Genomic DNA, 60,948 nt, shown 5'->3' with positions numbered 1-60,948 from the left:
GACGTCCCCACATGTGTGACAAATCCTGGAGGTGACGCAACTCCAGCAGATTGACGAGATGGAGTCACCATGTCCATACCTCCACAGCAACCACCTGAGCCACTCTCTGGAACTGCCATGAGAGTGAGGAGTAGCACCTGTATCCTATGCCAACTACAGGCTTACTGCCTCCGTATCTCTGCAGCATCCCCCTGACCCTGAAGCACTCCCTCCCTCTGGCCCAAGTCTGGAGCGTCGACCTTGTCTGCTCGAAGCTGAAGCATTTAATCGTGCTGAAGTAGATCTAATAGAGTGGCCTGACGATGTCCAAGACAGCTCCTAGTCTGCCATGTCTCTGAATCTCGCCATCTGATCTAGAGACATGCGCGTGAAGATACCCTACAACTCCTCATCGCTCATCCCTCGACTCATCCTGATGATCTAAGTATCCACAAAGGTCACCTGCATTGACAAAAAATGATGTTAGCATAATCAATTTAAATCTTACAAAGCACGGTAATATAAATCCTAAAATGTATATCTTATACACCCTTATAAGCGATTAGTCAACGAATTGAGTAAGTGGATACTTGAAGTATGAAGTACCCTATGGTCCCATGTCAATCTCCTAATACAACTCCGCATATGCTGGAAGGTCGATAGACATGTCACCACAAAAGGATTAGTCCACCTTGTTCTCAAAGAATTCTTGGACTCTTATATTTCCATCATTGTTACCTGATGCTGGCTCTTCTACATGCTCCAAACTTTCGGTGGTCTCCACCCCTTGCACTATCAACCCCTCTATTTGCATATTGTCCTCATCTATGCTCGAAACATCGCTTTGATAATATACTCTTGCACTTCGGGGAGCTGAAGGTATAACATACTACCATCGAGGTTATCGGAGGTTTGGATAGAAGATTACCTATTCACAAACACGTACAAGAGAGATTAAACTATTGTGACATGCACCATGTCGTAATACAATTAACAAAAAAATGAGTTCATGCACATATTCACAATGGGCCGACAACACAAAGGTGTCGCACAAATCCGTTCATTTTTTTTCGGAATCTATTTCGAGAAATCCAAATGGACCTCGTTGAACTGTTGCTCCAGCTCCTTCAGGTACCACTTTGAACCACTGCACATCGAATAGTATCATGGAGAAGCTACGGTAATCCACCATAACAATACTTTGCAAGTTGTCAAAATACTCCATCTCATCTATAACCATGTTTGGATCCGTTGCTCGTCGTCGGCTCTCTTGCTCAAACCTTAGCATGATACCATAGTCTGTTGTGGAGCGCATTTTGTTATTATGCTCCACACAAAAATATTGTCTGTGCGACCACGCTGCATTTTATATTTTGAATTGTACATTGAAACACTCAAATTAGTTGTTGCATATTAAATATCTATACGACAAATCCTAAACACATCATCACCTTTGGACTATCTCTTCCTTTGATTTATTCTCTGTGTCAATTATCCCATTTGCAGCATCAGAAGCCTCTGCAATAATTGCTAGATAATAATCTTTCCTAAGATTGAAAAGTTTTTGAATATCTGACAGTAAAATGTACTCCTTCTCCTTGAAAGGTATAGATGGTAGAGAAGGAACAGTATGGTGAGAACTCTCATCAGTTTGCAGGGTTTGCATATCCTTGGCTCTCCTCAATGATGGTCTCAGGAAGGCGGAAGGGCTTAGATTGCTTATAAACAAGCTATAGCCGCCTGATCGTTTGGCAAAGTGGTTAATCACTTTGCAGGAGTTCGATTATGAGATCAAGAGTAAGCCACCGAGGTTGCAGGGTATTGTGGAATGCCTTGTAGATTTCGGGGAGCCGAAAGAGACTTTGGCTAAAGTAAGTGATATTGAAGAAATGTTTAAAATTGATACAGCTTCTATTCCATCTTGGTATGCCACTATAACGCATTATCTATCAACAGGAGAGACTGGAGCTGGTTTGTTAAAGTTTGAAAAGATGAAAATCAAACAGCAAGCTTTGAAGTTTTCCTTGATCACAGGGACACTATATCGGTTGGGTGTTGATGATATCTATCGCCGATGTGTGATGCCTGACGAGGTTCCTTTCTTCTTGGAAGAGTGCCATGACTCTGCATGTGGAGGGCACTTTGTGGGACGGTTGATGGCGCAGAAAGCTTTACGAGCTGGATATTGGTGGCCGTCCATCTTCCAAGATTCTTTTGAGTATGTAAAGAGATGTGATACCTATCAAAGACATGACAGCACAGAGAATAGAAAATGCCCACTTACGCCTATCATGGCTGTCCTTCCATTTGAGAAGTGGGGCATTGATTTTGTGGGTCCTATCACCCCGTCGTCTACTATTCAGAAGATGTACATTATAGTAGCAATTGATTATTTCACAAAATGGTCAGAAGCGCAGGTGACGAGGTAGGACAATGCAAAAGAGACTACAAGTTTCCTTTTAGAGCAGATTATCTGCCGTTTCGGTCCATCGAAGGAACTAGTGCCAGATCGTGGAACCCATTTTTTGAATAAAGTGATCAAAAGCTTGACTGAAGCTTGGCAAATCAAGCATAATAAAACGACTCCTTATAATCCACAAGAAAATGGACAAGTTGAAAGTACTAATAAGTAGCTTGTGGAGATCTTGTCTAAAATAGTCTCTAAGAAGAAACGAGACTGGGACAGGAAGCTGTATGTGGTAGTATGGGTGTATAATACCACGTTTCGGCCATACTCCATTTAAATTGGTTTATGGGAAAGAGTGTGTGTTACCCCTCGAGATTGAGTTTCCAACCATATGGTTTGCAATCAACCACTCTTTGGGAGATGAGGATTCCCTTCTTGAACTTTTCACAACCCTAGCCCACTTGGATGAGCTGAAGCTGCAGAGCTTATTATACCAGGAGGTAGCTAAACGTCGGATGAAACAATTGCATGACCTTAGAGCGAAGAAGTATACCTTTAAAAAAGGGCAATTAGTCCTCTATTACGATGCATGTAGGGAGCTATTTCCAAGGAAGTTGGAACCTAAATGGGATGGCCCCTACAAGATTATCTGGTTAGGGAAAAATAGGTCTACGGCTCTATTAGCTGATTACAAGGAGTAGAGTTTAAAAATAAGGTTAATCTTAATAATATTGAACCTTATTATTTCTAAGTATGCTAATACAAAGAAAATGCATTGAAGGTCCATGCTAGGGATGATTTGAGACCTGCAAAAGAGCTTAAAAGCTGGTTGATGGGTCGGTTAATTCCTTATTTGGAGCACCCATATCTGGAGCAGAGATACCATCAGGGAAAACTCATCTAGTGGAGAAAAGGATACAAAGTGATTGAGCAAGAAGACAGAACCTTTGTGTGGGAGATCAAAGTCTTTTGCCATCACTGCTTACGATTGTTGATAAGTATCCCTGTTGAGTTCAATGAAGAGGGTGGGATGGAGCCGTCACTTCACCCTCTAGACATGCTAAACTTTGATTACCATAATTACGAATAGAGGAGTTCGTGATGGCAGGTTGTGTAAACCCATTGTGGACGTATACATTATATTTTGATGGAGCGTCTGGGGGCCCTAATAATAAAGGGAGTGTTGGAGTAGTAATCCGAGACCCCGTACGTAGAGTGACGATGAAATTAGCTGCTTATCTCGGGGTAGGATTCACTAACAATATGGCGGAGTATAAAGCCTTGATTATGGGACTGCATATTGCCAAACAAGATGATATTTGTCGGTTGTTAGTAAAAGGGGATTCCCTGTTGATCCTGAATCAGCTAGATGGGATATACACAGTGTAGAATCCCATCTTTTGTATGTATCATCGAACTACGATGACCCTACTTGAGGAGTTTGAGAGAGTGTCTGAGTAGTCATTGCCTCCTGTAAAGACATTGCCAGGCATCAAGAGACCTGTTTTAGAAGGGAATCCTAGTGACCTTGTTCTGCTAGCCTACTAGGCAGCCGTTCTAGGAGTTCTTATTAGTTGTGAGGCAGTTAGAGAAGGCTGCCGAAGGAAAAATGATAATGAAAGATAAAAACCCTGAATATCTTAACAACAATAAATATATATACAGAGGTGTGTAAAAAGGGGTTCTAATCCCTATAAAAATAAAAATAGAAAAGAAAAGAAGAAAAAATTTATAAGCAGTTGATCATCGCCTTGTGGAGGCCTGATAGGTTCCTGGGGACGAGTCAGACCTGTGCCCGATGCCTTGTCTTCTTAGGGGTGGCGTCTTGCTGGAAAAGAAGAAAGAAAGGAAGGTTGGAGCGAAAATAAAAGTGAGCGTCAGAAAAGGATTAAGTGTTACCTTGCGAGGGCTTGGTAGGTTCTTGGGTACCGAGACAGGACCTGAGACCGATGCCCTGTTCTCCTTGGGTCACTACACTCAACTCCCTCCTTATTACATACCCGAGTATAGAAAAATAAAAACCCTAAAAGAAAAAATATGCTAAAAGAAAATACTTCTTGATCAGGCTATATGAGTCCTCGCCTGGTAGGAGCTCCTGGTTGTGTTGTCCTTAGTTAGGTAGGTAGTTCAAACCACCACTAAGGGCAACCTCTTTGATAGCTCTTTTTAGTTTGGCCGTGTTGGAGCAGTTGGTTAGTGACTAGCTTGGGACCTTCTATCAGATTATGCTAGGCCTACTCCTTGTGGATGTCATGCCTTGGTTTTGTCAGGGGGTAGGGTGAGCATTGTGCTATGTTTTAGTGTGTATTTATTTTGTTTCAGCTTGATGCTTCCTTGGGTTTCTTTGTGCAGATTTGTTGTGGGATTCGATGGGCTGAGTCACCCTATCCCATGGTCGCCAATGAGAGTGGAGTTTTGAGCTCGAGATGTGTCTGAAATTTGCCAAAAAATCCAGATTTTAGGGGAAAAATATTCAATGTTGAAGGCGGCGGTTCCAACTAGGATGATTTTAAGCACCAAGTGAAATACGACTCTTAAAAGGCGCCCGAGTGACACTTGTTGATTTTTGATAAATTTTTAGATTGCTATGCGTGTTGTCAGGAGTTTCCAGCCAATGCGAGATGTCAAGCCGGATGCACAAAAATTTACAGCACTCGATTTGGACACCGGAAGGGAAAATGGCCAAGGAAACGGTCAAGGTGCAAAGGGGTGGACAAAATTTGGGCAAAATGGACAAGTGACCTTTGGGAGCCCAAATTTTAAATGTCACATGAAAGTTTGGAGGAGGAGCATGCATCAAATCGTGGGAAGAAGGAGGCGCCATCTGCGCCCGATTTTTGTGCTCCAAATGATGGGGATCAATCTCCTGCTTGGAGCAACCCACCCAAGTGACTATGGGGCTTGCCTACCCTCTGCCTGCTGATCATATCGCCGCCTCTCACTCGCACAATGATGGCTTGGATGAAGATTTCTGATTTTAGTCTTTCTCTCTCCTCCTTCTCTCTTTGCTTTATGAAACCTTGTTCATATGGGATGAAAGTTCATTATGATATTGTTTGCCATGAGTTTCAACTGTCTACAACCTGAAAATCAGAAAAGATAAGGCTACATGGCTGGAATTAATGTCAAAATACATAAAAACACGTGTTTTAAGGGTAAAATTTAGAGTTTTGCTATATAAATGAGAAATATGATATGTCACACCAACTAAGTCTGAGTTTTTGCTGTCAATGAACCTAAGGGCCATAGCCCACAATCAACTTTCATTTTCAGTCATTATTTATTAAAGAAAAAGGGGAGAAAATTACCCAAAAGTGAAAAAAATGATTTTTAAAATTAGGGAAAAATGGAAAATGGACTGAGAAAAATTAGGAAAAATTATATCTATGTTTGTGCAATGTATAACGATGGAAAAGCACGAGGTTGGCCTCGGTTTGTCCCCATTTCTATGTTTTGTGGGTATTTATCGGGTTTTTAAAAGGGAAAAATGCATAGAACTCCTATCTAACCGATCAATGATGCAAAATGGTAAGAGTTGGATGAAGAGGGACTGAAACACTGAGAGATAAAGAAAAGATTTGACTCATGCATTGCACTTGGCATATAGGAAACGGTTTGAATAAAGAGGATGGTAGCATGGGCATATGGCTTAGTGCCTCCTTTCAACGCAGTACGTATTAGTAAAATTCATGGAAAGGATACTTTATGTACGATGCATGATGCTGATCTTTCTTTTGTCTGAGCACATAGCCATACACGATTTGCATTAAGCATAATAATAAAAAGGTATTAGAAAAACCTCCTGGATGCATGGCACCTGTCTTCCTTAGGTTGTGACCAACGATGTGCGTGAGAGGATGTCCTAAGCTGTAGGTTAGTCATTGGGTCCTAAGGGGAAAGTGTAGTGAGAAATGGTATATCCTGGAACATAAAATATTGGTACCTTGAGAGGATTTTGTGCTCGTTTGTGTTATATATTTAGCAGCGCATCAAAGGGCCAATCCCTGCGATGTAGGAGAGCTGCAATGGGGCTGCGGTGTTTCTACCGTGAGATTACCTCCTATGTACGTGTGGTGAGGCGTTATGCCTATGTACTTTGGGTTCTCCCTTTGAAGAGTTTTAGAAAAACATTGGACTATAAACTATAAACGCATAGATTAAGCTTTAGGGCAGTTTGTCCTTTAGCATTAGATTGATGCTCCTGGTCCGCTAGGCCGTGAGGGTGTTTGTGTGTCATTAACTGGCAAAAGACCAAGCCACTTTTACCCAGGTTAACAAGCCAACTCCTAAGAGTTGTTGCACTAAACAAGTGATTATTTGCACTAATTGTTTTAATTCGACTTAACCTTCCCTAAAATCTACAACGTTGTTTGTAGTAGTCCAACTGCAAAGATTCTAAACTTCAGTAAATTATACTGGGCACTAAATTGCTAAACCTAAGATAACTATGGTTTCTCCCCATCTCTCAGAGGCAGCTCCTCATAATGTTCTCCTGCCATGCTAGTGGCGGTTTATCCAGGAAATGTTTTTAATGTTTGACTTTGGAAAGGTTGTTTTAGGGATATAGATCTCCTAGATCTATTTGTATATCTCCGTTTAAAATTCCTTTTTATGTTTTTCTCCACCTGATTAAAATTAATTCTTTTTATTTGTTTAATTTTAAACAATCATTCAAATCAAATTTTCTGACATACCATAAACCCCTAAATTTTAATCTCCCTTGGTAGACGTTTCCCACTCCGTATATAAATTTTGTCGTTGCTTTTAATTTTTAAATAAATTTTTCGTTCTGCGAAAATCACGTCCTTTCTTTTCCTCTTCTACAACCAGTATCAGCATGATAAAACAAATTCTTTCCACACTCTTATGGTTCACATACAACGTTCATTTTAAATCCCGTATATACCCTTAGTTTTCTTTAAATTATCCTAGTGGCCCTCCACTCCATATATTTAAGAAGTTGATTGTAAAATGAATAACATATAAAAATTTAATATAGATGCTGAGGCTTTTTTCCCCCATGCCATTCGATCATTAAATTATTTGATTTTATTTTGGTTTTAATTTAAACTAAATTTTATAACTGCAACCTAACATTATTAATCATTATAAAGTGTTGCCAAACTTTTTATTTGTAACTTCCCATGTTTCATAAATGTCCACACCGTGTATAATCTCTCCTTTCAAAACCAAAACACCATATCTTTATACGAGCATTTCCTAAGTAAAATATTATTAAATCATTATTTCTTTTCTTTAACCCTTACAACAAAAATGCACTAACAAATTAAATATTTTGTTTCCAATATTTCACTAAGAATCCATAGTTTATATTAATAAATAACACATTTTACGTAAAGGAAAACTATGCTTTTTCCCTAAATATAACTCTTTTCTAAATTTTAAATATAACAAAACATCTTTAAAAATCTTGATAGAAAATAAGTAAATTTCTTGACTCATAAGCTTTATATGAAAAATATTAGAACTTATAAATTTTCAGTCATTAATTTTATAAAATTTTATTTATGATAATTTTGAGTCATTTTTTAGTGTTTTCGACTGTTTTTTATTTTTAATAAATAAAAACCAGTTCAGATAAATGCAAACAACCATGTAGCATGAGAAAACAGGTTTAACGATATATTTTAAAAATATTAAACTAAAGAAATTATCATGCCATATCATTTATTTTAGATAAACCAGTTAGACACTTACTTGGAAAACCCGCGAGTCGTCGTCACGTCCTTGGAGACCGTGTCCCCCTACAATCTAGCCAATGTTTGTCTTCTATCCATTCGATTCAAATGGAAGCTCATCATTTTTTTTTTTTGGCTTCCCCACAATTACCCCAGATGCTATTCCTGCCTATGACTCCCACACTTATTCTTCAAACTCCATGTTACATAGAAAACAAGAAGGATCTCCCATCCGCCTTTGATCCACAAAAAGAACAACCCCTACAACATGGTAAAAATGACTTTGCCACCTTAAAGCTTTGTGCAAGAAAGGCCCCATACAATGATTTTACATTGCAGCATACCCTCACTTAAGATTTGGTCGATGAAGATCTCCTCCCATGGCCACTTTGTCTTAGACATGAGCTTGATTGTAGCTTAGACTTAACTATTATCATATTTTTTTGTGGGAAAGAGAAGAGGCTAAGTATTGTGTGAATTGACCTTGTTTGTGGTAACATTGGTACCCATAATCTCCACGGCACAAGATTGAATGTCTTCATCAGTCAATCTCTTGATGTGTCCATTTTTCACTTGTTTATCCCAAATTTGCAATGGCTTGCTCCCAACACTGTACAGTATTGAAAGGAAGCCTGACTTAAACGCATTTTTGAACATTTTAAAGAGGAAAATGACCGCCACGCTCTTTACTTTTCACAAGAATCTGATTGAATTCTGGCCTGGGAGTATGAAAGCAGTACTAAACTGTAAGCCAATCCAACTCCTCGTTCAAAACCAGCAGTCTCACACAAATCTCTGGCCACAAAATTTATACAGCCTTCACAGCAGCTATAGGTCACAGCTACAGGTCCTTGAAGATGATGAAGACGATGATGAAGAAGAGGACGAAGAGGATCTCGAACTCGGCGAGGCGGACGAAAGAGAACACGAGGTCGACTGCACGGGTGAGCAGGGATGGAGGCTTGGCGGGGGTCTGTCTCCTCATCTCTCAGACTCTCTCCCTGTCTCTCTATCTCTCCTTCTTTCACGCCGCAAATGCTGTCAGCAGATCCGAAAAAAAAACAAAGTCGCTATGGTCGTTGATGGGTGGATAAGCATGAAGACGAAGGATATCAAGGCGGCCGCTTGTTGCTGCAACTAAGAGACGTCACACGAATGTAACTGCCCCTCCTCCCCTTGATATCAAGAGCCCACATAGGGTAATATAGGCACCTTTACACTCTTTGAGAATGTCAATGTGTGAGGTATTGCTACTAGTTGATGACCTCAATGACAAAAGGACAACCTTTGCTCGTCTAGTCCGACCAACTTTACCATATGCATGGTAGCCAACAAACTTTTTGTATTTCCTCGAAGGTTGCCGCAAAAATCATTGACATGATGATGTCCATTATAGACCATACGATCATCTCTTGCTTCATGCAACGTCGACCAGAAGCCAGAGTTCACTTGTGCACAACCAATTCCCTCTTGCTCAACTCTAATTATTGAGCAAAGACTTGCTATACGTGTCTCAACTAGAGAAATGTGAAAATAAGCCAAGGTAGGAATCTTATCCATTGATGTAAATGCATTGATTTTGTTTCGTTCCTGCAGTTCGATAAATAGCTCTTTAAACCATTTCTTTTGGCTTTCTTGAATCCACCCATAACCATGTATCCTCTATCCTTGGAGTAGTCCCCACTATCAAGCATGTAAAGATTTAAGACACTTCTTCTTCCATGCTCTGACCCCAATGGGCCTTGTACCTCTAAGTGGTAGTTACCAAACCCATCTATGTGAGTGACGAGTTTATTGCTTGAATTCTTCATCCCCCTACCACCCTGTACATCACGGTGTTTAATTTCTTTTGGATATACTTGTGACAAGGTGTAATCCATGGTGGTAATGTATATTATTTTTTAATAATAATAATAATAATCGTTGAAATATGAAGAGACTACCACATGTGTTGTATAAGAGTATTAGTTGATGAGGACCATAATACTTGGTAATCAATCGTAGATAGATCATGATCATCAAGTCGTTTCCAAGTAGAAATCTGCCCTACCCCTAACCACTGCATATCTTGGATTGATATTGCAAAATTTCCTTTGGCACCCTTTTGGATGTCACAAGGATAAATTCACATATGACATAGTGTATCCTTATAACCTTTAACACCAAGAGTACATCCTAGGTGGTACATCCGATCTTCCTTTTGCGAGTAAGTCCCTTTGGATCACATCATCCTTGCCAAGAGTCATCCTCTTGAATCTAACATTCAACACCTCCCCAAAGAAATCTTCATAATAATCACCAATGATCTAATGATCACCCCTTGATCATCACTACAATATTACTATCAAATTTTTATCTAAAACTCCACCTCCCTCTCGTACAAGAACTTTCCCATAGATTCATCTCCTAGCTAGGCTGCAAGGACACGGCCTCCAAAGACAGCAACAACGAACACCGCATCTGCATTGAATTCATGTAAAAATTTAGTAATAAGGTGTCAATTGTATACAGTTTTGCCAAAAATTTGTTGCAATAAATGGCATGTTTTTAGGTGTTGTCATTTCTCCCCCACTAAAATGCGAAGCGTCCTCGCGAGCACAGCTACATCACGAACATTGCTACCACGAGCACTGCTACGCAACTTTGAAAGAAAAATATACTCTCCTCCACTTAATTGCGAAGTGTCCTCGCGAGCACAGCTACATCACCTGTATAACCACACATGGACAACTAGTAGACACTGGAAAAGTAGAAAAAATACTTATTTGTGTCATATTAAAATGCAAACAATATAAATGTTTCAATGAAAAGATGTAAAAACTTGTGCAAACTAACATTCTCCCTTACTCGCTCTCCCCACTGAAATGGATAACAGAGCGTCATCCATTGCATAGAATATACCAACTAGGAAACTGTCTAGAACCGCTAAACAACAATAATCCCTCTAGGCAATAAATTGCCACACTACTATCCTCCTAAAAATATTGCTTCTGAAATAGCATCACTGATAAGGTCATTACTTAACAAAGAACCCAAACAAGGTAAACTAATACTACAACACTAAATAGGACTCCTAGGGTTTAGCTGCTAACCATCCATGTTCTACTAGAACAACCAGCCAATGGTTCGTAACTGCTAAGTGTCCAAGGCTCTTCTTTTAAGTTTATGTTTTAATGGGTTTTTTTTTAAAATGTCAAAAGAGTATATACATTGATTCTCTTTCCCAAAAGGTCCCACCCCAAAGAGATACAAGGCATCGGACACAGGGCACCCGTCAAGGAAATCCCTACAGCCTACCAGGACCTCAGAGGCGATGGTTATCTTCTTTTGGTTGTTTTTTTTTTTTCAAACCCTGCAGTCTCAGGGTGTTTTTTCTCTTTTCTTTTCTTTTTCTTCTTGCTTTCTTTCTTTAAAAGAATAAATATATAGACTCTTCCGAACTTTTAATATTTGGATTGGATTTTAAGGATTGTTTTGTTGTTGTTGTTTTTTTTTTGTTTTTTTTTTAAAGGATCAACTAAGAAGCTAAGAAGACATCACTTAATCGAACGGTCAAACATTTCAGCTCAACAACTTTGCTCGAGGAATCTAATCTAACGCATAATACTAGTCACTTTGCCTAGGCAAATGATAAGCAAAGAATACTCACCAGCTCAGCATCTTTCTTTCACGCTACTCCTAGTCAAAATTTCGTGGAGAGAACCTTGTTATTCAGCTATCCTACATATCGCTAGAAAAGCGACCAAAAGATAGGGGAAAACTCTATAGGATTCCTAATCGGACACCCATACAATGAAATTCACTATGTTATGCACACATGTCACCCCCTTTTTTTTTAAATCACTCCCTAATGCTAAGTCCCATCCCTTGTGAGTGGACTTCATATAGAGAATTGTGTATATATATCATTCATATTTGTTTAAAATATTTATTTATAATTCCTCTGTAATTTACTTAAGTGTTTTTTTTTTCCTTTTTTTCTTCTTCTTCGACATCTCTAATTTCATTCCATCAATTTTTTATTCATGTATTTTTCAAAATGAATATGAAATAAAAAGTTTAGGTATGAAACAACCTTGTATGTTCGTGGATATTGCAACTCCAAGAATCAGCGACAAAAGCATACAACAGTGTGTAACGCAAAATCATAGTCAAATCTGCACATGAAACATACACTAGCCAATACAATATTAAAGGGTTAGATAAATAATAAAACTTTTCCCTGTACAAAAGAATTGTCAAATACTCATGTCACAATTTCGATCAACTAGACTGTCGTAACGCTCCCACTGCTTGGTTGTTTAAGAAGCAGTATATTTCTCCACTTGATAACCATTCTTGCATATAGAACTGTCCTTCTTACTAACTTAAATATCCCAAACTCCAGCACTGAAAGGAATATCCTGACCGTGCGTGCAACTAACTACCTAACTACGTGGAAAATAAAACTAAAGTGCATGAAAACCTACAGGATATCAATAACTCAAAGCATTGTATGTTTTTTTCTTTTTAAAATGATATATATTTTTGTTTGTTTGTTTGGTTTTTTTCTCAAAATGTAGAATAAAAGAAAAACATAAAAGACTAAGAAAACAAAATATCTAGACTAAAATCTTCAAAGTCTCTGAGATCTTCTAGTGAAAACAATAATCCTAATCCGAAATCATCAACTCCATCTAAGTCAAACCTATTAACTAAACTATCATCTATAGGATGCTCAAGAATAGCCTCTAGCGTAGACATATCAGAAGTCACAGATCCGCTATCAGGTGCATCGCTAAGAACCTCCATCACATCATGGAGCGAAGCCGAAGCTGCATCGTCATAGTAGGGCATAGGGGCCACTGGTAAAGCATCTAAGGAATGCCCCTCGGTCGCATCCATGTACCAACAAATATAATCCTAACATGGGCAGGGAACACTAGTCTGTAAATCATGGTAAGATGGAGTAAGGCGGTAGACAGTGGAACGATATCTCGCAAATTCTGCTTGCTCTCGGCCTACCCTAGACTGACCAGCGCCGCGCTCAGGAGAAAAAACACTATTATAATCATGACGCTGGTAGGTATAACCAATCATTTCCTGCATGGCAGTGGTACCATAGCGTCGAAAGTATGTGCGACACTGCCAACACAAGAGCTGAGCACACACAAATAAATGCCGCTGACAGGACCTACAACCAAAAGGTGGATGATACTGTAAACAAAAAATAATCACAAAAGAAGAACCACAACAGGCCTCCCCTCTCAGTGCATATAAAAACCTGTCATGCGTCTGAAAACGCGGAATATCGTAAGGTCCAGCATGAACAGGATCAGTACTATCGGCATCAATACGAGGGTAAAGCGCATCCATCCACAAAAAGGCCATACCTGCATCCCATTTAAAAAACCCCCCAAGAAAGAAAAGACATTCAAGGGTGGATTAGACAAAATATTATTGTAACTACTAACCTAACTATACCTAGCTAGCCTAAGTCACAAAATGTTTAAGGCGCAGGCCATTAACCCTAAATATCTCATTTTCAGCATTAATATCCTGCACATCAAGAGAACCATTATCATAAACATTAATCACCTTAAAAGGTCCCAACCAACGAATTTTAAGCTTCCCAGGAAATTTATAATAACGACTGTCATAAAGTAAAACTAAATCGCCTTCTTTAAACTCCCGTATTTTAATATTCTGGTCGTGCCATGCTTTACGACGTTTTTGCATTGCTTCTAGACTTTGTAGAGCTAATAATCTTTCCTCATCCAACTTTACCAATTGTAAAATCCGTTGTTTCAAAGATTCAACCTCACCTAGTCGTAATGATAGAGCTACTCGTAAAGTGGGCAACTCTTGCTCAATAGGGAATATAGCATTAGTGCCATAAACTAAATTGAAGGGTGTATTTTGCACTGTCACCTTATAAGTAGTTCTATAGGCCCATAACGCTTCATATAAACGTTCATCCCAATCTCGCCTGTGGGAAGCAACCGTTTTAGTTAAAATCCCACATATAATGCGATTGGTTACTTCAACCTGACCGTTAGCTCTGGGATAATAAGGTGTTGATTTGCGATGTTTAATTTTATAGATTTCCATTAACTCGCTAATAAGACCATTCAAGAAATGGGAACCTCGGTCACTTACTAATTCCAGTGGGCAACCAAAACGCGTAATAATATTCTCATACATAAACTTAGCCACATCAATGGCTTTATCCGTTTAAGGCGCTTTCGCTTCCACCCACTTTGTAATATAGTCAGTACAGACTAAGATATAACGATTCGATCGATATCTAGTAGGCGGATCAATTGGGCCTACAAAATCAATTCCCCATTTCTCAAAAGGTGCTAATGCTAATATAGGTGTCAAAGGCGTAGCAAAACTCTTAGAAGGACGACCAGTCCTTTGACATACATCGCATTTGCGACAATAATAATAAGTATCTTTAAATAGAGTAGGCCACCAATAACCAGCTAATAGAACTTTTCTTGCAGTCAATTCACCGGCAAAATGGCCACCACACGGCTCATCATGCAATGCCTTAAGAACCACTGGGACTTCATCTTCCCTTACACAATGTCGATAGATACCTTCGCGTGGAAAAAATTTATAAAGGTAACCCCCTAATAATCCATAGGAGCGTGATTGCATTAATATCTGACGTTTCCTGCGCTTATCGGCACCAGGTGGATATCGAGCAGTACTAAGAAAATTCGCAATATCAGCATACCATGGAACTTGTGTCTCCACAGTAAAAAGTGATGCATCCGGCAAATCATCTTCCACACCTTCCTCCTTGTCTGATGTTAATAATCGTGATAGATGATCTACTAGAACATGAGCTCTACCAGGACGAGTAACTATTTGAAAATCAAACTCTTGGAATAACAACATCCAACGAATCACACGTCCTGAAAGTTCTGCTTTATTAAGCAAATACTTTAACGCCTCATGATCAACATATATAGTAAACTTATTCCCTAATAAATAATGACGAAATTTCTCCACCGCAAATACCATTGATAGGCATTCTTTCTCAGTGGTGGTATAATTCCTTTCTGCACCACTTAAATTTCGACTCGCATAATAAATTGGATGATCCACCTTATTATCATCTGCTTGGCACAAAACAGCTCCTACAGCATACATAGATGCATCAGCATGAATATGGAATTCTTTTGTCCAATCTGGGGGTGCGAGTATTGGTCCTTCAATTAACTTATGTTTAAGAAATTCAAATGCTTTCTGGCAAACCTTATCCCAAATAAAAGGAGTATCCTTTCGTAGTAGATTTGTCAAAGGTGATGCCACCTTTGCAAAATCGGAAATAAATCTCCGATAATAATTTAGATGTCCTAAAAATCCACGCAATTGCTTAAGATTTGTTGGAGGAGGAAGTGCAGAAATCTTAATAATTTTAGCTGGATCCATTGCAATACCTTCTTTAGAAACGATATGCCCCAATAAGGTTCCTTTTGGTACTCCAAAAACACATTTATCAGGATTCAAAGATATACCTACTTCATCACTACGTTCAAATACTTGCGTTAGTAACTCAGGCATTTCTTTTGCCGTACCATAGACACAAAAGTCATCTAAGAAAACTTCCATCCATTGACGTAGAAAATCTTGATAAGCTGCAATCATAACTCTCTGAAATGTTGCGGGTGCATTGCACAAACCAAAAGGCATTACTCTATAAGCAAATGTACCCCATTCAGTAGTAAATGTAGTTTTGGATTGATCTTCAGGATGAATTAGTACTTGGTTGTAACCGCTAAATCCATCCATAAAAGAATACAGCTCATGACCAGCAACCTTATCAAGTACCTGATCAGTAAATGGCAAAGGAAAATGATCTTTACGTGTTTTGCTATTCAGCTTTCTATAATCGACACAAATGCGAATCTTCTTACTATTCTTCTTAGGTACTACCACAATAGGAGATACCCATTCACTGTATGCAACAGGATAAATGAATCCAGCATCTAAAAGCTTAGTAATTTCAGCTTTCACTAACTCTGCATACACAGGGTTTGTTCGTCGTTGACGTTGACATACAGGTTTTGTGCCTGGTTCTAGATCAATAAAATGCTGACATAATTCAGCTTTGATACCCTTAAGGTCCCTATATGACCAAGCAAAAGCGTCAACATGCAATCGTAAGACTTCTTCGAATCTTTCACGATGTGGCGATTCCAATTGGTCTCCTAAATTTAAATATTTTCCTTCTGCCATTTTAAGCTTAACTACTTCAACTTCAGGCTCTTCAATAAATAGAGAGTCTATTCTTCGTGGCTTAATTGTGGGCACATCTTTGGATATCTGCATCAATACATTTTCAAGCAGGTTATTCTTAGTACTTGATTCTGGTGCTTCTTCTCCCACATTCACAGAATTTACTAAGGGTAAAGCCCTATAAGGAATAATAGCCAGGTTATCTCGCGTAGCACCATCAACTTCTACTCCATAGACATTTACTAACTCAGGAAAGGATTTTTCAGTATATCTCTTCCCATATTTATCTAAATCGCCATTATTGACATTTACATTTTTACGAGATTTCATGGTAAATGAGGTTCTTACAGAGTCAATTACGCTAGGTATCTGCTCTGAAGTACATGGATATTGAGCATGTAACCTACGGCGATATCGACGTAAAATTTCGTTATTCTTTTCTAAACATTCCTGATCATCTAAACTCCAAAACCATTGATTATCTTTAAGCTTGAGAATTAATGAATGTAGATTCTCATCCTCCTCGCCCTGAATTCGACAGCCCAAATAATGTATAACTTGTTTCAGTTCCACAAAATTCCTAGGTACTGCAGGTTCAAACCATCTAAGTTGTGGCTCTTGCCCATCCCCATAAATAGTAAAATCCATTACTCTTTCTTTTGGATGAGGCAACACCATCACTTGCATATTGTGCAATTTAACCTTAGTAGGTTCAGATTGGACTTGTTGATAACCAATTATCGGTCCCCTAGAACAGCGATAAATCTTCTGCGCAGTTCCGGTCGAACGCCTAAAAGAATGACACAACCAGGGAACATTTGTAGGGTTTTTCTCTTGAGTCTCTGGTTCAAAAGTATTATTAGATTTATTTTTTCCCAAAAACCTATCAGTGTTTTCATGTTCTTCCCAATAATTTGTATCCATAGATAACGCTTGGTCCTTCTGTAACACACCCCTACTGAATTTAGATTTCTCTTCTTCTAAATAAAATTCTAAAAGCGAGATTTCATCTAGATATCGCCTTTCTCTAAACTGAAACTCTGCCTTTTCCTTTTGCAACTCAGTAATCTTCTTCATTGCTTCATTTACAGCAGTCAACGCTGCCTCACGCTCTACTTCCAATGCCTCTTCCAATTCTCTAATAATCCTAGCGTAATTATCATGATGTTCACGAGAAGTCTGTGAAAGCCTGTTAAAAGCCGAAGCTGAATCATCCTCATCCTCACGAGATAGTGGTCTTTGTAAGGGTTTGCACCTATGCCTACTTCTCCTTTCTCTTTCTTTCGCTTCTAGCTGATAGTAATAAATCCTTTTAGCTCTATCTGGCAATTGTCCAAATCCAAAGGGTAAAGCATTTTCCCCATAAGGAAGAGCTTCTAAAATCCTACTCTCCAGCATACTATTATGATTATCAGTAACATCATCTTCTCCCATACCTTCTGAAGAGGTTATTGAAATGTCAGCCACATCAGATATCATTAACTCAGGCATTTCTTCCTCCTCTAATTCATCCATAGAAATCACTTCCGACCTGTTGTAAGCAGAAAATACATCTTCTTGATCATTTCCTTCTTGATTTGTAGATAATTGAAAACATGTTTCAAGCGAATCATCAAGATACTCTGCTTCCTCTGCTGAAAGCATTAAGCAGTCGAGGGTTGTATCTTCGGATGTGGATAACCACTGAGTAATATCGCTATCCGAATCATTGTCAGATGAAAACGCTACAACATATTCACCAATACCCATCTGTTCTACCTTGTGAGGCTGATGTACTATATTGACCTCCACTTTCTCTGCTCCTGCTGGGTGTGGTGTTTTAAATAACCAGGCATAAGGCCCTTCATGATCAGTCCCCTCCATTTCTGAATCATAAAACTCACTGTTGGATCTCTCATCCATTTCACTAACTACTTCATCTCCTGAATCTTTCAAAAATCCTTTTGAAATAACTTGTATCTTAACCCTATCATCTCTAGGACCAATCACAATTGAACCTTTATACCAGTCCTGAATGCATCTTGCTTGGTATAACCAAGGTCTTCCCAACAGGACAGAATACGATGAAATATTTGTTTGCGAACGAACGATCAAATAGTTCACATGAAATTCTAATCCGGCTACTACTGATTTCACATTTCGCAGTAACCCCAAAGGAGTAACTTTCCTTTGATCAGCCACACGTAAAACAATATGAGTAGGTTCTAGATCCTTCAACCCTAATTCTTGCATAGCTTGTTCTGTCATCAAATTAACTGCTGAACCGCCATCCAACTGCACTTCATGTAGCAAGTGGCCATTAATAGTAGTATCGATAACTGGAGCTCCTGGGTCCACAAATAAATCTACTATTTTTACATCCTTAGTTGTTTTTCCTTTGGAAGAATTTTCACGGACTTTAGAAACGTTTATCTCACTCCTCTTCCTTCGACACCGAACTAATTTATGGTAAAGTTGTTTTCGACAAACAGGCGCTATTTCTAACAATTGCCGAAGGTTAATAGTCAATGATATTTCTTCTAATGCAGCCCAAAGATCATAGGTCTTATTTACGGATTCTACATAATCTTTACTCCTTTCCTTAGGAGGAACCAATCTTTCGGGAAAAGGAGCTACTCCCACTTGAATCTTAGGATTTGCTAAGGGCACAGGTAATAATGGATGGTCAGAGGAATGCTGCGGAGAATCCGATTCGGGTAGTTCTATATTAGGATCTATGTCCTTAGACTTATCCTTCACTGCTTCGTTTAATTGTGAACTCTCTTCCTCTAAACCTTGCTCCTTCTGTTGTTGCTTTTGTGCTCGAGTAATAACACCAATCATAGGGTCAGCTCTAAAAGTCACCTTGCGAGGTATAAATTTTGACTTAACTCCAATATCTTTCCTTATTGTGTCTACTTCAACTAAATTTGCAGCAGACGTTGAAGGTTCGTTAGAGGTTTGTTTCCCTTTGTCAGACATTTTATTATCCTCTCGCTTAGGACAATTCTCTTCATAGTGTCCTTCACCACTGCACCTCCTACAAAGAGGAGTATAGTCTTGATTTTTACGCGCATTTGGACAATATGTGGCTATGTGACCTTCTTGTTGGCATCGATAACAAATTACTGGTCCCCTAGGTCTTTGTTGACCACCTTGTCCCATTGGATTACGAAAATTTCCATTATTTCTTCTAAAAGGAGAATTTCTCCCTCGATTGCCATCACTGTTGTAATTGTTTCGAGGCACTGGGGGTCTACCCTGGGTGGGCAATCCTCGTGGCCTAAAAGGTTGATTGGGTGGTCCAATCTCATAAGTCCTATTATTACGATCCATGTAATTGTAATTCGTTTGCATTGAACGAGCTTGTTGTTGCTCTTGACCTAATTTATGCCAACAATTTGTATCTAAATGACCAGTCTTATGGCAAAAAGAGCAAAACGGTGGATGATCGGGCATTAACCTTGAAGGCGTCGGACACTCTGTAGCCACATGGCCGTAACCATGACACTTACCACACCAGATATTAGATCGAGGTGGGTTTGAAGTCGAATTTCCCGACGATTGTTGAGCACTAGATCCTTGTGTCGTTATCGAATAAATTTCCTTCAAAGGCGCTTGTACTGCAGTCATAATTTCCTCCTTTAATTTTCCTAGAGATTTCGCAATAATATCTGCTACTTTTGCTTCATCCAAAGGAGATTGAGATTGCGGCATAGAAGGCATTCCTGTCTGCATCATATAGGCTGGAATTGAAGTGTACGGATTTAGAGGTATACTCGACATGTTTGAGCTTGCGGTTACCGAGGGATTTAAAGGAACGGTCACATAAGACACGTTCTTAGGTACCCCACCTAAAGTGCTTGGGTATTCTGTCTGAGATTCTTTGAATAGATCTCTCCGTCGTTGTTGACTAAGCTGCACTTCTTCCCACCATCTAGCACGTGTTTTAGCATCTGCCAACGTAGCTGGTCATTGTAAACTAACATGCTGATGAACTTCAGGATTAAGTCCATCAATAAACTTACGTTTTTGCGTGGGATCGTCAGGAGCAGGATTCATCTTACGAATGATTGTCTCCATGCGCTCAATATAATGTTCAACACTTTCAGTTGCTCCTTGGGACAGATAATCCAATTGAAGAGCCAATCTATCTTGAAAACCTTGTCGTCTAAATTTTTCTAGAAAAGCTCTTGATAAGGCATAATAGGTCCCTTTATGTTGAGCATCTAAATTCCCATACCATTTCGCTGCTTCATCTTTTAATGTTGCAGGGAAGATATGAAGCTTTTGGTCGTCATCTATTATCTCATTGGCGATGCAAGTCACCTCAAATCTTTGCGAATGGGCATCGGGATCTTCGTCCCATAGCCCCCCGAATTGCGTGAAATCAGCTAATCTGACTGGGTTGCGAGCCATTGTTTCTCTAAATAGTAGCCCTAACCCTAAATCGTTGATAGTATCAAACCACGGAGGTTCCTGAGGTTCCTTAAATAATTGACGCAATCCGAAATTTGACTCTAAATCCCAGTCAAAGAGCAGTTCAATACTCCTGACCATAGCATTAGCTTCACTCTCCCTAGTTTCACTATTTTTCCTACCTCTTTCCCCAGTGACACTGCTAGTACTGGAGACAACTTGATCCCATTGATATGAAGCTGCTTCACTTTCTTTCGATGGTGTTCTATCAGTTGATAAGCTAGGCTGAAGAGGTTCTACCGTTGAGTCAGACACAGCGTCTACTCCCAAATTCAGCAATGCGTTGACCCTCTCTAGCCTTTCTAATAGCCAAGCCTCTTGTCGCACTGCTCGTTCTCTAACTCGCTGATCCCTAGCTTCGTTTTGCTGCTTCCATCTCTCTTCTGAATTCATCCACGAGTACAAAACTAGCTGTTACTGTCATACTCCAAAATTACGCTCGTTCTATTTGAAGCTATAAAATTAGGTTGTCGCTTGTATGCACACTTAGAAGGTTCAAAATAGTCGGCAGCTCTGGGTCTATCTCCCCAAAAGGTAACTTTTCTTCTTGCTCGGGGATTAAACCTAGAATTTTAGCAACCTCTCTCACGTCTTTCGTGTCGAAAGAAATTTTTAAACCTCTGGATACACGTATCCAAGGCAACACATCATCCCACACTACTCTTCTAAACGTCCGATAAGCTATGCGGTGATACCAATCAAAGTGGTACGATACACTGATTGTATTTATCTCTACCGCGTCTATTAACCCAAAGTGTGTCGCTAGTAGAACTATGGTTTGCGCACAGTCGTTATAACCCCAGCTCCAAGAGGATAATTGTTCAACGTCCATAGTTAATTGTGGCCCAAAATATGTGCCTCCCTCTACTAACTCTGTATCTCTCGCCCAGTCTAGCACTTTTCTTTGGCACTCCTGGGGCAAATTAGGAAAATAGTCCCTTAGAAAAGAGACTGCGTATTCACTCATAAATAACACTTAGGATCTAAAATACCCTCGGAAGATTTATCACTCGTTCGAGCGCACTTGGCTCCCAGCAGATGCACCAAAAATGACTGGCAAAAGACCAAGCCACTTTTACCCAGGTTAACAAGCCAACTCCTAAGAGTTGTTGCACTAAACAAGTGATTATTTGCACTAATTGTTTTAATTCGACTTAACCTTCCCTAAAATCTACAACGTTGTTTGTAGTAGTCCAACTGCAAAGATTCTAAACTTCAGTAAATTATACTGGGCACTAAATTGCTAAACCTAAGATAACTATGGTTTCTCCCCATCTCTCAGAGGCAGCTCCTCATAATGTTCTCCTGCCATGCTAGTGGCGGTTTATCCAAGAAATGTTTTTAATGTTTGACTTTGGAAAGGTTGTTTTAGGGATATAGATCTCCTAGATCTATTTGTATATCTCCGTTTAAAATTCCTTTTTATGTTTTTCTCCACCTGATTAAAATTAATTCTTTTTATTTGTTTAATTTTAAACAATCATTCAAATCAAATTTTCTGACATACCATAAACCCCTAAATTTTAATCTCCCTTGGTAGACGTTTCCCACTCCGTATATAAATTTCGTCGTTGCTTTTAATTTTTAAATAAATTTTTCGTTCTGCGAAAATCACGTCCTTTCTTTTCCTCTTCTACAACCAGTATCAGCATGATAAAACAAATTCTTTCCACACTCTTATGGTTCACATACAACGTTCATTTTAAATCCCGTATATACCCTTAGTTTTCTTTAAATTATCCTAGTGGCCCTCCACTCCATATATTTAAGAAGTTGATTGTAAAACGAATAACATATAAAAATTTAATATAGATGCTGAGGCTTTTTTCCCCCATGCCATCCGATCATTAAATTATTTGATTTTATTTTGGTTTTAATTTAAACTAAATTTTATAACTGCAACCTAACATTATTAATCATTATAAAGTGTTGCCAAACTTTTTATTTGTAACTTCCCATGTTTCATAAATGTCCACACCGTGTATAATCTCTCCTTTCAAAACCAAAACACCATATCTTTATACGAGCATTTCCTAAGTAAAATATTATTAAATCATTATTTCTTTTCTTTAGCCCTTACAACAAAAATGCACTAACAAATTAAATATTTTGTTTTCAATATTTCACTAAGAATCCATAGTTTATATCAATAAATAACACATTTTACGTAAAGGAAAACTATGCTTTTTCCCTAAATATAACTCTTTTCTAATTTTTAAATATAACAAAACATCTTTAAAAATCTTGATAGAAAATAAGTAAATTTCTTGACTCATAAGCTTTATAGGAAAAATATTAGAACTTATAAATTTTCAGTCATTAATTTTATCAAAAATAAAATTTATGATAATTTTGAGTCATTTTTTAGTGTTTTCGACTGTTTTTTATTTTTAATAAATAAAAACCAGTTCAGATAAATGCAAACAACCATGTAGCATGAGAAAACAGGTTTAACGATATATTTTAAAAATATTAAACTAAAGAAATTATCATGCCATATCATTTATTTTAGATAAACTAGTTAGACACTTACTTGGAAAACCCGCGAGTCATCGTCACGTCCTTGGAGACCGTGTCCCCCTACAATCCAGCCAATGTTTGTCTTCTATCCATTCGATTCAAATGGAAGCTCATCATTTTTTTTTTTGGCTTCCCCACAATTACCCCATATGCTATTCCTGCCTATGACTCCCACACTTATTCTTCAAACTCCATGTTACATAGAAAACAAGAAGGATCTCCCATCCGCCTTTGATCCACAAAAAGAACAACCCCTACAACATGGTAAAAATGACTTTGCCACCTTAAAGCTTTGTGCAAGAAAGGCCCCATACAATGATTTTACATTGCAGCATACCCTCACTTAAGATTTGGTCGATGAAGATCTCCTCCCATGGCCACTTTGTCTTAGACATGAGCTTGATTGTAGCTTAGACTTAACTATTATCATATTTTTTTGTGGGAAAGAGAAGAGGCTAAGTATTGTGTGAATTGACCTTGTTTGTGGTAACATTGGTACCCATAATCTCCACGGCACAAGATTGAATGTCTTCATCAGTCAATCTCTTGATGTGTCCATTTTTCACTTGTTTATCCCAAATTCGCAATGGCTTGCTCCCAACACTGTACAGTATTGAAAGGAAGCCTGACTAAAACGCATTTTTGAACATTTTAAAGAGGAAAATGACCGCCACGCTCTTTACTTTTCACAAGAATCTGATTGAATTCTGGCCTGGGAGTATGAAAGCAGTACTAAACTGTAAGCCAATCCAACTCCTCGTTCAAAACCAGCAGTCTCACACAAATCTCTGGCCACAAAATTTATACAGCCTTCACAGCAGCTATAGGTCACAGCTACATGTCCTTGAAGATGATGAAGACGATGATGAAGAAGAGGACGAAGAGGATCTCGAACTCGGCGAGGCGGACGAAAGAGAACACGAGGTCGACTGCGCGGGTGAGCAGGGATGGAGGCTTGGCGGGGGTCTGTCTCCTCATCTCTCAGACTCTCTCCCTGTCTCTCTATCTCTCCTTCTTTCACGCCGCAAATGCTGTCAGCAGATCCGAAAAAAAAACAAAGTCGCTATGGTCGTTGATGGGTGGATAAGCATGAAGATGAAGGATATCAAGGCGGCCGCTTGTTGCTGCAACTAAGAGACGTCAGACGAATGTAATTGCCCCTCCTCCCCTTGATATCAAGAGCCCACATAGGGTAATATAGGCACCTTTACACTCTTTGAGAATGTCAATGTGTGAGGTATTGCTACTAGTTGATGACCTCAATGACAAAAGGACAACCTTTGCTCGTCTAGTCCGACCAACTTTACCATATGCATGGTAGCCAACAAACTTTTTGTATTTCCTCGAAGGTTGCCGCAAAAATCATTGACATGATGATGTCCATTATAGACCATACGATCATCTCTTGCTTCATGCAACGTCGACCAGAAGCCAGAGTTCACTTGTGCACAACCAATTCCCTCTTGCTCAACTCTAATTATTGAGCAAAGACTTGCTATACGTGTCTCAACTAGAGAAATGTGAAAATAAGCCAAGGCAGGAATCTTATCCATTGATGTAAATGCATTGATTTTGTTTCGTTCTTGCAGTTCGATAAATAGCTCTTTAAACCATTTCTTTTGGCTTTCTTGAATCCACCCATAACCATGTATCCTCTATCCTTGGAGTAGTCCCCACTATCAAGCATGTAAAGATTTAAGACACTTCTTCTTCCATGCTCTGACCCCAATGGGCCTTGTACCTCTAAGTGGTAGTTACCAAACCCATCTATGTGAGTGACGAGTTTATTGCTTGAATTCTTCATCCCCCTACCACCCTGTACATCATGGTGTTTAATTTCTTTTGGATATACTTGTGACAAGGTGTAATCCATGGTGGTAATGTATATTATTATTTTTAAATAATAATAATAATCGTTGAAATATGAAGAGACTACCACATGTGTTGTATAAGAGTATTAGTTGATGAGGACCATAATACTTGGTAATCAATCGTAGATAGATCATGATCATCAAGTCGTTTCCAAGTAGAAATCTGCCCTACCCCTAACCACTGCATATCTTGGATTGATATTGCAAAATTTCCTTTGGCACCCTTTTGGATGTCACAAGGATAAATTCACATATGACATAGTGTATCCTTATAACCTTTAACACCAAGAGTACATCCTAGGTGGTACATCCGATCTTCCTTTTGCGAGTAAGTCCCTTTGGATCACATCATCCTTGCCAAGAGTCATCCTCTTGAATCTAACATTCAACACCTCCCCAAAGAAATCTTCATAATAATCACCAATGATCTAATGATCACCCCTTGATCATCACTACAATATTACTATCAAATTTTTATCTAAAACTCCACCTCCCTCTCGTACAAGAACTTTCCCATAGATTCATCTCCTAGCTAGGCTGCAAGGACACGGCCTCCAAAGACAGCAACAACGAACACCGCATCTGCATTGAATTCATGTAAAAATTTAGTAATAAGGTGTCAATTGTATACAGTTTTGCCAAAAAATTGTTGCAATAAATGGCATGTTTTTAGGTGTTGTCAGTCATGAGCATGAGGTTCAGCTAGTGCTATAGCCAGTGCCGGCCCATTTTAGGTCCCATCAGGTTGCCTGTCTCCTCTAGTATTGGCGGTATAGATTGGATAGCACCTTCCAAGTGGTGGATTAGCTCACGCACTCCATCCATCACACGTCCATGAACTCTTCTAATTGGCCGCAAAGGGTGCACTCCTCCTTGGGATGAGGCGTCACCTCCTTGGATAGAAAATTTGCCAGCCACACCCAATCTTCTTGTATATGGTATTCAATTAGCTTGCGAGTACAATGCATGATTGATATTAACTTTTATTACCATTTACAGATCGCTTGATCAATGATCTCAAATTGAAACTCGGCAAAGCGTCGTATATGTTCTATAGACAATCAACATTTTCGTCTAATTGCCAGCTTGCATTGAGAGCAAGGACATGGGACACGCTGACTAATATATGCCTCGTGATCTTGAACAACAAGACCTTCATCGTTTTCCATTTTTTCTACGTTACGACAAACAATTTGTTTTTGTTATCATTCTTTTTTTCTTTCTTAAATTATTTGAGAAGGGATTTCTTCTATTGTAACTCAACAAAAATTAACGTATGTAAAGTCTCCACCCACCCACCCACAAATTAACGTATATATGTCTGAGTGTTTCCTGTCTCGTGGTATTGCATCGGACCTCACCACCACTCTCTCTTTTTTTTTTATCCATTCATTATCTCCTCTCCTTCCATCTCTCTCTCTTTGTCTCTTTCTTTATTATGCTGTATATTTATTTCCTATCTCCCAATCCTTCTTCTTTTTTCTCTTCCTCCCCCTCTCTCATTTTCTTTAACAAAATATAAATCTCTCTCTACTACTACAACAACAACAACAACAACAACTACTACTACTGCTACTACTACAACAACAACAACAAATAAGAAAACAAAACAAAACTACTATTACTACCACTATCACAATAACAACAACAAATATGAAAACTAGACAACAATAAACAAGAAAATAAAAAAAACCATTACTACTACTACAACGACAACAATGACAAACAAGAAAACCACTACTACTACTATAACCACGACTATGACAACTACGACTACGACCACGACCACGAGCACGAGCACGACTATGACCATGACCACAACCACGACCAGGACTACGACTACGACCACGACCATGACCAAACCATGACAACGACTACGACTATGACTACGACCACGACCACGACCATGACCATGACCATGACCACGACCACGACCATGACCATGACCACGACCACGACCACGACCACGACCATGACCACAACCACGACCACGATAATGACAACCATGATAACGACGATGACCACGACTATGATTACAACTACGACCAGGACCACGACTATGACCACGACCACGACTACCACTACCACTACCACTATAATAAACAAGTAAATAAGAAAAAACAACAACAACAATAACTACTACTACTACTACCACAACCACGACCATGACCACAACTACCACTACCACTACTACTACCACTACCACTACCACTATAATAAACAAGAAAAGAAGAAAAAAAAGAACTACTACTACTACTACAAAAAACAAGAAAACTAAACAACAATAAACAAGAAAATAAAAAAAACTACTACTAATACTACAACAACAACAAACAAGAAAACAACAACCTCTCCCTCCTTCTCTCTCTCCCTCCCTCTCCCTCTTCCTCTCTTTCTCTCTTTCCCTATTATGTTTAATGTTTTCTCCCTCTCTCTCTCTCGTTCTTTCTTTCCTTTTCTCTCTTCCTCTCCCTCTCTCATTTCCTCTTCCTCCCTCTCTCTTTCTCTCTTTCCCTATTATGTTTAATGTTGTTTCTCTTCTCTCTTTTCCCTCTCTCATTCCCTCTCCCTCCCTCTCCCTCTCCCTCTCTTTCTCTCTTTCTCTATTATGTTTAATGTTTTTTCTCTTATCTCCTCTCCCTCTCTCATTTCCTCTCTCTCCCTCTCCCTCACCCTCTCCCTCTCTTTCTCTCTTTTCCTATTATGTTTAATGTTTTTTCTCTCTCCTCTCCCTCTCTCATTTTCTTTTCTCTCTTCCTCTTCCTCCCTCACCCTCACCCTTGCCCTCTCTTTCTCTTTCCCTATTATGTTTAATGTTTTTTCTATTTTTCTCTCTTCTCTCCCTCTCTCATTTTCTTTTCTATCTTCCTCTCCATCTATCATTTCCTCTCCCTCCCTCACCCTCTCACCCTCTCTTTCTCTCTTTCCCTATTATGTTTACTATTTTTTCTCTCTCCTCTCCCTCTCTCATTTCTTTTTCTCTCTCCCTCTCCCTCTCATTTCCTCTCCCTCCCTCACCCTTACTCTCTCCCTCTCTTTCTCTCTTTCCCTATTATGTTTAATGTTTTCTCTCTTTTTCTCTCTCCTTTCCCTCTCTCATTTCTTTTTCTCTCTCCTCTCCCTCTCTCATTTCCTTTTCTCTCTTTTCTCTCCCTCCCTCACCCTCACCCTCTCTTTCTCTCTTTTCCTCTTTTCCTCTCTCCTCTCCCTCTCTCATTTCCCTTTCTCTCTTTCCTCTCCCTCTCCCTCTCCCTCTCCCTCTCCCTCTCTCATTTCCTCTCCCTCCCCCTCCCCCTCTCCCTCTCTTTCTCTCTCCCTCCCTCTCCCTCTCCCTCTCCCTCTCCCTCTCCCTCTCCCTCTCCCTCTCTGTCTCTCTTTCCCTATTATGTTTAATGTTTCCCTCTCTCCCTCTCCCTCTCCCTCCCTCTCCCTCCCTCTCCCTTTCCCTCTTCCTCTCCCTCTCTCTCCCTCTTCCCCTCCCTCTCTCATTTCCTCTCCCCTTCCCTCTCCCTCTCTCATTTCCTCTCCCTCCCTCTCTCTCTCCCTCTCTTTCTCTCTCATTTCCTCTTCCTCTCTCAGTACACACAAATTACACTAAAAACAAGTAAAAGAGAGAGAAAACACAAAAGCAAAGCAAGAATGGACAATGCACTCACCGCAAAGGCTCAAAGAAGGGTTTGGCGTCTCCTCTTCGTGACGGCGGCTCCTCTTTACCCTCCGTACACCTCCTCCTCTTCTTCGCAAACGGCAACGGCGACGGCAAGAAGCCTTCTTTCTCCCTCTTTCTCTCTTTCTCTCCCTCTCCCTCTCAAATACAAGATGTTCACTCTCCCTCTCACTCTCCCTTTCGCTCTCTCTTTCGTGTATGCACGCAAAATGACGCGCTCGGGTTTCGGCCCGCGTTTTTTTTCATCTAAGTACTGTCGCTATTTGTGTCGCTAATAGCAACGCAAATACAGACGCCGCTATTTTACGTCACAAATCGCTGTCACTATACCTCCATATCCTTGTAGCGTCCTAAAAACATTATTTTTGCTTGGTTTGGAGTTTGCTCGTATTTGTTCTATCAATCATTTCTCAGTGTCGTATTCTATGGTATCCATTTCTCTTTCATTTTGGTCACTAAGGGAACAATAGTCCTTGTACTCATCGTTAGCGCTATCTTCGTCTAACTACTCATCATCTCCTAAGCCTTGACATGGCTCCTCCCTTTTGTTGGTGACAAAGGCCCAATTGTACCTCAAGTTTAAGTCCTGCACCTTGGTCCATCGCCACTTAGGTTCATCCAAGAGACCTTAGAGAGATTTAAGATTAGCGACTAGGTTGCTTGCTAGCTTGTTTGGCAGATGCTCAAGGATCTCAAGGAGTTTTCACTTATTGCTTGGGATATGGAATTTGAAAGGGTTTGGTCTTTCATTTGAGTTTTTAGCCATCATGCATATTGGCACTAAAGGTTAATCTCTTCGCTTACCGACTACCCTAGCACCATGCTCGTACTCCTCATCATCCAAGAATGGCAGATTGATAGTGGCTAGCACGTGCATCCAATCTTGCTCATCTTTTGGACAAGGGATATACTTAGCCAACGGCTCTCGTAAAATTTTCTAATCTGGCTATTACCTTTAGTATGGCTAAGATGGCATCTAGGTCAACTAGTGTTGTCTTCCAAGTGACCATCTCTACCCTCACTACCTTTGTCCTATTGCCTAGGAAGATTAGGCCATTACCCCAATCCTTTATGACCCGTGCATTGCACATCCAAGGCCAACCTAGTAGGATATCGTAGTCCACCCCCTTCATGACTATAAAGTCAAAGGAGAATTGGACTCCTGCAATCTTCAGGGGGACCAATTCTTTAGCACTCCGAATGGCCTTACCTTCATTCCGTTAGCTAATGTGACATTAAACCTAGCATTATTAACAAGCAGGTTACCCCAAGCATGGATCACTACATGGCTAAGCACACTAACTCTTGCCCCCATGTCTATAATTCCCTTCAATGTGGTATCTCCGAGGGCTAAGACCGATAAGACATCATGCATTTTTGTTCCTTCCTAGAAAGCATTGATGTGCAAGGATTTGGGCATTGAGTGCAGCGTCAGACTTGGTATTTTCCTCTCTACATCATGTCCGTGCAACTCAATGGTAGCTTGCTCCATCAAACCTTCAACCCATTATTTTAGCTCTTGCCACAACGTCAGATGCTGCCAAAAGCATGTCTCCTAGGCTCACTGTCACGAGGGTGGTCACTAGTGTGATGAGGAGATTGCTAGCTGCTTGCTTTTCTCTGAATCCTGAATTTCTAGGCCAATGGCCTTGACTGATTTGCTGGCCTATAGCATTCGAGCTCTGTCTAAGCAGCATTGCTTGTGATGCAATCGTGTCTCTTGATTTTGATCGTGGTGGTGAGAGTGGCGTGCTCACCCTTGAGAGATCATGGATCTCATCTACCAATATGGAATCAACATCTTTTAGGTGTTCTTGGTCCTCTTTCACCCACTCCTTCACTTTCTTGATGGCTTGGAGTTAGTGCTTTGGATTGGGGTATTCCCCAACCTTCGTACTTCCCTTCTCAGCCATCTTAGAAGACAACATTTCTGCCTCTTTGTCTGCGCACGGGTCATGACATGCAAGGGGATGGGCATGGCCTCCTGGTCAAGTGACTCGATGCCAAACAATCCCAGTGGGACTGATGGTATGATTACTGAACTAGAGGATGGTTTTCATCTAGGATAATCGGAAAAGATAAGAGTGACTCCACACCCTGCACATCTAAGATTTGCCTTTTATAGTTGGCCTGCTCCGTCTCAAGGCGGTACAAGGAGATATGTCTTGGGTGACCGCAAGTCCAACACCAGATTGACTCTTGGGTCTGCCCTCCTATGCCTCTACCTCTACCTAACGCCATCACTACTATTGGTCTATAATCCATAAGGATTGGATTACCCTCTTCACAACGTGATGTAAGAGTTTACATAAGGTTCCTCGTCGTTTGGCTCCTCCAAGTAGTGGACTGGAGCGTCGCTCTATGGATGGGTTACGTAGGGTCTAGGTGGTTTGGATATTTGTGTGGGGTTTATCTCTATCCTAAGAATTACTATTTTAGTACCATTGGGTGCCAAGAGACCCAACGAGGCTCCTCTTCCAAAGAAGTTTGGTGGCCTATTCGCTAGGTGAGGCTGATTGTAAGGTTGCAAATATGAAAGTCTCCTTGACAGTCAAGAATGCATGGCATCGTGACCGAACCTACCACAATTTGCACAAGTTCGGAACCTAGGGTCTTGACACTCGGCTGGCAAGTGGTTTCTACCACAATACACATATTGAACGCATTGAACGTGAGGGTGTGTTGGTCTTCTCATTATCTCTTGTAGTTTGGCTAGCTCCATCTTCATCTCTGCTAGTTCTTAACTTGGGACAGTGCCATTTCCCCTATTTTCAGTACTTGGGCCTAATCTTTGCTTGATGTTGAAGTTCCCTCGGAGTTCCTAGGGTTAGTCTCTTATCGACTTGAGTTCATGGAGCTTCTCTCCTTGAGCTGGTCATCCACTCTAATGGCCTCTTCAAAGACCTTGGTTAGCATGTCTTGCTGCAAGCTTGAGTTGCCTAACAAGGCCTTGTAGAGTTTTCACCCTGTATCCCATTGATGAAGACTATAGACATTGCTCTCTCTATGGTTCATTCGGTCATTGGGATTCTCTTAAAGAAGAGATTCCTGACATGGGTCATATAATCCATGATTTCTTCCTTATCTCTATGTTTCAAGTTCATGATTCATAGTATCAGGCTGTTTGAGTACCCAACCTTTGAGAATCTCTTATTGCATTGAGTGAGATCGGTGAGGCCATTGGCTTCAGATACCTGATCAAACTACTCCAGGAAACCATAAGTGTCATTGATTGGCTAGTATTTATCTAGCTACTTTGCGTGACTATAGGGATTTTAGACTGGCTCTTGGAATCCTGCAAGTAATGGGGTTGCCATTGCAGTGGCATTTTACTCGGCAAAAGCGTTGTCTAGTAGTCACTCATGAGAAGCTCACTCAGCGTCAGATCTCCTTCCAGCACTCTTTCCCTCTCAGCATCAAGGCATGTCATATTTCTATTTTTTAGTGCTAGCACTCTCTGAATTTCATGCACTTCCATGCTCTACCACCACAATCTCCTTGTTTGCTGCTCTAGATTGTAGGTTACTAGCTTCGCAAAGCTTCCTGCACTAGTCTCCTCTCCTCTCCTAGGTCTACTATGACATCCTCAGATGTCATGCCACGGTGGTGGTTTGTCCCACCTGTAGGTCATAATTGGCAACTAGCCGCTCGACCTCTGTCAGGAGACTGCCTATGTTGAGCTCTTTGTCCTGTTAGTGCTTATCTCTGCCATGTTCACGGTCTCTCTCTCCACCAAGTTGTCGATGAGATTGATTAGATCGGGTAGATCCACCCCTCCAATGGTGTCTGTCCCTCCTAGCTTACCTATTGCATCTTTCACTTAGTCATATGCTTGGGGTTTCGATCACCTGACTATGTCTCTAGGTCTTCTTCTACTGGTGGGTTCGTTATTTGGGTTACATCTAAGTGTGTTTCTTATTAGTTACAAAAAATACTTAATTCACAATCACTCAGTGTATGAGTGTACTTTCTTCCATGCATTGTGCACAATCAGGCTTTTGGCTTTTCTTAGGTGTACTTCAAGTGCTGGAAAATAGTATAAGTGTAAGAGAAAAGTGACTATGTGACTCTCACACTCTCATTTACAGATTTGGCTTGATAAGCTGTAAGCCATTCTTAATGGTCCTAGGGTTTGTGATGTGATGTTTAGCTCGATTAGGATACTTTTGGGGATCTACAACTCAATCTCGTGCTACTTAGTGGCTTGGACTACTAGCTCGTCAACTAGAGCCGCTTCTAAGTCCACGTTCACACTAGAAAGGTGTTCTGAGCATCTGTACATCCTTCGAGGGTTTGCATAGCAGTGGTCTATGGTCAATAAGGGCCTTCAAGTTAAAAATTTGGAAAAATATGAATTCGGCCCAGCAGTTGTGAATTGCAGGGGCTAAATGGCCGATTTAGCCCATCATCCAAATGGACGAGGGGCCGAATAAAAATGGACAAATGCAATTGGGCCAAACATTTGATTCCGACCATCTAAGTTTGATTGTCCAAGGGCCGAGTCAAGTGAGTTGAATGCCAAGGTGGTCCGAATGGTTGATTCGGATAGCAGGTCGAGGACTGAGTCAAGTGGGCTGAGCAATGGGCACGTTCAAATGATAGCAGTCCGAATGACCAAACGCACGAGGACCGAGGGCCAATTTCAAGGTTCGTCGCCATCACTCAGACAAGCCGAATGCGGCACAATTTTGGTTGATGCAACAATAAATCGATCAAATCATAAGATTTACAACACCCCCTGTAGCAAGCACCTCCAGATCAAAGCTATAGACAAGGGAGAAGAGTTGTGTCTACTTGCAATGCACTAAAAACACCTGGGTAAAGTGATTGATCCAATGTGGGCAATAGCTCTCTCTCTCTCTCTCTCTCTCTCTCTCTCTCTCTCTCTCTCTCTCTCTCTCTCTCTCAATGCAACAATTGCAAATGATCTCTTCCTTGGCCACTTGGGTTATAAACCCTTCCCCTTGACCTCTCCAATAACTCTCTTAATGACATCAACCCTTCCCCTTGACCTCTCCAATAACTCTCTTAATGACATCAACCCTTTCGAGCACTCCTTTTTTTTCTTTTTCCTGATCTGTGGCCTATTTGGGCTTGTTTTACTGTAGCAACCCTAAAGCTCTCTCGCTTTGATTTATTGATCATCCTACATACTCTAAATGTAACAAAAATCAAAAGTAAATCACTAAAATGATTTCTCCTACTTGCCTAATCCTCAAAAACACAAAATAATTACTTGTTTCGAAGATTAAACTCCCATATCTCCTACCTACAAAGAGCACCAGTTTGAGAATGAACCCTACTTCGATGCTTGACTTGAATCTATTTGTCCCAACAAATGGAACCAAAATGTAGAGGGAGCTTATGCTCAACCGCCAAGACCCAGGGATGGCTTATTCCTTTAAGCGTTTCAAGTGAGCACCTATGGCTATCTCTTACCTAGCCAACCCACCTTCGATCCTACTAGGATATAGTGAGCTTACCTCGACGCCCAAATGAGTTGCCTTCTCCCTCAAGCACTCCAGTAGCTCCATGATTTGTGATGCAAGCTCAAGCATCCTCAAGCCTCCACCTCCAAGCTCCATCCTCCATAGCCACACGCAAGACAAGAGAAGAGAAGAGTAGAGAAAAAGAAGAGAGAAGATGATGGAGAGCTTCACCTCCAAGATCCCTCACCCTCACAACACGCTCACTCCCTCTCTCAAGCACACACAAGCAAGCAAACAGAAGAGAAGAAGATGAGTCCACTTTTTCCACACATCAAAGAATGAGCTTCTTTATTCACTTTTTGGCTTTTATACATAACCCTAAATCCCTTTTGGGCGGTCATCCTTTTTTACATGATCGGCCATTGTGGCAACGGTCCTCTTTTCCATTTTCTTCTATTTGTCTTTTCTCTTTACCTATGCCCTACTTTTTACTATTTGCACAGGAGGGAGCCTAGTGCTCTTTTACAATAGTTTTTGGGGTGCCTTGCATTTAAAAATACACATTTTTCTTTGACTTGATTTTTGAGACCGCCCTTATGCTTTTAGCCGTTCTCTATCCTGCCTCTTTTGTTGCATCTGCATTCTTGACTTTTTTTTCTTCCGTCTCGAATTGGGGTTTACAACTACTCTATTGATGAAGCTATGTGTACTGCCATAATCTATTAATATAAAAACATCCTTGCCGTGAATTTTTCCTTGAATGTGTAGTATAGTAGGACTTCTTGATCATGCCCAAGCATTCAATGAGATAGAACAAGTAGTGGCAATATGTAAATCACTCTTTCCACTGGCATCCAAAGACATATAACCACTTGGATCAAAGGTAAAGGTGTCTGTGGGGTCAAAGAACTCTTATTGGCCAAATTCCTCATCAATATCATCAGTTTTCATTAGCCATCAATAAGGCATTTGCATTCTTATGATCATCCTCTGAATCCTCAAATACCAACATATTTGAGCCCTTGCTTTTGAATTTCGATACACACATTTTGTGGTATGTTCAGTTGTATAGTTTTTTAAAGCAAAGTCCTTTCTCTTTTCTTTCCTTGTACAAGTCCATAGGAATGGATTTTTGGCTACCAGAAGCTAAAGCATTATTATTCTTGTTGTCTCCTTGTCTATTATCCATTCTGGCACTATTTATTGTCCTAAAATTACCTTGCTTTCATGAAACATTGAAGGTAGGATACATGGGGATTTTAGGAGTGCTAAATGGTGTATTACCATCACCATAATTGGTCCCAAACTATCCCTGTATCATATCACCTCTTTTTGATGTCGAAGATATAATAGCACAAGCCCTCTTTGTTGTTCAAAAAATGGATGAGATACTCCCCTTTGCTGTCCATAATGTGACTGAAATGAAGTATCCCTATGATACTTTCGAGAGTACCTTTCAGCCAATTCAATGGCCTTGAACAAATCTAAAGGAGATTGTGCTAAGACATCAGCCAACATTTGGAGATCCATTCCATATATGTATTTGTGCAACTTGGCATCATCACTAATTGATTCCACATACATGGTGAGGTTGAAAAATTGATTGGTATAGTCCTCGAATAGTGAGACCACACAGCTCTAGGTTGTACCATTGATGAGGGAGCTTTTCTATTCCCACAGATGACACAAAAACTTGCACCATAAGTGCCTTGAATGCATCCCAAGTGTCTACTTGTTGCTGATTTTTCCCTTTTATATACTGCCACCATGTGTGAGAAAAACCTTCCAAACGTATATTGGAAAAGTGAATCTTTTAGTCGTCACTCCTTGGAAAAATGTCAAAGTAATCCTTAATTTTTGAGAGCCATTATTCAAGTTTGGTGGGGATGATGATTGACCATTGAACTTAGAGAAAATGATATTATCCCTTAGTTCTTGTTCATGGTGAAAGGGCTGCCCAAACTGTCCAAATAGAGTTTGATTGGTATGGTTTCCAAGGAAGGTGCTATTATTGGAATAATTTCTTCCAAAAGAGTGCTAAAATCTTGTGGAAGGCATGGAACTTTTTGGGAATTGAGAAGTATCCCATAGTGCATTTTCCCTTGATTCATCTTGCCTATGTGAAGGCTCCCCATGCTCAATTTTGCTAGTAGGAATACCCATTTTTCCCAAGATACCTTGAGAGCTTACATTTACTGATGGGAGAATCACTCTTTGAGCATGTACATGTGATCTATCCTTGATCTTTTCCTTTTGTCTAAATTTCCATCCACTTAGTGAATTGGCCAACACGTGTATCCATGGTGGCTCTCATTTTTCACATTTCATTCATAATTTCTGCATGGTTGACTGTGTTTAAGGCTATGCATGCCATCACAACTTCCTATTTTTCCATCATGGCTTCATGTCTTTTAGCAACATGCCTTGTTTTGTGCAAACATAAGGTGAGAGTTAAAGAACTAAGGCTTCCCATGTCTTGCGAATACTCTTCATAATCGACTCCAGGGTTGTGTCCGGCTTCTAAGTCCCTAGCATACTTGATTGTTGGTGTACATCCTCATTTGCCTTTGCTTTTCCCTTATTCCTTGCCATTGTAAAGTGCAGTCTAGCCCAAATCATTGCTTACATCAACATACCTTTGCTAACCATAAGCGTAAGCATCTCAATGCCAAAAATTACCTAGCATAGGCATCTCATATGCAACCCGAGTATAGGCATTCCACTACTAATGAGTGTATATACATTCTCATGAGTACATTTTATACATATTCAGTCAAGAGTGCATCCTAGTGTATCCCATACATGAATACATTGGTGAATACATCAATGGCACACCACTTTCTTGCTATTCAAAGGGGGTACCTGCACCTGCACCTAAACTTGAAATTTCATGGGCTCCTAGACGTAGGGAGTTGTGCAAAGTTTCTCCTCAGCTAGGTTGTGCACCCCTTATGGATCTTCAATGTGAGGGAGGGTCACCTCTCTTTTGTCCCACATCTCACTTAGCATCCACTTTGGATTTCTCAAAAATTTATTATGCTCATTCAATCAACAAAATCTTGAGTGGTTAAGGTTAAGAAAGAGTGTAAACACCAATAAATTTTCAGCATCAAACAACTCATTCCAATGCAAGGAAAGCATAAGGAGAGGGCTAAGGTAAAAGGGCAATATTCAAGCAATCAAGCCTTCACCCAATGCATCAATTACCTCTTGAATCTCTCCAACAAGTGGCATAGTCTTAGTAGGAGGATAAAATGAGAGAGAGATCAAGAACCAAATACCTCTTAATGCTTGATGAAAATGGGTTCCCAATAAATAACCATAGCCTCCAGATTGCTCCATAAGGCCCCACCATACTCCATGATGGTAATGCTCACCAAGGATTGGTCCCTTTGACCGAGGATGGCATTAACAACGACTCCAGACTTGGGATGGCATTAATAGTAACTCTAGTCATTTGGCAAGACCCTCTGCCATAGCGGCGCCGATTTGATTCTCCTCCTTGAGATGTGGAATTGTCCCTATTCAAATGCTAGTTTTAGTGTCTATGCAAGAGAAATAAGTGTTGGTCATGAAGCCTCTCCATCAATAGCGATGCTTTCATTATTGATACAGAGGTTGGCAAGATTGGTGTGGACATTTGTTATGACATTGGATTTCAAGAACTTTCCATGCTTTATGCTATAAAGGGTGCTCACATGATGTGTTATCCTAGATCTTTCAATATGGTCACTAGGCCTCTTCACTGGGAGCTTCTAACTAGGGCAAGAGGTTGAGATGCCTAGCTTATATCTTGTCACACGAACCTTGGTCATTCTCAGCCTCTAAAGGGCACTCCCATGCCTGCTCTAGTTGAGCTTTGCATCCAAGCAAATTGTCTCACTCCTCGATTACATTCACATGGAATTTCCAATGCATTTGTAGAAGGACAGATCAGTCACACGAATGAGATGACAATGTCAAGAGTGTGTGTTTCTCAGGAAGAGTTTCTAAGTACTAAGCTGACACCAAAGCTTGCATGCCAACTATAGGATGCTTTGGCCTTGTGTAGTGGTAGCCTGTCTCCCTACTGTTACCAGCTAACTTGAGCATGCCTTTTCCTATTCCCTTTTGAAACACGTAGATAATATTTTTATTCAATAGTCTTTGGCTTGTCCCGTGCCCTTCAACGTTTGCAAAAATAAGAATTTGCAAAAATAAGAGTGGAGGTAATCCAACTGCATCAAGTGACAAGGAGCTGCATATTGGTAGACTCCAGTGTCAGAAGGTTTTGAGTTTCAAGAAATTGCATTTTAGACTCGCTAGCAAAGGTATGGGGCTGTACTCTGGCCATAAAGCAGTTCTTGGTGTGGAGTACTTTGGTGAAGTAGGTATTGGTCTTGAGCCAATGCTGGAGTTCTATAACTAATTGAGTCGTGATTTATAAAAGGGATCACTCCAAGCAAGCCCCATAGTGATGAGGAGGATGGTGAATTGAAAGCACCTACTATTCCCAACCCTAAATTGGTTTATCTCCTCTTTAGTATTCAATGCTGCCTGTCTTTTTCTTGGAAATGTCCACTGGTCACTCCAATGCTCCCTACTATGTCTGTATCTATGTACCTGAAGTTCTTAGATTTGTGTGATTGAAAAGGGAGAACTAAACGAAATATGACTAATTGGACCAAAAACTTAAGAAGCTATGATACCACTTGTCAAGGAGTGGATTGGAGAGGGAGAAAGTGAAGAGAGAGACTATAGAAGAGAGAGAAGATGAGGTGCATAAGAGAGAGAAAGAGAGTGATGGGGAGAGAGAATGTAAGAAGCTAGGAATAAGGATTTAGTGTAAAAATAGTACTAATGTTATGCCATGTCACACTGACATTGGTATAAAAGGTGAGGATATGTAATTTTTCATATCTTTTGACACATTAATACAATTATTGTCCTTCTCTCCCATCTTACTCACAGCTTCTATGGCTTCACTTTCTTTTGTGTCTTTCTCTCTCCAATTCTAGTCTTTCTCTCTCCTTGTCACTCTCTTTCTCTCTCTTCCTACAATCTTTCTCTCAATTCTGTAGTCTTCTCTCTCCTCTTTCTCTCTCTCTAGTTCTCTCTTTGACAAGTGGTATTAGAGCATTGGTCTTTGATCCATTTTTTTCTTCTATTTTCAGTCATTTTTTCCCCCATTAAAATCATTTTCAAACAAGTATTGTACAACATAGTGACTAGTGGAGTGTTGTAGACCATCTACAGCTAGTAAGAGACTACATCTAGAGATCTCCAAGGTCAAATATGGAAGAGAATGGCCAAAGTGGCAGGTCATCATCAAATTTCATGCAAAACTAGAGGTAACTAGGGTAAAGGAGAGTTAACGAGGCTTATTTTGGGGACAAACTATGGTTACTTTGAAAAGAGGGATTCCTCTTTCCCCTTTCTTGGAGTTTCCTACACATTTCATGGAAGTTCATCGACAAGATGTGCTCATATCTCTCAAGTCCCTGATCTTCTTGGCTAAGCACCATCTGGAATAGCTTCCTTGCTTCAATACCTATAGAATGACTACTTATTTGCTCAAGATTGGCATAGCAATGGAGCCAAAAACTATCCCAAAAGTTGCGGTGCAATTTTCGGGCTGATTCCAACCTATTTCCTATATCTGATGCTTCATCTCCAGCCCTTGACACTCTCTCTAATCATTGGCAAGTGTAAATCATTAGTGATATTTGAAGATTGAACTCTATTCAAGAACTTTCAGCTCTCTTGTAAACCCTAGATGAACAGTCCATTGGTAGCCATGAAAGCTTCAGCCCAAGCTCTCATTATTCAACAATTTCTTGAGGATTCTTCATCAATTTAGCATGTGGCATCATGTCAGTGAGGATTCTTCAACAAATTACAAAGATTTCAACTCATGGAGGACATTGGAGCTCATATTGAGGGTCTATTTTGGGGCTTTTCTTCAAGAGGCTTGAATCTTTGGTATTCAAGTGTTCAAGCAAGCTCAGGGCATTGATTCCTCACAAATTTGAGCATATTGGAGCCCATATGATCTGATTTAGTGGATATTTCAAAGTTCATGGTGGATTTTGAAGAAATTTTCCATCAATAGGATTGGAGCTGACATCTATCATCTTCTTCAAGCTTAATCAAGGTATTTCTCTAGCTTAATCTTTGAAATCTCTCAATAATCCACTTTTTAATGCTTTTCCACTTATTGATGAGAGATTATTGATCAAATAATTCTCTGAATTGGTCAATAGATCAGAGATTAGTGTTATTTCCCATTAATCTCAGTCTATTCCATTAAATTTCAATATTGATTCAATCATAACCTCATCATAGGTATCATTTGCCAAGTTTGATGCAAACCTTGACTTGTTTTGGTTGAATTCTTTTGCCCAAGCTGAAATATTGCAAAAGGGTAAGTACTAAAGCAATCAATGAGTCACTGAATTGCATTGGTAAGACCCTTTCGCTATCCAAATTTTCCTGATTTCATTCAATTGCATCTCATGAAAATGGCTGAATGAATATTCAAGCAATGCATTTCATACTGGTTGATTAGAATAGAATGCCATTTCCATGTTGATATACCCACCGAGGAAAAATGTGGATGTCGGGGGAGATAGTGGGACAAAAGAGAGGTGACCCTCCTTCATATCAAAGATCCTGAAGGGGTGCAACCAACTGACTTGGGGGAAACTTTGCCCACCTCCCAGTGATTCGGAGCCCGTGTAGGGAGCCTTTCATGCCTTTTTATCCCTCACACAGGCACAACAAGTGGAGAATCAAAGATTTAAGATTTTCCATTTTACCTTATAGGGTCAAAACTGGGCATTTACAAGTCAAAACAGGGTGCAGGCCTGGATAGTTCAGATTCAGAGATTGTGTTGCAAAATTTTTTGTCCTAAATCTGTCATAGTGTGCTATAGCTCATCTTGAAGAGGAAATTCTTGGCTTTGATTTGAACTAAAAGAATTTGAAATTGGAGTTCCCTAGCAAAAGTTATAGCAATTTTTCTGATAGGGGGTACTGTAAGACTGCACTATTATCACAGGGCATAAGGGTAAAAATAAGGTCCATGATGATTACACTCAGCAAATTAGAGATTCCATGTTGGATAATGTACCTCAAGAGAGCCCTGAAGAGCCTCAACGACAAGGGGAAATCAATATACTCAATGACACCTTGTGCTTACATGAACAAAGACATAGAGAACGTCATGAGGCCCTACTATCAAGGATGGAGCAAATGGTTTTGTCTACTGATCAAACGAAGTCTTCAATTGAGAAGTTAGTAGATCCAACAAATCAAACAAAGGCTTCTATTGAAAAGTTGGTGGAATCTAATGCTCAAATTATGGCTCAATTCTCCAAATGGATGCAGATGCAAATGGGATCTAAAGAAGCTAAGGAGAAAGCCTATTCAAACAGTGAGCCTTCAGTCCCACTTCAGCCATCTAACCAAAATCGTCATGGCCATGGAATTATTGGACGAAGAGGCATTCCAAATAGCAAATATGAAGTAGGTGAGACTTTACAAAGGCATGACGACTATTTGGGCAGTTTGAATGGAGCTAATTCTCAAGCTTTTGGGCTGAATACTCAACTTCCTAGGGGTCCTCTACCAATAGGAAGATTGCATAGTGGTTCTCAGCCACCTATTGGGAGATTTCCATCTCAATTTGGGGGTTCAATGCATGGTACTCATGATTAGTCTATTTTGGGATAACAACCATTCCATGAAAGAGAGCTGAAAGACAAGATCATTTTAGCCAAGTTTAATGGTCAGTCATCTTCACCATCTGACTTAAAGGAGTGGACTTCTAAGATGGAATCTTACTTTGATATATTCCCCAAAACTGATGACATGAAGATTCATTTTGCTTCTTTGCACTTGGAGGGATTTGCCCATACTTGGTGGAGGCACATCAAAAGGGAAAACATACTTGTAGAGAATTGGGAAGCTTTCAAGGGACTTATGGCTGAAGTATTTGTCTCCCCTCTTGAAAAAGAGAATTTGGCACGGAGATGGTATGGTTTGGAACAAAGAGGCCTAAGTGTAAGAGAGTACACTAACCAATTTCTCAACCTAACCATGTATGTAGAAAGCATCAGTGATGAGGCTAAGCTCCACAAGTATATGTATGGTTTAGAGCCATCTTTATTAGCTGATGTCATGGCACAAAACCCTACTTCTCTCTTTAAGGCTATTGAGCTTGCAAGGCGCTATGGAAGGAAATATAGAAGAGAATTTTCATTTCAGTCTGGTTTTGGACAGCCAATGACTATTTCTAAACAAGGGCAAGTTGGTAACACTTATGGTAGCAATCATGTGCCAAATGGGAGCTTAAGCGTGCCAACTTATCCACCATTCAATGCTTCTGGACCTCAAAGTAATTTCAGGACAACAAACAATCCTAGAGTTGACTTCAAACACAGGGACATCAAGCCTAAATCCATTTCAGCCAACATGAATCCTAAGTCTATTCCTATGGATCTTTACAAAGAAAGAAAGGAGAAAGGGTTATGTTTCAAGTGTGGGGAAAAGTATACACCTGATCACCCCTCAAAGTGTGTATATAAAAATGTCAAACCCAAGCTTCAGAGTATGTTAGTCTTTGAGGATCTTGAAGATGAGATGGATGAAGCTAATGCAATTGCACTCAATGCTGAAAATTAAGATCTTGAAAAAGAAGTTGGGCAAGAATATTTCTATGATCCAGCTGACTCTTTTCCTTTTGATCCAGGTGGGACTTGTAATGACACACTTGCTGCCACTAGCTGTTCTATTTCCATGGATGCTTGGACAAGATCTAAGAGCCCTAATACACTCCGTATGAAGGGTAACATTCATGGAAAGGCAATGTTCATTCTAATAGATAGTGGCAGTACCCATAATTTTGTGAATAAGTCCATTATGGACAAGCTAAATTGTATTCCCACAAATTTACAGCAACCCATTAGAGTTCAAGTGGGCAATGGTGAAGAAGAAATCAGCACACAGATATGCTCACAGGTTTCTTTACAGTTGGCTGAAAATTTTGAAGCAAAAGTAAACCTAATTACTTTGAAAATGGGGCCTATAGACATTGTACTCAGTTGTGATTGGTTGATGACATTAGGCAAGATCACTATGGATTTCTCATAGTTGTATATGGATTTTATTCTCAATGGACAGCTCATCCATTTACAAGGGAATTCCTAGTATATCAGATTTTCAGATTATTACCATTCAACAACTCAAAAGGTAGTACAAGAGGCGCTCACAAATATTTGTTTTGCATTTGAATAAAGAGATGCAAGATCAGCCCAATAATTTAGCAAACCATTCAGCCTTGACAGCTCTTCTTGAGAAGTATAGGGATTTGTTTGAGGTGCCTACTTCATTGCCTCCCAAGAGAGCAGTATATCACCCTATTGATTTGGAGCCCAACTCAAAGACAATCAATAAGCCACCTTATAGATTATCTAAGTGCAAGCGAGAGAAAATAGCCAAGAAAATCAAGAAACTTCTTAAGATGGGATTCATTGAACCAAGTTCTTCACCTTATGCATCTCCAATTCTGTTAGTCAAAAAGAAAGATGGATATTTCAGAATGTGCATTGACTACAGGGATCTTAATAAGATCGCAGTGAAGGATAGATATCCGATACGTAGGATTGATGATTTGCTTGATGAGCTCAAGGGGGCTCGATTCTTTACGAATATTGATTTGAGGTCAAGGTATCATCAGATTCGCATGCAAGAGGGTGATGAAGTCAAGACTACTTTTAGGACTGATCGAGGGCTCTATCATTTCTTAGTGATGTCATTTGGGATTACAAATGCTCCAGCTACCTTCCAAAGCTTGATGAATAAGATTTTTTAGCCTTTCCTATTTCAGATTGTCTTGGCGTTCTTTGATGACATTCTGATCTACAGTAAGACTTTACAATATCACTTAGCACATATGAGGAGGGTTTTCGATGTATTGAGACATCACATACTTTTTGCTAAGGAGGAGAAATGTTATTTCATGCAGATTGAAGTGTAATAATTGGGACATATTGTTAGTGAAAAAGGGATACAGGCTGATCCCAAGAAGGTGCAGTATATAAAAGATTGGCCAACACCCACTCCTAGTACCTCTCTTACAGGATTCATTGGTCTATCTTCATTCTATCACTGATTCATCAAGCACAATGCAGCTATTGCAGCTCCTTTGGCTGACAGGTTAAAGAAGGATGCTTTCTTTTGGGATGCTCTTATAGATAGTAGCTTCAACCAGTTAAAGAGACTTCTTACCTCTGCTCCTATCTTAGTATGCCCTGACTTCTCCAAAGAATTTACCATACAGTGTGATGCTAGTGGCCATGGCATTGGGACTGTTTTGTTACAGGAGCATGGAGTGATTGCCTTTGAAAGCCATAATCTTACAGATAAAGAAATGGCCATGAATGTTTATGACCAAGAGATGTTGGCTATTTTGCATGCAATTAAGAAATGGCACCATTACTTCTATGGAAGGATTCAGAGTCTAGAGTGATCATAGGGTTCTTAAGTATTTCCTTACTCAGTCTAATCTTACTCATAAGCAGCATCGGTGGGTAGCTACACTACAGAATTATGATTTTGACATCACTCATACGAGGGGCAAAGACAATATAGTGGCTGATTCTCTTTCTCTTATCTGGGCTTGCAAAGTTTCAGCTATGATTGAATTGCATAATGATTGGATTGAAGACCTACAAGAGGCTTACCTTTTGGATGAAGAATTCAGCCATATTTTTCAGAAATTACAGCAAGGTCTTATGGAAGAAAACTCACATTATCAATTCAAAAATGGCCTTATTTGGTTGAAAGGCAAGATTGTAATTCCTTCTACCTCTTCTTTTACACGGAAAATTATGGAGGAACTACATTCTTCGCCTTTAGCTAGACATTTAGGAGTTTTCAAGACCTATGACAAGATCAGTAAAAGCTTCTATTGGAAAGGACTGTGGAAAGATGACTTTGCCATGAAGTGTATGCCTTGTCAGCAGAATAAGGACGATACCCATAAGCCAGGAGGTTTGTTACAGCCATTACCTATTCCTACAGGTAAATGGACTCATATTACTATGGATTTCATTACTGGTTTGCCTACTACCAAGAAGGGATGGAATAGTATATATGTGGTGGTAGATAGACTCACCAAGGCAGCTCATTTTATTCCAACCAAGATCTAGTTTACTGTCTCTCAAGTGGCCAGTCAGTTTATGGAGCAGATTTTTAGACTACATGGATTGCCGCAGGTGATTGTTCATGATAGAGACTTAAAGTTTATGAGTAACTTTTGGCAGGCAGTATCTACATCTATGGGCACTAAATTGGCTCCATCTACGGCCTATCATCCACAAACTGATGGATAGACAGAAAGAGTTAATAAATGGTTGGAGACTTATCTTCGCCATTTCTGCTATGATGTCCAAACTTCATGGGATTCTTTGTTACACTTGGCTGAGTTTGCTTATAACAACTCTACCCATGCTAGTATTGGAGTTTCATCCTTTGAGGCTCTGTATAGCTACAAGGTGCCCTTACCCACAATCATCTTTAATGAAAGGATCAATCCTCATGGGAAGGAAGAGTTGAAAAGAATGCAAACCCTTCTTCAGCAATGTAAGATGAATCTTAGGAAAGCTCAAGACCAAATGAAAATGTATGCTAATGAAAAGAGGCGAACTTTAGAGTTACAAGAAGGAGAGCTGGTCTTACTGAAGGTGCTCAAGTCTAGGTACTCTACATTAAAAGATGGATCTAGTAATAAGCTTGCTCACATGTTTTATGGCCCCTACCGGATCCTTAAGCGCATTGGAGACTTGGCATACAGAATAGAGCTTCCTTCTTCCACAAAGATTCACAATGTCTTTCATGTTAGTCAGCTCAAGCCTTTTTATGGTGATCCAGTGGATATAATTGATGAGCTGCCACCTATTGATGAAGAAGGTCTTATTCAGTACATCCCAGAGGCTGTTATAGGCCAGCATGAGAAAAGCTTTGATCTCATTCTATCATGGAATATTTGATCAAATTGAAAGGTTTACCACCCAAGGAAGCTTCCTGGAGGCATGGTTCTATATTGGATGAGTGTCCTTTCTTAAGGGATACATTAGTGGCTGAAGCCTATTGATTATGGAGCTAGTTTTGGTGCAAACAGGATCAGGACAGCACATTGTTTTGGAATCTTTTTTATCATGCCTAATTTTCAGAATCAAGCTATCTACATGGGCTTAAAGTACTCTTCAAGATCTCCCTTTTGATATATGGCATGCCTCATTTGGAGACTTCTACTAGAAGTTATGGTAGATTTGGTCCAACAGAGTCTGTTTACACAGGAAGCTGTCTACTTCATTTTGAGATTATTTGTTGAAGATTTTATGGCTCCATATACTTTTAAATTATTCCAGATCATGTATATTGTTGAGGCCTACTCTTGTTCTTCAATTTTAATCCACATATTTGTCATTTTTCATTCATTTTTTCATTTGTAAAGCTATAAAAATAGAGTAGTACTATTTTCTATCCATCCTTTTCTAGTCTTTCAAGTTTGTTTTTTAGGACAAAAACTTTTGGGAAGGGATGGATTGTAAGAAGCTCGGAATAAGGATTTAGTGTAAAAATAATATTGATGTTATGCCATGTCACACTAACATTGGTATAAAAGGAGAGGACATGTAATTTTTCATATCTTTTGACACATTAATACAATTACTGTCCTTCTCTCCCATCGTACTCACAGCTTCTATGGCTTCATTCTCTTTCCTATCTTTCTCTTTCCAATTCTAGTATTTCTCTCTCCTCATCACTCTCTTTCTCTCTCTTCTATAGTCTTCTCTCTCCTCTTTCTCTCTCTCTAGTTCTCTCTCTGACAGAGAAAGACTAGAAAAGGAGAGAGAAAGGTAGAAAGAGAGAGAAGGCAACCTTGAAAGCTGAGAAAGAGAGAAGACGAAGGAAACTTGTATTATAATAATGATGATCCAAAAATCAAGTCCCTTACACCTTTTACGCTGGCTAGTGTAGCTAGTATTTTATCCCCATTATTTTATTTCCCCCTCTCTTATACATAGAGAGAGAGAGAGAGAGATGATCAAATGGGTATAGCTCAATTCGTTAAGTTGAACAATGTGGTGACCCGAAAGGTGTTTGATTCAACTACTACATCTTATAGGGTCATTTAATATAAGTGTTACAAAAGGGAGAATTGAACTCAAACTAGTGGGTTAATACAATCAAGTGGCTTACCAATAGGGACCACTTGATTTTACGAACACACACACACACAAGGTGATTATTATTTACCATTGTGTGCAATCGGATGCAATAAAGATCAATGAATCATGTTAATTTTCCATATCATACTGGATATCCCAACCATCTTGAATGAGGACACACACACACACACACACACACACACACACACACACACACAAAGGCTGAGTGGATGGGAATCTTGATCTCATTGGATGAAAGAATCTTGATCTCCTAATATCTTACTCGAGCCACAAGACTCTAAAGTAAATTGTTAAGCTAAATTGTGATCATAGAGGAACAAGTTAGGGCTAGACTATTTCAGGTGCCAAAAGACACAATAAAAAATTCAATTGAATTTTCTATATAAGGTCCTAATGAAATAACCATCTCCATCTTGCATGAAATGGATGAAGTAACAGAGTGGGTTATAGAATTTTGTAGCCTATACTCATGAGAGGTCATGAGCAAACATTTATCATGGAGATTCATTCAACCCATGAAGATCCCAGATTGCAAAGTTTTCCACATTAGGCAAAAATTTCTCTCTCCATTTCTCTAGTCATTTAGCATTAACATTTTTAAAGGTAATCAAATATTCTTTCAAGATCTCTAAGTATGTCTAAGCACTCAAGGAACCTTCGAAGATTCATTATCTTTTTCCCATGGTGTTTTCAAAGCATTGTTTGAAAAAACTATTGATAATCTTTGTGTTAGTTATAGGCAATTTTGCTACTTCCATTGTGTTGCATGTATAGAAAAAAGAATCCCAAGCCATATTGTTTGACTTTTCTAACTCTTGGGTATTCTAGATGTTATAATCTTCATGCTTGTTAAGGAGCACATAGTTGTATATTTTTTAAACTTAAAAGAACTAGGAAGAAACTTATACCATGTACTAGTGTGATGTTTGTATCCATCCACATTGCTGCACAAATCAGACACCATATGTGTGCGTAGTGAGCGTCAGAAGGTCCCCAAGAACAAAAGAACTCTACTTTTTACACAAAATCCAATGAAGAAAGCTTGCACGACATGAACAAGAGACCAGTTGGGTGCAATCTCCCTGCATGCCTTGTGTGAGCGCTCCACAAAGCATGTATTTAATATATTATTTATCTTCAAGCTCAAATAATAGCCCAATTTAAAAATAGCACGCTTTAGCTTTTGAGTTTGCTTTTGTGCCAATAAATAATTAAAGCTAATGGGTGCCCTAGAAGTCAGGCGGTACCCAAATACAATGTCCAATACAAGTATTTAAATCGTGTGCCCATGCGCATACAAAAATAATAAATAAATATCAAGCGCTTTGATAAATAAGCGCATCAAAATATAGGCGTCATGCCTAAGATACATGCCCATAAAAAATTGAATTATTTGAATACACGCTATCCTCCAAGGCTTCCCAATGCCACCACTGCTCACTCTACACATCAACTGAAGCATTCACAATTGTTAGAAAAATAATACAATTAAACCGACAAAAGTGAATACCTAGCAGTCTTTAACTACAAAATTAAATTGGTTAGAAATCAATCCTAACCTTAATTTACGAGTGCGCACTCTAAACTCATAAAAGTTTATTAATTTAAATATGTATTTTGCAGAATCACCCGCTATGGAATCACCCATGTACACAAAATTAACAAAAACGCCCGAAAAGGATAAGTGTCCCCATCGACTTTTCGCACAAAGAATCCACTTTGTGTATGAGCCCGGTAATAAAATTTTACGGAATCCACCGCAAAACCTCACGGAATCCACCGTGGCATGGAATCCACCATGGAATATGCCTCTTGGCATCATACCCCCGGGGTGGGATAGCAATTGTCCTCAATTGCTATTAGCTCAATGTGGAGCTAATAGTGTGGGGAAAGCATTTAGGTCTCTAGCGTGCATCCATTGGGCCTCTTCAATAGAATAATGCATTGTCATTGATTTTGTATATGATCTTGAATGGTCCATAAAATCTAGGTGCTAATTTCACAATTGGGTGTTTATCTACACTTTGTAATCTTTATTTTTCTATTCGTAACCAAACATAATAATCAACTTTAAAATTCATAGCCAGTCTTTTCTTATTTGCTTGTTTTGTGTATGATTGTTGGGCTTTGGCAATCATATATTTTAACTTCATAAATAATAGTGGCATGCATGTTAGCAATATCATTAGCAGTTTGAATTTTGTTTGATAATGATGCAATAGGTGTAGGCAATCGATATCCATAAATAACTTCAAACGGTGCTTTCTTTGTAGCTATATGCGGTGTATTATTATATGCAAACTGAAGTAAATGTAGATGTGTATCCCATGTGTGTGGTTTTGAAATGGTGTAAGCACGCAAAAGATCTAAAATAGTATTGTTAGTAGCTTCTGTTTGACCGTTTGTTTCGGGATGAAATGCAGATGAAAAATCAATCTTTGTTCCTAAGTTAGCAAACAAAGTAATCCAAAAATTATTACAAAATCTAGAATCACGATCAGAAATAATGACTTTTGGTAAACCATGGTTGGTGAAAACAGTTTTCAAAAACAATTGAGCAGCTTGAGATGCAGTTAAAGTTTTCTTGCATGGAATAAAATATGCTTGTTTGCTAAACCTGTCTACAACAGTCCAAATCATATCATGGTTAGCTTTAGTGTTAGGTAGACCCGTGATAAAATCCATTGAAATCTGTTCCCATGGTCGTGATGGAATAGATAATGGCATTAGTAAACCATATTGTTTACCATGATGTCTTTTAACTCCTTGACAAATTAAAGATTTAGATACAAAGTTAGATACATCAGTGTCTATATGTGGCCAATAAAAATCTTCAATCAATGTACGCAAAGTAGATATAATTCCTCTATGACCTTGATATGGAGGACAATGAATTTCATGCAAAACAAATGATCGAAATGGAACTGTCACACATAATCTTTTTTCATAAAACATGAATCCATTAGTATAATACAATGAATCAATAGGAATCTAATTATTTGGAACTAGTTTATTCCAATCAGCTTGAAAAGTAGGATCTTGATGATAAGTATCTTTCATAGGGATAAGGGAATCAAATGATATTACAGAAATATTATGAATTGTCGGTCTTCTACTCAAAGCATCAGCTACAACATTCTCTTTTCCAGGTTAATATTGTATAAGGGGATGAAAACTTTGAATAAAAGCGGCCCATTTAATGTGTCGGTTAGATATTTGTGGTTGACTAAGGAGATGTCTAATGTTTTGTTAGTCAGTTTTAATCATAAATTCAAATCCCATTAAATAATGTTTCCATTGACGTAAGGCTTGTACTACAGTTAGCAATTCCTTGTCATAGGTAGAATATTTAAGTTCAGATGGTTTGAGTTTATAGCTAGAGTAGGCTATTGGATAAGAATCTTGCATAAGGACGGCTCTTATTCCAGATCCACTAGCGTCAGTAACTACTAAAAAGAACAGTCTATTGAAGTCAGGTAGTTGTAATACAGGAGCATGAGTTAAAGCATGTTCCAATAAATCAAATGATTTTTGTTGATTGTCAGATCAGTTATACACATTACCCTTCTTTAAAAGTTTTGTCAAAGGTAATGTAAGTAATGAGAAATTCCTCACAAACTTTCTGTAAAAGCTAGCAAGACCTAGAAAAGAACGTAATTCATGCACATTTTTGGGTATGGGCCAATTTAAAGTTGCTTCTATCTTTTTAGGGTCAACTTTAATACCTTCTGATGAAATAATATGTCCTAGATATTCAATTTCTGTTTGAAAAAAATCACTCTTTTCTAGATTAGCATATAATTGATTGTCTTTTAATAACTTAAAAACTAAAGACAAATGTTCATAATGCTCATTCTCATTTTTACTGAAAACTAATATGTCATCAAAGAAAACTATGACACAATGCTGATGTTTCAAAAATATGCAATTCATCATACGACTAAATGTGGCTGGTGCATTAGTTAAACCGAAAGGCATAACTAGAAATTCATAATGTCCAAATTGTGTTCTAAATGCAGTCTTGAATATATTAGATTTGTCCAATCTTACTTGATGATATCCAGATTTAAGATCTATCTTACTTAATATGGCAGATCCTTGTAACTTATCCATAAGATCATCTACACTAGGAATCGAATATCTATTCTTAACAGTAATTTTATTTAGAGCATGATAATCAATGCACATGCGATAAGTATTATTTTTCTTTTTCACTAATAAGACAGGTGCACCAAATGGAGAACTACTAGGTCTAATGAATCCTCTGTTAAGTAATTCTTTTATTTGATTTTGAATTTCTTTTTGTTCAATTTGGTTATGTCTATATGGTGCTTTACATGGTGGTTGTGTTCCAAGAATTAAATCTATCTTATGATCTTCAGGATGTGAAGGTGGTAATCTAGGTGGTAAATCAGCAGCAAAACAATCTTGAAATTGGGCAAGAAATTGTGTATGCCTAGGATGCATCTGTTTTTCTTTAGCTTGAATTTCATTCACCCATATTAAATAATTTTTGTTACTTTTACGTAATGCACGTTTAGCCTGAGTATGAGTAAGCAGTGGAAAATTATTGGAAGCATGCATACTATGCAGTGTGATTTGTTTTCCTTGAAAATAAATTTTAATTGAATGCGTAGAATCATCTATATCAGGATTGTATTGATGACGCCAAGGCATTCCTAAGATAATGTCACTAGACTGCAAAGGTACAACTAATAAATTTCTTCGTTCAGTATATTCACCAATTTTAATTTCTAAATTATGCACCTCTTGTGTTCCATTATATCTCGTACCTAGGAATGCAGCCTTGATGTGATAATGTGTAGAAACAGTTTGTAAATTCAATTCTTTGACTAATTTTGCAGAAATAAAGTCATGTGTGCTCCCATCATCATGTAAAATAGTCTTTTCTTTAGCATGCACAAAACATTTCATTGTTAATAAAGAATGGGGAGTTGGCATACCTGGCAAAGTATCCAAAGTAGTACCAATGTCGTTACCATCTTCCGTAAAGTTAGGCATTTCCTCACGTTCTTCATCCTCTATTGCTCCCAGATAATTGATATGGACGGATGGCTTTTTGGATTGACAATTGGCTGCTAGATGTCCAGGTTGATGGCATTTGTAACAAACCATGTATTTTGCTTTAGATACATTATTGGTAATGGCAGGAAGTTTAGGAATGTTGGGATTTGACTGTGGAGATGGCTTAGGGTTTGGATTGGTGTTTGATGGCAAGGCAGGTGGTCGTGTCCAAGATTTACGGAATGAAGATGGAAGAAAACGACTTTGATTGAATCTTCAAAAATTTGAATTGAATTGTTTAGAACCAAAGTTACAATTAGTTGGAAATTTTTGTGGTCACTTGTCTCGTCCGCAAATCTTGTCTTCAGTGTCATGGGCCAAGGAAATTGCATCTTCAAGCGTTGTTGGCTTGAACATATTGACTTCCACATAGAAATGTCCAAGTAGGCCAGACATAAACTTGCGTTTATGAGTTGCTTCAGGTACATCTTCGAGCATTCGTAGTTGCAATAGTGCATTCCAGAAATGTTTAGTGTATTGGGAAATAGGTTTGCGATCCCTTTGTTGTAGAAGATCCCATTGCTTGATGGCTTTTTCATGGAATTGAGGAGGAAGGAAATTCTGCAAAAATTTCTTTTGGGAAGTCTCCCATGTAGTAGGGCAATTAGCGCTCTTACGGACCACAGTCCACCATAAGGATGCTCGGTCAACTAAATGGTTAGTGACACATTTAATTTTATCTTTCTTAGCATATGTTTCTTCATGGAAGTAATCATCAAATTGATTGATAAAAGCAAGAACAGTCTTTCCATCGCGTGATCCATTGAAAGTACGAAATTTGAAGTTTCTTTTACTTATCTTTGTTTCTTTGCAAATGGATTGGGCTTCAAGTGTTGCATCGATGGTACGTCGTATAAGATCTTCGGGTTATGATCCATCTTGATTGGTGGTAGATCATTGGAAATTGGCCAATTGAACTTGCAAAGCTTGTCGGGCTCTTCGTTCTTCTTCAAGTTGCATGATAATCAAATCCAACTTTTGCTCCATTGTTGATTCGGGTAAATCACCTTCAGCCATAAGATCGTCCATGTTTTGTTCAGTCATCCTGCAAAATTCCAAAAGACCTCACACTCTCAAAATCTTGCTAGCGGAATGAGCGTAGCTCAAAGGAGGGTTTACAAGGCTTGTATATTTTTGTTTGGCTTTTATGGTATCTTTCCTTTACGATTGCGGAATTCGTTGTCACAACCGTCTTCCAAGAGAATAGTGTTGCGTATAAACTGCGTATAGTCTGTGTGTGAACTTCTGTTCTTGCTGAAACTAGTTCAGCAAGTCTGCAAGTGTGAACAGGGACTTCTAGAGAGCAATAGACTAATTCGTGTGCTTCTGAGTACAAACTGCCGCTATGGTAATGGTTGAAGATGACTTTTGTGACTTTGATGATTTGGAGAACTAAGAAAGCTTAGAGTTTAAAGCTTAAGTAATCAAGCCTGATTTTCGTGGACAAGAGGATGTCTTCAGCCGAATCAGCAGCGTTCAGTTTATACTGACGCTGCAAGCGGAAAAATTCGTGACATAAAGCTTTTTAATAAGCTTCTTCTTTGAAGCTTATGACTTATCCCTTTAAGCTTTGTAAGCTTTTAAGCTATGGAGGAAAGTTTTCTTATCTGTATCACAACTTGATGAAGGAAGTATCCGCGTGGTCCTCCACCTACAGAGGCTGGTCTCTCGCGATCAGAGGGTACAGAAGGGGGTTCTTAACTGCCAGGAACATGCTGGTATCGACCATTCATGACGAGGCTAACTGTAGAGCTCGATCGTTCCAGGAGCTCCGCCTTCACACGAGATGGTAAGCGATTAGAAGCTCTCAATCTCAGCTTCGCTCTGATACCACTGGTGCACAGATCGGACGCCGTATGCACGCGTAGTGAGTGTCAGAAGGCCCCCAAGAACAAAAGAACTCTACTTTTTACACAAAATCCAATGAAGAAAGCTTGCACGACATGAACAAGAGACCAATTGGGTGCAATCTCCCCCCATTCCTTGTGTGAGCACCCCACAAAGCATGTGTTTAATATATTATTTATCTTCAAGCTTAAATAATAGACCAATTTACAAAATAGCACGCTTTAGCTTTTGAGTTTTCTTTTGTGCCAATAAAGAATTAAAGCTAATGGGCACCCAAGAAGCCAGGCGGTACCCAAATACAATATCCAATACAAGTATTTAAATCATGCGCCCATGCGCATACAAAAATAATAAATAAATATCAAGTGCTTTGATAAATAAGCGTTTCAAAATATAGGCGCCATGCCTAGGATACACTCCCATCAAAAATTGATGATAATTTGAATACACCCTATCCTCCAATGCTTCCCAGTGCCACCGCTGCTCGCTCTACATATCAACTGAAGCATTCACAATTGTTAGAAAAATAATACAATTAAATCGACAAAAGTGAATACCTAGCAGTCTTCAGCTACAAAAATAAATTGGTTAGAAATCAATCCTAACCTTAATTTATTACGAGTGCACACTCTAAACTCATAAATGTTTATTAATTTAAATATATATTTTGCAGAATCACACGCTATGGAATCACCCATGTACACATAAAATTAACAAAAACGCCCAAAAAGGATAGGCGTCCCCATCGACTTTTTACAAAGAATCCACTTTGTGTATGAGCCCCGGTAATAAAATTTTACGGAATCCACCGCAAAACCTCACGGAATCCACCGTGGCACGGAATCCATTGTGGAATATGCCTCCTGGCATCACACATAGCCTTGAATACTCTTCTAATGACTTGAAAGTTGAATTGAAAGCTCTTATTGACTTATTGTGTCCATTTGTCTTTCTCTCAGATGTGGGACAATTAGTTTGTAGATCTCTTCTTCACCTTCCTAATAATTTCTTCATTGTTGACTACATTGTGTAGCTTTTGATATTGGTCAACTTAAATTATGCTTGTGTGTTAATTTAGCTTTGTCAAATATGTGGAACATAGTATCAATTAAATTGTAGACCTTCTCTTCACCTTCCTAGCACTTTCTAGATCCTTAACTACATTGTGTAGCTTTTGATACTAACTCAACTTCAATTATGCTTGTGTGTCTCACTTGATAAACCTTGCCTAATCTGGTTGTCCTCTATTATTGTGTGTTTTCTAGTCTAGTAAGATGTTCTCTAGCCTTCATACAATCGATGCATGTATCTAGGATAACCTCTTCTTCCTCTTAGCTTCTCACTTTTTACTCATTCAAATATGAAATAGAAGCACCCCAATAGTCCATTGGTACGATCCCCCATGAAATGTAAGGGGATTATTGGATTGGGTACTAGTTGATGTACTCTAGTTCAAGGTCTCTAGAAACGTTACACCAAAAATCTAATGTTGTGGCCTGGCTAGCCTCATGTCTGCTTTAATATCTACTAGAGAAACCCTCTTCTTCTTGCAAATAGGAAGGTGCTCATCCCCAAGATCATTATGTAGGCAATATTCCTCTTTGTAATTGTGTGGTTAGCCTCCTCATTATACTCACTATGTATATTGCTATTAGTCATCATCGCATTATTGAGGGACTAAGAGGTTTTGTGGATGGTGTAGAAATGAAGATACATATATGTAGTGATATTTCTAAATTTTGAGCTTAGAGAGATGAATGCAAGGAAAAGTGAATTAATTAGTTTATGAGAATATATTAAAAAAGGCATTCTTGTAAGTTTTAAAAAAAATTTAAGAGTACATATGCTAAATGACATTATTGTGACTTTATGAAGAATATCATCCTTACACTTTTTAGAGTACACTTTTGACTTTTTAGATCACTATATTTTGTTTTCTTTTGGGACTTTATACATTGTTGTAGACATATCATAAAAAGAGGTCTTGTGCATTTCTGACAAGACCTTGGAAATGACCTTTGAGATCTCCTAATGCTTTCCACAATGTATAAACAAAGCAACTAATGTGGGCAATATGTTTTGAACCATGATGTCAAAGGCCTTTACTACTAAAATTTTTTTTTGAAGTAGTTTGAAAAAGAAGAGCAATTTTTTGTCATTTTATTTCGTGCATTTAGTAATTTGCAATAGATGAACTTGGACTACATGCACAATATTCTTGGAAACATAGGTATCTAGAGAACTTGAATCTATAGCCCTATCGCTTGTTTCTATGTTGGTGCGAAAATTTCAAGCCATTTAAGCATAATAGGTATCAATCATGGAAGGTACATGCAACGTATTTATATGTTTTAAGGAGAATTGTACCAAGTCTGCACTACACATCATGTGCAAGGATAGTATAGTGTTTAAGAAAAAAAAAGTTATGTGCATTTTGATTTCTATGTATTTTTCATCCTTCTATCTATTCTTCTTTTTTTTAAGGACTCTAGCCTCTCCAGTGAACTAACTATTTGCAATAAACCAAATACTATAGGACTAAAATTGCCCATGCACTAGCTAAGCTCTTGTTTATTGATGTGATATTCTAGGTGCCAAGATCATTTGATATGTATGAGAAATTGCAAGGAGAAGGATGGTTTGAAAATACTTTTGAAAGAATCATAGCATGATAAGTAGTTGTGCATGAGAACTTATTAAATATGTTAGAATCAAGAAAAAAAAGCACTTGATTATCTTTTACCACATGAGGTTTATATTTTTGTAGGTTTGTCTAGGTCACTATAGGTTCAACTTCTAAACAATAATTCTTAGAATCTTGCTATCATATCTACATGGGTAACTTAGAAGAAACCTTTTTAATCCTTGAACACTAGATGCATCACTTGATAGCCTATTACTGATGCAAAAATTTAATCATTACTAGAACTTAAAAAGAGAAAATCTATTTGGCATGTTAGAATCATCATAAAAGAAAATCAAAAGAAGCAATAAATAAGAAAAATATTCATTAGGTGAAAATCATAAAACAAGTAAAGCTAATAGGAAAAAACTTAAGCCTTCATCAAAAGGAAAAACTAACAAATGTGAAAAATCAAACCATGACTTCATGATATAGAGCACCACACAAACCAAATCCTCTCTCTCTCTCTCTCTCTCTCTCTCTCTCTCTCTCTCTCTCTCTCTCTCTCTCTCTCTCTCTCTCTCTCTCTCTCTCTCTCTCTCTCTCTCTCTCTCTCTCTCTCTCTCTCTCTCTCTCTCTCTCTCTCTCTCCAACCCCATTGCTCTTCATTCATCTTCTCCCACTCCTATCTTCTCCCTTATCCCTTTGCTCTTTGTTATTCTTCTCCTTATCCCTTTGCTCTTTGTTATTCTTCTCCTTATCCCTTTGCTCTTTATTATGTGTTTATATGAAGTATTTAATCCACCATTAATATTAGCAACATTGTGATGTCACCTTAAGATTGCAACATGATTAACACTAGCTTTGACACATGAAATGCATATACTTGAAGTATGCACTTTGTTCTCTTAACTGTCCTACTACTCCTCAATGAAAATAGATAATAGGGAAGAGAGGTGAAGAACCTAAGAGCACACACGTAAAGGCAGTGGAGACTTGAGCACACAGAGAGATAGGGTTGAAATTTTCTTCTTCTTCCACTCAAAAGAACTATGTGTATAGCATGATAAAAGGACTAATGTAAAAGTACCACAACATAAAGTACACATAGTCACTAAGTGTGAATCCACTCAGAAAAGAAAAGGTGGCACAATAAATGTGCCATAACCAAGTATAGACTTTGTGGTTGTAGTCCAACCATAGAATCGGTGGCATATTCTAATATCGGTCACCCGACATGCCACTAAATAATATCATATCACATTAGTAAGATGCATAGTGGATGCTAGCTCATGTAGAGCTTGACATTTCAATACTCCCCCTTGAGCTTTGCATAAGCTTGTGAACTCCAAGCATAGTCTTGAAGCATTGAAGCTTCTTAGCTCCTAAGGTCTTGGTGAAAATGCTAACAGCTTGATCCTTTATGCTAGCATAAACCAAGTCAATATTACTTTCTAGAATCCACTGCTTGTATAACCAATCTATCTCACATGCTGCAATTGCAACACCTCTATACTCTAGCTTTGTACTAGACAAGGCAACTTTTAGCTATTTCTTACTACTCCAAATAAGAGCAAGACTACCAAAGAAAAACATAAAACTACTAGTAAATCTCATGTCTAAAATACTACCATCCCAATTTGTATAAGTGTAACCATGCAAGTCCAATGGTATGCATGCACCATAGAATAAGGCATGATCCAATGTGGACTTGACATAGTTCAATGTGCACCACACTACATCCAAATGTGGCTTCTTTGGGAGCTACATAAACTGACTCTCAAAACCAACTATGTAGTTCAGGTCTAGTCTGGTAATCATTAAATGAGTAAGGCTACCATGATCTTACAATACATAGTAACATCCTCAATCAAGTTACCCTCATCTGCAATAAGCTCAGCATTAACATCCAAATGTATAGAAATTGGCTTGTAATCAACCATACCATACTTCTTCAACATATCCAATGCATACTATCTTTCTGATAACCATATTTATATGCAAATAAAATAACGCTCCTCTCTCAAATCCTTCATCTCAAATTTAGTCTTGAGGAGACCCTTCACATGGTTAATCTCTATCTTACTATCACCCACAATGACAAAATCATCCACATACATAGTAATAACCACAATATCTACATCAGTCTCATAAATATGGAGTGAGTGATCAGTATGTGCTTTGCAAAATCCAATGCTAACAAGGTATTCTGTAATCCTTCATACCATGCCCTAGGTGCTTGTTTCAACCCATACAAGTCCTTACGAAGCCAACATACATAATTTGGATGATTCTCATCCACATAACTAGGTGGCTACTTCACATAAACTTCCTCTTGCAACTTTTCTTGAAACAAGGTATTCTTAACCTCCATTTGATGCATGATCCAACCTTTTGATATAACCACTGCTATGACAGTCCTTATAGTGGCCATCTTAGCCACTAGAGCAAAAGTCTCCTTATAATTAATACCATGAGTCTGTGCATAACCTTTGGCAACTAATCATGCTTATGGTGCTTAAATATATATCCATTTGATGCTTAAGCTTGTATATCCATTTGCAACCAATAACTTTCTTACCTTCATGTAGTGGCACCAACTCCCATATATCATTATCCTTAAGTGCATCCATTTTTTCATCCATAGCATGATCCCAATACTCATTACCCACTGAATCCTCAAAACAAGTGGGTTCCACTTTCTACACAATCTTAGCCATGTATGCACAGTGATGAGCTATATAGCTATTATATGTCAATCATTGTGTTGGCTTTCTTACCCTATTTGACCTACATGGATCTAAATCACTACCAATAGTAGTTGCTTTAGCATCCTCTTGTGTCTTTAGCACACCAAGTGTTTCAATAGATGAAATCCCTGACTCCTCATCCACACTTTGCTCCAAAGCCATTTGAATCGGCATCAACATGAGAGAAACCTGATGATATATCTATCATAATAGGCGAGTCTCCAACTTTCTCTTTATCTTTTCTTGACATTTGTAATATACTTACTGGAGTAACATGTGACCTCAATTTGCCACTCCAAGGTCAATCAACAGAACCATGACTAGGAGACTCTTATCATCCACTCAATGTCTGTAAGTGCTCACTTGTTTTTTGCATAGCAACACTCTCATGTTCATCAATGCCAACTATATTTTGCACATTACTATACCAGCTACTCAATTTATAAAAAACAACATCCATGCTAACTCTTAGCTCACATATAATAGAGTTATAACATCTATATCCCTTATGTTAAAGAGAATATCTAACAAATACACATTTTTTTGTTGTGGTATCCAATTTACTATGCAATGCATCACGAATATGCACATAATAAATACATCAAAATACTTTGAAATGGGATAGATTTGGCTTTCTATGCATAGACTATCACTAAAATTTTGATGCCTATTAGAATCTGCAACTTAGTCTCTTTGACCCCCCTTCATTGGGACTATCCTCATGTATTTTGCTATGCATCACAACTATGACTATGACCACCACCTTAGCCTTTGCCATGACCTCTACCTTTGCTAGTAGAGTAAGACATTTATTCAAACTTTTTTTTTCTTTGAGAAGAAGAGGAATCCAAGACAAGGTTTTTCTCCTCAAGTATCAACATATAAATCAAGTCTAGTCTACAAAATTAAGGATATCATCCCTTGTATTCATATATGACATGAAGCTCTTGTATTTATCTCCAAGTCCATCTAAGTATGCATGCACAACAACATCATCATCAACTAGTACATTGATAGATCCAAAGCTTCCACAATACTCTTGATTTTCAAGGCATAATCATTAATGGATAGGTTCCCTCTTTTTACTTCATTTAGCTTTAACTCGAGTTGCAGCTTTCTAACCTTTGTGTTTACTTCAAATA

The 60,948-nt window shown here is 38.9% G+C and overlaps 1 pseudogene; it reads right to left on the bottom strand.

The window, feature by feature from the left end:
- Positions 1–10,024: 10,024 nt before the first annotated feature.
- On the bottom strand, positions 10,025–25,168 carry LOC148013975 (putative inactive purple acid phosphatase 29; annotated as a pseudogene).
- Positions 25,169–60,948: the final 35,780 nt, after the last annotated feature.

This window comes from Lygodium microphyllum, chromosome 25 (assembly GCF_053477565.2).
Source record: "Lygodium microphyllum isolate KBCC chromosome 25, Lygodium_microphyllum_v1.1.10, whole genome shotgun sequence".
NCBI lineage: Eukaryota > Viridiplantae > Streptophyta > Polypodiopsida > Schizaeales > Lygodiaceae > Lygodium > Lygodium microphyllum.
The sequence above is the reverse complement of the archived record's forward strand: the minus strand, read 5'-3'. Positions and strand labels throughout refer to the sequence as shown.